This window comes from Siphateles boraxobius, unplaced genomic scaffold, assembly GCF_051911475.1.
Source record: "Siphateles boraxobius isolate OS27281-9 unplaced genomic scaffold, OSU_SipBor_1 294, whole genome shotgun sequence".
Taxonomy (NCBI): domain Eukaryota; kingdom Metazoa; phylum Chordata; class Actinopteri; order Cypriniformes; family Leuciscidae; genus Siphateles; species Siphateles boraxobius.
Window position 1 is genome coordinate 1 of NW_027508913.1, and position 72089 is coordinate 72089.

General features: G+C 38.4%; 1 protein-coding gene across 6 annotated transcripts; it reads left to right on the forward strand.

Moving 5' to 3' along the window:
• Positions 1 to 261: 261 nt before the first annotated feature.
• LOC143754088 (CMP-N-acetylneuraminate-beta-galactosamide-alpha-2,3-sialyltransferase 4-like) lies at positions 262 to 54631 on the forward strand. Of its 6 annotated transcripts, none has more exons than XM_077246999.1 (11): positions 262 to 377; positions 28327 to 28398; positions 29502 to 29574; positions 29755 to 29844; positions 35640 to 35737; positions 36013 to 36076; positions 38693 to 38791; positions 41331 to 41520; positions 41631 to 41768; positions 52271 to 52423; positions 52969 to 54631. In XM_077246999.1, exons 2-11 carry the CDS (start codon positions 28377 to 28379, stop codon positions 53056 to 53058), a joined length of 1017 nt encoding a protein of 338 aa, XP_077103114.1. In that variant the 5' UTR covers positions 262 to 377; positions 28327 to 28376; the 3' UTR covers positions 53059 to 54631. The 6 variants fall into 6 exon arrangements, with proteins under 6 accessions (XP_077103114.1, XP_077103116.1, XP_077103113.1 ...); XM_077247001.1 differs by having other exon boundaries at positions 263 to 377; positions 38696 to 38791; XM_077246998.1 differs by lacking the exon at positions 262 to 377 and adding an exon at positions 762 to 1147.
• The last annotated feature ends 17458 nt before the right edge of the window (positions 54632 to 72089 follow it).

A 72089-nucleotide genomic window follows, 5' to 3' on the forward strand; every position in this document is an offset into this window, starting at 1 on the left:
TGGGGCTTTTAGCAAAGCCCCCATGCAGGAGACGATTTCTGCAAGCCAGGATGATGTGATATTCCCAGAAGCCGTCCTGCTGAAGTGGAACCACAGCCACTGAAGATGACTGATTATTATAGTCATGTCCAACAAAAGCATGGAAGAAATGTCTCCGGATAATATTTGTAAAGTGGAGTTGGTTTTCCCAGCTATTGACGTAATGACTTGCGCAATACTGTTGCCAAACCACCCTGGATAGTATCTCCTTTTTTTTTTTTTTTTTTTTTTTTTGCTTTTCCACCTCAATTAAATTATTAACTAAAGAAATCAAAACACCCACGTCTGTTCAGTTTTGAAGGTCTGAAGGCTGATAGAGTAGTTCATATATCAACACGGTAAGTCCTCTCTCATCACATGTGTTTATTTGTGTGAGTAATGGAAATGTGAACACTCCTTTAGTGATGCACATTATATTGATAATATTTTGTTTATTTTCTAAACTTTTTTTTAAAGGTACTTTATCTTATTTTAATGATGTTTACAGATAGGTTTTTTGGACTAAAACAACTTCTCCACAGCCCTCTTCAACTCTTATTGTCATATAAAAACAAATTTACTGTTTTTAATATAAATCTTAGGCCTTCAACGATGAAAACTTAACTGCTTTTGGAACTTTGACGATTAATAAAACAACAAACGTGTCCATCAGAAAATATGATGAATATATCCGGTACAGTTTTCAGTTCCACAATAATTTGAACGACAGGGGTTTCTCACATGTCATCCACCAGTCGTTCGCGAATGCGCATGCGCCTGTGGACAGTCTTCAGTGGGTACTGGGTAGGGTACTCTCTGTGCAGTACAGTGATGAATGGTGACCCCACTGAAGGAACCTTCCGAAAACAGCGACCGAAAGATTTTAATATTATTGGGAGCCAAAAGAAGCGATTGTTTCCATTCCGCGTATTTCAACGTGACGCTGAAATCAGTGAAGTAATCTAACGGCGCTTCCCACTAGAAGAGCAAAGACGCCCGTGCGCGCGCAGTGAATGTCTCAACTTTCCCCGTATGATGTGACTGTACAGCGAGCTCGATCTGGGAGGAGAGGGAGGACTATCCGGACTATCATTGTGTTTTTTATCTGTATCTAGATACGCGCATGCTGGTAAGTTGATTTACGTTTCATACAGTAAGTTTAGCTTTATTCTCGCTGCCTTTATTCTCCATGTTGATGAGACCCGAACATGCTGTCTATGTAGGCAGTTCACTAAGTTTTGAGACATAGTCTACATCTGTGGCCTCGAGCTGAAACTGAAAAATAATACAGTTATTTTTGAGCAGTTCTCGACATTGTTTTCGACATAATGTCTTGTCAGCAAGACCAGATTCTTACATTGTTTCCAGTGTAACAGAACGTTATCATAGAACATAGAATGTTACATTGTTTCCAATGTTAAAGTGTAACATTGTCAAAGACCTCTTATATCTCTTTTTTTAATGTAAAACAAATATTTATCGGATACGAACCTTTTAAAGGCGTTGTTGCCAGTTGATTATGCAATATCTATCCGTTAGTTGGTGATGAAGTTAGTCTAGTCTATTTGGTTTTCTGACATTTACCTGACGCTTTAATCGCTAACACTTTAAAATACTGCTCCCTCAATAATTGAAAACTACATTACAAATGTGAAATGCTAGTAACTACTATTAACTAACAAGAAACTCGAAAGAAGGATGTCATCACAACGTTAAAAAAGGCTTACATTGACTCTGACAGTTTTCATTTTTCATGTTTCAAAGAGTTATCATGAATACTGATCCAAATCTCATTCTAATGAAGGATTTGGATATACTTTAGTCATTACTAGTGGGTTACCATGATCGTCACTTTAAAATGAACATTATACACATTAGTTTTGAACCTGTATTTAGTAGCTCTTAGTAGTCATCTGGGAGGTATGAACAAATATTATTGATAACGAACTACCACAACCGAGCGTTATAAATGACTAATTCGTTAATTCTTGTTAGTTACTTGAATGTTAATAGCTCGTTACTCATTTGTTCCTGTGTAGTTATTCATAAATGATAGAACAGTATTGTACTCTTACAGGTTTACGATGGTTTTAACTGGTCTTGTTGGTCTCCCAGACTGGCCAAGCTAGTCTTTATCTGGCCTATCAGCAAAGGAAAGTATCCAAACCCCTTTAAAACCAGCCAACAGACCAGTAAAAGTCATACTAAGATGTCTTTCTGGTCTTAGCTGAGTTATGCTGGTCTACTCTCCAAGTCTGCAAAGATGTTCATATGGTCTAACTGCCATTTATCTGGTTTGGCTAAGGTGACCAGGACCCAGGATCTCCTAAAACCAGGATAGGAGACCAGCTAAGACCAGCTTCATCTTTTAGCAGTGTGCACTCCTTTCTTTGCTAAACTCCTTTTATTTAATGCGTCTTTTACGCTGTTAATACAAACTGTGAATCAGCTGAAATTACGCCCAGTGTCAATATTTATCTATGGCATTTTGCAAGGCAAATATAAGATGTTGTCTTGCAAACAGGTTTGTTAGACATAAATGCAAATATGTCAGACACATTTTAAGTATAATGTTTGAAACCGTTTTTTAGTCATAAATGTAAAGTTGATTTGTTTATTAGTATTAGTATTATGTATCATTATAATAATGTTATTATCTACAGTTTTTGACATCATCCTAGAATCATTCTTACTGAATGCACGGGCACAGACCAATTGTAACGTGAATTTGTCTGACCTCCGGTGTCATCCACAGTTGTTTTAGCTGCACAAAAGCAGCCTTTTATAATGCTTAAAGGGATAGTTCACCCAAAAATGAAAATTAGCCCATGCAGGGTTCTACGGTATCACATTTTTTATTATGAGCACTTGTCCTCTTAATTAAAAAAAAATAGGAGCACAGACAATTAAAATGTTTTTTTTTCTTAAACGACACAATGTTACTGTGCCACATACTGTATACCATGCACAAGTATGGAGAGCATGAGAAAAGAGAATTCAGAAACACAGCGTGTGACAGAAGTTTACCTTATAAATATTTAAAATTTTCAGTTTTAGAAAAACAATTTCACTGGCTGTCCTCAGAAAACACAAAAAAACATGCATACATTCATACATTTCATATGCCCCAGGGCTCCAGACTAACTTTTCCACTGGTTGCACTGGTGCTACCAACTTTCTCAGTTGGTCGCACCAGCATATGATTTGGTCGCACTTTTTTTTTTTTTTTGCTACATGCCATGGGATTAATCAATGCATGTTGGTGAATAGTGGTTTTAATGGACCAAGGCTAGCAAAGGCTTTCTGGGTTGCAGCAGAAATACCTGTAGGCTAATATATTAATTATCATTGCCAAATTTCAGGATTTTCATGGATTTTGGACAGTAATTTTAATCTGTAATTTTAAGCATTTTACATTTGAATTATATACAATCTATATAAAATCTCAAATTTATTTATTTCTATCTATCTATCTATCTATCTATCTATCTATCTATCTATCTATCTATCTATCTATCTATCTATCGGTGTATTATCATCTTTCTATCTTTTAAAAACCATTAAACATTCAAATGTATGCATTGCATTTTAAAAGATTAGAGTATTATAATAAACTGATACAGATTTTTCGTTATCAAAGTTTATAGTTTTAACAAAAAGCAGAAATCTCACACTCCTTACCTTCTGCATTTTATAATAATTTCCTTTTCCTCTGTCGAGCGATCATGAGTGTAATCGTTCGACAGAGGAAAATATAACCGCTGAAAAGACGTAGGAGGAAGGGGCTCTGTGTTTCGTGAGACCATTTTTATCATTTTTATATGCCTTAATTCGTGAATTCGTAATTGGTGCGTTTCACCATCAGTGTGAAATGCGCGTGACGTCTACGTTCGTCAATAAATAAAATGCACGTGTCTTGCGGAAGAACATTGTGGACGGAACTTCTCTCCGTCAATGTCTATGGCGAGTCACGCAGGCATTGGGCTACTCCGCAGCCGAGACGACCCCGGGATAAAATAGTCCGAATATATAAACACTTATTATAGGCGTACCGTAGTGATTCAGAATAAGTCAAAAACACGGTTTGGAAAATGGATTCATGATGTAGCCTACTCGTTCACTTTGAACAAATGCGACCACATAACATTTTAACTCGCACATTCTCAAAAAATGGTCGCAGTCTGGAACCCTGTGCACAAATACACAATGCACAGACGCTGAAGTGTAGTCCTAAAATGTATTTAAATGGACAGTCACCAAAAAATAAAAATTATGCCATTTACCAACCCAAATGTCGTTATAGACCGATAATATTGAAAATACCTTCAAGTGTGTTCTGAAAGAATGATAATAAATGAATAATAAATTTAATGATAACAGAATAAATTCCTTATTAAAGCCCTAAATTAGGGCTGCAGCTATCGATTCTTTTTGTAGGCTAATCGATTAATCTAGCACTTAATCGATCGATTAATCGAGTATTCGGATATTTTTTTGTGTGTGTGTTTTATTAACAGAATAGTTATTTTAAACTTGTGTCTATTTCCGTTAAAGCTGTTATTCGTTTTATACTATAAGTTATATAGTATGCAAGTTATAAAGCTATCTCATATGTGAATTTTCCTTTAAGATTTTATAATATAACCACTCTAAGCATCTAAGCATATTTTTGTATTCTGGTAGTTTAACGCTGAAGAAGAGCTGTAACGTGACTTGTTGTTGAAAAAGCTGACGCACTTTTTGTTCCGTGTGTTTTAACTGAAAAATGAGTAGGCTACTCCGAATCTTTATTAAAAACCAACAGGCTGGGGACTTTAATTTTTTGTTGTTGTCTGTAACTATTTGTCAGACGTGAAATACAAACAAGGTTTCGCAAAAACTGCAATACAATATTTGTTCCTCCATCACGTCCCGGTGTGTACAGTGAATGCATGCTGAAATTATTGTTGCGTGGCTACATAAAAGTTTAAGCATATGTGATGCATTGCTGCAATCGGTCTGACTGACGTGTGCTTTTTTTAGGCTATACTCTCTTGCAATTGAACGTGATAGTTACGTTTACTACTTAAAAATGTCATCAAAGCTAAAAATCATATCTAGTCAAACCGCATCACGACATCGCTACAAATACAGTATGGGATTAAAATCAGCGAACATCAATAGGCTTAGACCCCGTTACCTTGTTTCAGTGAGTTAAGTGTATTAAGTGTGTAATGATCCCACACTTTAGACAATTTCTGCCGTTTATTTACATATTTATTCTCAGCAATCGCGCCAACTAAATTCAAAATATATGCTTCCTGAACAGGTCCGTGTGAATAAACGGTCCGTGTGAAACAATCAAATCCCTGCGCCGCGCGTATAGTGCGCGTCATAGGAATTTAACAAGGCTTCGAGGCAGAGTTTTGTAATCTTGTAATTTTTGTAATCGAGTAACTCGAGTAACTCGAGGAATCGTTTCAGCCCTACTCTAAATTTACATCTGCACTCACTGCTGAACACAATTATTGTTGTCGTACGTAGGGTTGATATCTACACAGTTTTTCTTCTGAAACAAAATTAATGGCCCAAATATTATGAATGGGATCTCTTCTTTGGCAATTATGTATGCAGTGTTGAATTAGATTTTTAGTTGTCGGAGAGCTTCTGCTCATGAATATGTCCCTGCAGCGTAAATGACGCTGGGAATTGCCGTGCTTCACTAGCGATTCTTGCTTGAAGTGTGAATGTCCGCACACAAACATTGTTGGCCCTGCTAACTCTGCACCAGCTTCTTTGCAGTATTTGCACAGCATAACATCTTTATCTTGCTCGTATTGTAGCCACGGAAAAGTGTCTAGGCATTGTTTTTTTCAACCTGTACTGTTTAACGTTACCCGTCACTGATATTTTCTGCTTCTTACAAGGAACAACAGCACCAACCTCTTGTTCTTGTTCAACGTCTTGTTCTTTTTGACTGAAATGGTCGCATTGTAGAGCCCTGCCATGATTTACTCACCCTGAAGTCATCCTAGGTGTATATGACATTCTTCTTTCAGACGAATACAATCGGAGTTATATTATCCATCCGTGATAAAAGTGCTCGAAACGTCTCCGGGGGGTTAATAAAGGCCTTCTGAAGTGAAGCGATGTATTCGTGTAAGAAAAATATCCATATTTAAAACTTTATCGACTAAAATAACTAATTTTCATTTTTGGGTGAACCATCCCTTTAATATCGCAAACTAGTATTTCTTATCATATTATTTTAATTAATTACAGTATTGTATTCATCATCTCATTGTTTTGTAGCACAAACAGTTTTACCATTTTCTGCACTTTGATAATACTTCCAGTTATTTACTTATTACAGCTAATTATTTAAAAGTCTCGCACTCTCACAAAACATAGATGATGTCCTGTTGCAAAATAAGGCGGACAGCAGACAATGGTTACTTGTCAAAACATTTGTTTAAATAAGCATTTTTTTTTACTTGCTCATGTGAGAAGTTGCACTTGCACAATGTTTCTTACACAAGTCTTCTCCTTCTACAATAAGCCTTGTGTAAGAAACATCTTGAGTTATCTTAAATACATTTCAATGGATTTCCACAGTAATGTATTTGCAGTGAGGATTTGAGACAGGATGTTTGAGGTGGCTCCTCCTTTGAATGCTTTTCCTCGTTTTTGCTCAGATGAGGTCTGTCTCTGTAAAGTGTTGTAATGTTTGCAAACTGGATCGAAAGTTAGACTTTGATCTGTTTCATGTGGATACAAATGATCATGTGGGCCGGCAGTGTCTCAGTGGTTCATGTAGGTTGTCTACAAACCGAAAGGTTGGTGGTTCGATCCCCGGTTCCCCCTGATCAAGTGTCGAGGTGTCCATGAGCAAGACACCTAACCCTAAATTCTGCTCCCGACGAGCTGGATGGCGCCTTGCACGGCTGACACCGCCGTCGGTGTGTGAATGGGTGAATGAGAGGCAAATATGTAAAGCGCTTTGGTGGCCATTGGGTCTGTGAAAGCGCTATATAAATGCAGTCCATTTACCAAATGTTTACAATGTTTACTTTAAAACGTAATAACCTTTACCATTGTGATCATCACACACTTACAGTACACACATTGAGAGATTTGAAATAGGTATCAAATAGTTATTCACTTAATGTTACGCTTACATTGACGCACAGAGTTTTGTTTTGCTCATGAAGAATCACAAGTTCTTCAAATGTCAAAAGTCTAGGCCTTGTCCCAAGCAAATAGTTAAATGCAACATTGACTCGTGGTCCTGCTGATAGAGGGCCAAGCTGTGCATGGTTTTGTGAGATAATCATGTGACAGTTTAGGTTTTCCTCAGAACACGAAATTACCCAGAAGACGTATGTGTGTGACAGTACAACAACATATAGTTCACCCAAAAATGAAAATTCTGTCATCAGTTACTCATAAGAAGATATTTTGAAGAATGTGGGTAACCAGAAAGTTGATAGTAGCCATTGACTTCCATAGTATTTTTTCCCCCCAGGCTATGGAAGTCAATAGCTAGCTATCGTCAACTCTTTGGTTACCCAGATTCTGTTTCAGCAGAAGAATGAAACTCATACAGGTTTGGAACAACTTGAGAGTGAGTAAATGATGACAGAATTTTCAGAATTGGATGAACTATCCCTTTTAAGGCATGTTAAAATCAAGTCAGATGCGACTAAATTAATTAATGCTAATGATTTTTTTTGTTTTTACGATTACTTTATCACTTTTTCATTTTTAAATAATTTATATATATATATATATATATACAGTGCTTAGCATAAGTGAACACTGGTCTTTGATCTTAATGCCTTAATTAAAAAAAATAGGAAAAATCCAACCTTTAAGGACACCAATTTTCTTTGTGAATGAATAATGTATCGTAAATAAATAAATGTTCTTCCTTAAAATACAGGGTGCATAAGTCAGGACACCCCTATGTTAAATTCCCATAGAGGCAGGCAGATATTTATTTTTAAAGGAACACTCCACCTATTTTTGAAATAGGGCTTATTCACCTTCTTTCCTACATTTAGATAGGTGGGTAAATGCATTTTTGTCTCAGTGCATGCATTGTTTTAGTTTGGCAGAGCCACCGTTAGCTTAGCTTAGCATAATGAATGGAATCCTTTGTTGCCAGATAGCATGTTGTCAGTAAAAGTGATAAAAAAAAAAAAACAAAAAAAACTAATTACTTCTTGTGGCCTGTGTATTCACAACGAGTACACATAGCAATGCAGATTAAGACTAGGTGATTTCCTAGGCAGAGATTGACTTGGGACTATATTGGGGTGAAGCACAGGCGAAGCACTGCTACTTGGGCGCAGAGATATCACGCAACACCTGAAATCCGTCAACATACCGGCGTGAATAGTAGCTGGCTATTTTTCCTACAGTAGACATAGTGAATGGTGATGAACATGGCGGATTTAGTGAGAGACGAAGAGGGTGACTTCTCAGACAGTCAAGATCCAGAACCATACCTCTATGAACCAGAGTTTTCAGAAGAGGAGCTGCCAGCTTTGGAAATAGACCGACAGGAGGAGTTTGCGATCGCTCAACAGCCAGAGGACGTGAGGATAAGAGCCAACACAAACTGGTGGTGTGAGTGTATGTCCTTTGCTCATTCTCACTAGGGGTGTAGCGATATTCAAACCGAACCGAAAAACCGTGATACAGAACCTACGATACGAATTGCGATTCTCTCATGGCGTACCGAACACGCCCCGCCCCCTGCTACCCCGGCCAGCGGACCTCATGTCTTATGTGTAACACAACGAATTCAGTCTTGTAGCCTAATCTCCATTTAAACCATATAATAGCAAGCTCCGTGCTTTGTTACTTTCGATAATAAGTAGGGATGGCGAAAACTAAAAATGTTCTTGACCGACCACCGAGCCTCATTAGCCGGTTGAAACTAAATTTTTAGTTTAAAAAAATATGCCACGCTATTTGAAATAACAGCCATTTCGAGCCGCGCCTGCAATTTCGCAACTCTGTCGCATCTCTCTCTGCCTCCCGCTCACACACACACACACACACACACACACTGTCCCGGCGCAGCGCTTCCACTCACGTCACTTTTTTAAAATCCCCTACAGCGCGAAACATGAGTCCCGCAAACGCGGGGCTGAGGAGCTTGTATGTAATCGGAGGACAAATGGCTCCTTAGTTTCGAAATGGTTTGGGTACAAGGTGATCGCGTTGAAAATAAAGGCGTTGGTCTAGCGTTAGAAGCTCATTTGAAACATTGCAGCGTCTCATTTAAGAAAATGACAGCTCCGAAGAGACTCCGCTTAGTTTGAGGTAACGTTAGTACTAACAATAATAAAGAAAGATGATGATCATCATCACCTTATCTGTTACCACTGAAATGTAGATGTAATGTATTTCTACAGTATTACTACTGTATTTAAGCACTGTATCACACAAGTTGCAACTTACTGTATCATTATTTTTGGTGAAATGGTCCCACACCTTACGTTTCTTTGCACGCTTCATCCTGTCGTCTGCCCTTGCTCTAACCTCCAGTGTTTTAGCCTGTAGCCTTTACTTTTCGCAAACCTTGTGAGCGCGCGAACCCAAACGCTGTGACCTCGCACCAAATGTTTTTATTGGTTTATTAAGTACAAACAGGCAAGATGGCTAACTGTAGTAGCGTTTTGTCCACTGTCTATAATAGCCTAATTTAGAGATCACTTTTTTTTTTTAACCGACTACCGACAACTTTGATCGGTTAACGTTGAGACGGTCAACCATCGGTCAAACGGTCATCGGTTTGCATCAATAATAATAATTAAGGTATAATCTTTCAAATTCTGTCTATTTGATCACGAAATTCAAACAATAAATGCCGTTTTGGCGCTCTCTGATGTGGCGTGACAGATCACTGTACTAGCTCGAGTAAACGCCATCATCTCTTCCTCAGTTACAGAATAAACATGAATGGTCACCTGAAGGTATGTTGAAAGATACACTATACTTACTGAAAGGCATCCCAATCGCTCAAACAGTGTTTCAGCAGCGGAAAGACGTCAATAAAACAGCTTAGTTTTTCACATAGCATTATATTTACCTCAGCAGGCTAGTCATCCAAATGAACTCTTGCACTAAATAAATGCACTATATTAGGCTATATTTTACTTAACCTGTTAATGATATCTTGATTATTTAATGTATGTTTAAAATATCTTTCATGAAAATTACAGCAACTGTGTAAATTATTATATTTCAATAACGAATTAGAGTAAAAACAAAATGCAAAAACCGCCTTATGTTCAGTTTAATTGTTTTCATACAATGTGTTGGGTGTTGATTATTATATCTAAAAAATAAATAGCATCTGAATTTAGGCCAGAAATCTAGGCTCTAATGTTAACCTTTAATGTAATAGTAATGTGCGGGCTCCCTAGTTTACAGCATTAACGTTAGCAGATCTTTTTTTTATGCTTGGGAAAGTTTAATTGTAATTGAATTAATTTAAAGACAAAGACACAATTTTTTCATTAAACCAGTGTTTAAAAAAACAAAAAAAACAAACAATTTTAGCTTTCTAAACCGAACCGAGACGTCAAAACCGTGGGAAGAACCGAACCTTCAGTTTTGTGTTTCGTTACACCCCTAATTCTCACAACCTTTTGCTATGCAGGCAATTACCATGTTTGCAGTAACTGTAGCTGTAATTTCTCAAACTCAACACAATCCAAAAGCGAAGATACTCGGTGCAGGTCACGCCGGTATGTTGACGGAAGTTGGGGGATTTCAGGTGTTGCGTGATATCTCTGCGCCCAAGTAGCAGTGCTTCGCCTGTGCTTCACCCCAATATAGTCCCAAGTCAATCTCTGCCTAGGAAATCACCTAGTCTTAATCTGCACTGCTATTTGTACTCGTTGTGAATACGCAGGCCACAAGAAGTAATTCGTTAATTTTATTATATTTTTTTAACACTTTTACTCACAACATGCTATCTGGCAACAAAGGATTCCATTCATTATGCTAAGCTAAGCTGCCAAACTAAAACAATGCATGCGCTGAGACAAAAATGCGTTTGCCCACCTTTCTAAATGTAGGTGAGATGGTGAGTAAGCCCTATTTCAAAAACGGTGGAGTGTTCCTTTAAAGGCCAGTTGTGTCATGGATCCAGGATACTATGCATCCTGATAAAGTTCTCTTGGCCTTTTGAATTAAAATAGCCCCACACCATCACACACACTTCACCATACCCAGAGATTGGCATGGTTTTATTTCAGTTAGTCTAATAGCTGGTGTGATTTGCATTGAGAGATGATCTTATGGAAAGTTCCCCATTCCAATCTCTAGGTATGTGAAGGGTACGTGATGATATTGGGCTTTTTTAATTCCAAAGGCCAAGGGAACTTTATCATTATGCATATTATTCTTGATCCATATAATAACTGGCCTTTAAAAATAAAAATCTGCCTGTCTCTATGGGAATTTAACATAGGGGAGTGCTGACTTATGCAACCTGTATTTTAAGGAACAACATTTATTTGTTTACGATACATTATTCATTCACAAAGAAAATTGGTGTCTTAAAGGTTGGATTTTTCCTCATTTTTTTAATTAAGGGAGTAAGATACATTTCCAAAAGATTATTTTTTGATAATTTTTTATTCCTCTCTTTAGTCAACTTTAGTTTAGGTGTGTTCACTTATGCTTAGCACTGTGTGTGTGTATATATATATATATATATATATATATATATATATATATATGGATGCATCAAACATTATACTGTGATTATTTTGTTGTGTATTGCGATTGCGTTATGAACTATATGACATTTAAAGAAGACCTATTATGCCTTTTTACAAAGTCTTGATGTTGTTTGTTGGGCTGTTGATTATTTCCCCATATTCTCCATCGTTGCAGCTCCTCTCTTCCCAGTCTGTCAGTAACGCTCTGTTTAGTTCCTGTCTCTATGAAGCCCCTCCTTCTGAAAAGCACACTGTGCTCTGATTGGTTGGTTGGAGCAGTGTGTTGTGATTGGTCGAACGCTTTGAGTGTGTTTGTGAAATGTCCCGCCCCTTACCATAAGCACCCGTTTTCAACACACTACTAACTAACTCAACCAGGCCCCGCCCCTTTATGTGTATTAATTATTTAATTGAGGAATATCAACATTATCATTCTGAAAATATTTTGCGAATATTACTTTTTAAATCTCCTCTAAACGTTCTGAAACAAGTAGTAACTTAAAAAAAATGTTAGATGAACGTCCAAAACATTTCAGAAAAACAATGTGTAAATAATGTGTTTGTGCTAAAGAACATTAGTCAACACAACATTTGAGAACATTATTAAAGATCAGATAATTTTGAACAAACGTTCAATTAACGTTACTGGGATAATGTTTGTTCATAACTTTAAAGGGCCCCAATTATGGTTTTTCTAATATTCCCTTTCATGCAGCGTGTAAAGCTGTTTGTGGATATAAACGCTCTGCAAAGTTGCAAAGTCGAAAGTGCACAATAAATAGGCTAAAGTTATTGTATCCCAAATTAAAGAATCGATTCTTAACCGCAAAGGAGGAATTTAGAGAGACTGATTCATCCGGATCTTTTGAGAATCATTGAAAAATGTGGTATTGTGCAATGCATGTTATGAGAAAATGAACTTGAAAGAAAATGTTCTTCGACCTTTGATGCATGTAAAGCTGTTGTAGGAGACTCCAAAACAAAACCAGGAGCCTTTAAATTAGCATAATAGGGGCACATTAAGAGACCCTTGCCAGAATGTGTTGCATTTTTTTTTTATCAAGCTTATTATTACTCTTTGAAGTGCAAGTACATTGCATTGCAAGACTTTCATGCGTCGACTATCACATGAGAATTTCAGAAGCTATGCACTTTTAACCATTAAATGATAATGCCATGAACACACACAGACACAATATCAATATTATACAGCTAGGTTACGTCCATAATACTGAGGCAGTGCTCAAAATATGAATATACCTGGTGTCAGACAAAATATGGTTGACCAGCCCATACCTTTACCACTAACCTACCAGCACCCCTTTTTCTGTTTGCTCTCCGTTTGCCACACAGACCACCATTGTTTGAGAGGTTGTGTGTGGATGGGCTCCCGGCCCTGCAGCATGTGGAGCTCATTAGAAACACCTGAATGCACCTCTGTGTTTTTTACATTGGAAGTGTGCAGAACAGAATGGAAGGCTTGAGCGATCCAGAGAGGGGATAGGGTTAGGTGTAATTACACGATTTAGGGATGGGATTGATGCTAAAACTTTAGTTTCATTAAAGGGGTCATATAATGGTACATGCACTTTTACAAGTTGATTGTACTGAAATGTGTGTTGGCAGTGCCTGTTCACAACCATCATATAATGATACAAATCCATCCAGTTTTTTTGTTTTAATCTCCTTATATGTATTCCCCTGTCTCAAATCGAGCCGTTTCACCGTGCGACGTCACACGGCGCATGACGATCCTCCCACGGTTGTTGATTGACAGCAGTGGCTAGTTTTGTTTAGGAAGGGAATATTCCCCACGATCAACGTAACTGCATTCATGTTTGCGCGAATCATTTCACACCAGACTGCTTTTTAAACGAGGGTCAGTATAAAGCTGGTTTTGCTAAGAAGCTGGTCCAGAAAACAACAACTATTCGTGTTCCTGCTGCACCTCCTGAAGAAGTGAGTATAACGTTTTATTAACCTTTTACGATACATATTAATCTTTGCAAATCGCTTGCACGCTTCACGATGAATGCAGCTAATGTTTACACTCAGGTAGGGCTGTCGCGGTTAAGGAATTTCCCTTGCGGTAATTGTGAGTTGCTCAATAGCGCGATATGCGGTTTTACCGCCATTTATTTATTTATATTTATTTGTTGCTATATAAATACGTGTTATGATGTGGTCAGCATACAAAAAAACAATGTAACCAATGTAACCGAAATTAAACAGCGTCTCCGCGCATTGAAAGGCTGTCACTCAGCGCGCAGTTGTTATGCCAACGGACTGTCTCTGAGTGAGTCATTAAACCGTTCATTCAACGAAAACGTTCAAAAAAGCTAATCCCTAAATGATACATGTAATGAAACAAGGTGCTAATTATTGTTTAACTTTGAGCTCCACTTTTCAAGGCTCAGCTGGGCAGCAATGCTTCACTTTTGGGCAAAGCTGAAGCAATGCTTCACTTAATAGGGACCAATGGCATTGATTCAATGCGTGACTCGCTGCTTTCCCCCCACGGCTTCCTCACGCTGTGTAATGCTGACCAGCGCTGACGCCATTCATGGTAAATACCCTTACACGTTAAAAGAATAATAGCCTACGACAAATATTTTTCGTTCCTTGGAAACGGCAACCTTTTCACGAATATACATGACTTGACTTCAAAAACAGACGCAGGTAATCTCACGCGCTCAGTCGATCACATTCACTGTCTGTTTAGGCTTAAGTCCAAATCCACGAATCCTCTGTACAAATCACCATGATAAGCAGTCTTGTTATCATTATTAACTTATTTAACATTCAATACACATGGTACGAACCACGAAAGGTGGCCTTATGAAAAAAGAAAACGCGGTTCGCGGTTGCTGCGGTTACTTGCATTCCTCTGCGGTTGGCCTGTCAGTAGCGCGGTACTGCAATATTGCGGTTATCGCGACAGCCCTACACTCAGGGTACATTACGGCATGTAACGTTGCGACGTTCTCAATATAATTCATAATCCCACGTTTATAATGAACAACGAGTTATGGTTGTTGTGTTATTAAAAACTGTGTACGCAGGTGTTACAGTTAACGTGCTAACACTAAGTAAAACATAAAACATTTTCGTACTGCACTTAACATAAACAGACAACAAATTCTTAGGTATCCTTCAACTACTGCTAAAATCATTACTGACATGACAGGACATGTTTCAGTCACGATAGTTGTACCGAACACTGAGATAACGTTACGCATCACTGACAAGCCTACATTTACCAAAAAAAAGTTTTTCAACATAAATCAGTCTATGAACTAACCTATACAGTAAACACATAGCGTTTGTATCCCACTACTCTACCCTGACAGTACATACAAAAATAGATCAAAGTGACTTTACGCTAACCAACCATTCAGAAACGTCCTGTTCTAGCCTTAATGGTCAAAGTTCTTCGGGGCCGCCATCTTGTTCCGGGTCCGACTCCGGTTCAAATTGGTATGGCAACACTACAGATGTGTCCTCAGAGACTCCCGCTGCCATTCTTTCCCATTATATACCATCAACTGTTGTCAAGGCAACACTCCACGTGCGGTATTGTCAAAAACGCCCCAAAGAACAGAGGGGCGGAGTCAGCAAGCTCATTGTCATTTAAAGGCATATACACTGAAATGGAGTGCTGAAAACAGAGATGTTTTTTGAGCAGGTCAAATTAGTGTTTTCTTAAAATACTAATGAGAATTTTTAATAAAAGTATATTACAAAGGTTTCATTTAGACCCTAAAGATTCATATTAACTTGTAAAAAAATGGCATTATGTGACCCCTTTAAGTTGGGTGCGTAGGAGAGGTTATTATTTTAAACATCTATACATGTTGGGAGAACATCTGTCCGGTGCATTATTTGCATATGACATTTCAAATGAGAATTATGAAGAAACATTACCTAAGATCCGAATCCTAAGAACTTGTTATTAAAGGATGTTGTTAAATGTTGGTGGAAATCAAGTTTTTAATGTTGTTTATATGTCTATGTGGTGTTTTTAATGTGGTTCAAGACAAACCATTTGCAAATTCATAAGTCAACACCAGAACTGAAATGGTGAATGGAACATGGTTTGTATAACATTAGCAACACATTATTAGCTGTATAATAACATAGTCAGGTAAAATACTAATCATATCAATTACTGTAATGTGTCCGACATTGTAGAGACAAATACATAAAATGCATTATCTTTCTGATATATCGACTTGCAGACGACCCTGTGTAATTAGCTCTTCCTCTTCTTCTTTTGAAACAGTTTCTGGTTCAAACATACAGCATATAGCTGAATTAAACCAATATTTCCACTTGCCATTGTGCAGCGCTTACTAGAGTTACTCAATCACAGCAGTCCGAGCTGGGGACTAGGACCCCGTGGCGGGGACTCACTTACATATTCATGGCTGTGTATGCTTGTTAATGTCAAATGCGTTAATTGTTCCTCACTTAGAATCGCATGTTTCAGAGAAGGTCTTTAATGCTGAGCATGCTGGGACACAAGGACTTTGCTCTGACTGCTAAATGTTGTCGTGTCTGGACGCAGAGCCAAGGTTAAATAGGGTAAACAGCAGATCTGTGAGCTCAAGCCTATCAAGATTATTGGATTCTATTTTCAGTCAGGCTATAGCTAGGGGCGTGAACCTACTAGCACTGCTCTCACGGTTCGGTTCGATTACCATTATCATGTCATCGATTCAGTTCAATTCAATATCATGATGCATTGACAATGCACTGCAATCCTCAATTTTAAATTGTACTGCACGTGTATTCAATTTTGTAAATACATACAAACAGTCAGATATATCAACTGAACCTTTAATTTTACCAGCTCAAAGAAAACACGCTTCTTGAATTTATCAAACCAAACTCAAGTCTGGGTCACCGTGATTTTGCCAAGTAAGACATGTTCCTGGATCAACATATTTGGTTTCACTTTATTTTGTATGGTCCCTTTAACACATTCTGTTGTCTATAAGTAACATTGCACCTACATGTCTACTAACTCTCATTAGAGTGTTAGTAGAGTATTAGTAGACTGGTAGGGTGAGAATAAGTTAACATGTAGTTGCAAAGTTACTTATAGTTAACAGAATGCTCAAAAGGGACCATCAAAATAAAGTATTACCACATATTTTGTTCGAGTATTCGAGTGTTTTTTCTTATCAGTGAAACCATCCCTACACCCAAAGAGCACCGAGATACTGAAGTTGCACCCTGTGCAGCACTTCTTGAATTCCTTGTATTTATGTACCTGATTATTCATATCAAAAAATAAATATAGCCAGATAACCTGGCTTCTCTTGAGACTCTCCTGCTTAACACCAGTTAATGATATGCTAAAGCCCCCCCCCCCACTCGTGATCTGATTGGTTACAAGGTTTGTGACGTCAGAAACACCAGCTATTTCAAACCGTGTTTTTAAGACTGTCTTTTTTTCACTGCAGTTTTAAGGAGAAAATACTCAGCAATGGTGTTGACTTATGAATTTGCAATTTGTTTGTCTAAATAATATTAAAAACACCGCATAGACATATAAACAACATTAAAAACCTGATTTTCACCACAGAGAGACTTGTTCGCACGATCGAGGTTGTTCGCACGATCATTGCACGGTCAGAACAGATCAGAAACTGCAGCATCAATTTTATGTCGCGTTTATTATTGATATCATGATGGTTTTTTTTTTTCAGTTTTTCATAGTTACTGTATAGGTCTGTCTTTAACGGTTTAGAAGTTTTCATAAATTAAATTTCCCTATGGAGAAAATGAAACGCTGTAAAAATAGTTTCAGGTATGACTTTTTTCCCCATTTGTTTTAGTTAAGTTTGTTTTGTATAAAATACAAATTTTCTGTGATTTTTGGTGATCGAGATCTGGCAGCAACAGCACTTTTTTCCACCGATTCACGGACAGCTTTCCCTGCACATCAAAACCCTCCCTCTTTATGTTACACCTTAAATGACTAGGGATTAATTAGAGTCCACAAACGCATTCTCTGAAATGGCTTGAGTACGCAGAGAAATTGTAGCTAATATGAACTGCACGCCCTGCTATATATACTGTGTATATATATAAATACTCGTGCACAATCAGAGTTCCTGAGTATGTGTTGAGTTTAATTTGAACCAGCAGGCCTGAAAAGGGACGGTTCTGTCATCATTTACTCACCCTCAATTCTGTGGAACAGAAAATGTTTATTATTGATTAATATATAACTAAATCAATGTATAAAAAGGTTTCAGGTCAAAGGCTACACACATACCTTTTTTATATTTCCAGCAATTAACTAGATTTGATTAACATAACAGAATATGTTCTCAGCACAGTATGTGATAATATAGTCCAGTCAGTGGTTCAGATCATTAAATCTGCTTATAAACTGGGAGAATGGGGAATGAATCGCTGAAAATCACCGTAGAGAAAGACTCTCATCTGCACAATTTTAGATTCATGCTATCAGTCTAGAACTGATAAAACAATACAGCATCTAGTGAGAGAGGCTCTATTAGAAACTTTAGAGAATTATGGAAAAGCAGAGGACATAATCAAATATTATCATAAGGGATTTACTATCACAGTATAGTTGCCAAGGTCATACAATCCAATTAGGAACATGTAGAAAATATATGCGTTTCTTTTGTTCAGAACTGGATTTTAGCTCTAAATGTTTTTGAGGTAACAATAAGGGTGACAACTTAATATTGTATGTTAGAAGCACAATGCTCATGTTTACGTTGTGTTCAAGCACTAGAAACAAACTCCAGAGTTGCTGGTCATGTGACAACTTGATATTTTTGTTCAAAGAAAAAATGCATATCAGAACCAGGATGAAGCATTTCCCTCTTTCTGCAACTCTATAAGTAGCACTGCAAATGACAAACGTTTTATTGAATTACTGTGTTTTGAGAGACAGTCGACCAAAATGCACATTTTCAATATGCTTTATTGTGTGGCACTTTAGCGTGTTATTGATTGCATAAGAGTTGACGTCCTGGCCTTAAAGACAATTTTATAGATAATGTATTGTGGTGAGACTAAGGGTGGTGCATCCTGAACACACCCATGTTAATAGCGTTAGTGATGATAACTGCAAACTAGATATGCGCGGATGAGCTCCAACGGCACCCAAATCCGCAGCCAAAAACAAATCATCCCCCCACCCGCACTAATACTTTTCTCTGATTTAGATATCCAGACCCGACCCGACCCGCACCCGATGGTCAAATTGTAAACATTCTTATGTGTTAAGCGTTATGATAAATGGATGATCACCTTCAACAGTGGACTCGTAAGTACATGTGAACACACATAATTAGTGCAGGTGTCTGGCAGGGAAGATGACACTTAATCTAGAACGTTTTATACATGCTTTCTATGTAATCTCATATTAATTGATAGATTATATGAAAAAAAATAGATAACTTAAGGCTACTGTAGGCCATCTTTCCCAAATAAGGCAGACCAACACACATTAGATCAGCTTAATGGGATGGGATCAAGTTACACTTAGGCATACTTGGAAATTGTAGCCTCTTAATACACTGACTACATTCAATAATTAGCAGCAAAATGTAAAACTTGTTACACCAAAACTGGCTACTGCCACAAAGGAAAATAGGACAAAACTATGGCAAGTTTTTTTTCTGTTATTACTATGAACGTCTGAGTATTTCCAACTATGACAAAAAATATAAAATATTTTAGATTACTATAAGCCGTCCTTCAAATAAGGCATAAGAAAAGCATAATGAACTATTTAAAACAAAGAGGTAGTTGGCCTAAGACTGAAAGGCATGGGAAGACTAATGATAAGTGATAGCATAGGCGTAATTTGCGGGTGGGACGGGTGGGACGTGTCCCCACCTTTTTTTGCTGAGGTCAATATTGTCCTTACCACTTTTTTAAACATATCGCGGCACAAATGTACCAATACAACTAAATAAAACATCTCCAGTTACTAACTAGCCGAGCATTCATTTTGGTCATTTGTTAAATAAGAGGCGATCTAGCGCTGAAATGTGTTTTTTTATTTTTTTATTTCATCAAGTGATGAAAGTGCTCGTTGCCGCTGCGATCAGTGGCGCGGATACTGTGTTCTCTTGTGGCTCGCGCACAGTCTTCACTCGGACGCGCGCTTCAATCCGTTGTGGAGACTCTCTATTCGTTACGGTGAAATTAAAAAAACAAAATATACACAAACGTGTCCCTGCCTGATATACAACAACTGATAAACATAATTGGTTTTGATGAGAAGAAAAAACCCTATACGAGTGCGGATTAGAACCCAGGACCTCTGACACGCTAGGCAAAAGTTCTGCCACTAGACCATTGTGTGCTCGTGCGCCGCGCATGCAGGTGGAAAAAAGTCGCGCGAGTAATTTACGTCATGTGATCGGCTTTTTTGATCGGCGCTTTTGGGGTTCACCGATCAAGCTATTTTTAGCCAATATCGACTGATCATGATCGGCTGCCGATCAATCGGAGCATCACTAATCAAAATACACTGAGGAATGCTGCTTGATTGGTCTTTTGGTTTAACACACACACACACACACACACAATGAACCGTGTTCGAGGTACCAGTTTTGTGGCTGTCATAAACATAGAGAGCTTCACAGCCATACCAGCACTTGATTCATCCTCGTTAACCACTTCGCTAAAACGCTCCTACACGGTACCTTTCTTTCCTTCCGTTTGTTTGGTTTTGAATTTAATTCTCCTTTTTTAATTCTCTCTCGGACCTGTTTTGCCTCCATTTCTGCTTTAAAAAGCGGACCCCACGCAGCTCGCGTATCTTAATTACCCCTTTTCCACCAAAAAAGAACGGGTTCGGAACTGGTGCTGGTTCAAAGTTGGTTCGGAGTTGGTTCAACTTGCGAACCTCCTCAGAACCTGTTTGTTTTTCCACTTCTAGAGCGCCCAGCGAACGACGTCGTTACGTCACTGTGTACGTCGCTTTACGTCTCAGCTAGAAACGCTTGCAAGTACAACATTACTTTGGGATTATCTCTAACTCGTGGACCAAGAAGGCTTTAAAAACAATTGAAATATGTAAGTCTTTTAATCTTTTCCTTTGATATGTAATCTTTTCTGATTAGTTATGTACACTGTCTTGTCTTTTTTTCTCTCCGTTTATTTGTTCTATTTTGTGACTGTTTTCTTCTTTGCTTACATAATGTTTTCAATAAAATTTTTTTAAAAAAAGCTAGAAACGCTTGCGCCAACTTCAAGCATAACAATTACAATGGCGGACTACATCGTGTTTCTGCAAATGTTTCTCCTGGCTTTGCGGTCAGAAAAGATGTTTAGGACACATCTAAACCCGCCCCCAGCCCCCGACGTAAGCATGACGTGGTAAAAGAACGGTTCTCTGGTTCTAGTCCAGCAAAGAGTTGGTGCCGCTTTGGAACCAGTTTTCCTGGCCGAGAACCGGTTCTTTGGCTGTCGAAACACAAAGAACTGGTTCGCGCGCAGGCACCGGCTCCGAACCGGCTCTCAAAACGCTTTGGTGGAAAAGGGGTAAATGAGAGTGCAAATTAGTCTGCCTGGCGGAAAAAATATGTTTTATGAACATGCTCATATTTGAGAGAATGTATTTAATATTTATTAAGTAACTAATTACTAGTTACTAATTATTTATCATATCCACCCGCGACCCACCCACATTTCATCAGAATGTTATTTGTATAAATAACGTTATTTTAATGTAATTTTGTTCTGGCTGTCCATTCAATGTATTGCTGTTTGGAGATCCTGAATATGAAGTAAATCTGAATTGAGGTAACAGACATGATTCAGAGAAATTCATATAACTGTTTTAATGGTAGTCTTTTTTAAATTTAAATTTTTTTTTTTTTTTTTAATTTAATTAATTTTTATTATGAATTACCCATAAACCTATCATAGATGCGATACTATAATATAATGTAATGGAGAGTACTACAGATTTTTATCATCATAAATTAGGTATCAATGGAACGCTCTAAGCACTCTTGTTATTATTGTTATTATTATTATTGTAACAAGGTTTGATGTTGTGGGAAGAAGGAGGCGGGAACTGGCGAAAAATCAAATAATTTTAATAACAAAATATCTAACACCTGAGATCCTCAATAACAATAAATCTCCACTGTCGTCGCTCCTCCTTTTATGCTTCCGCTCCTCCGTGAGAGATACGAGACCGGTGCGTCGCGCAGGAGTCACTCATCAGTAATCACGCCACCGGCCCCGTGCCGCTCTCTCACGGCCCTGTGCCCCGTCCTGCTCGCCACAATTATTATTATTATTACTACCAACAACCTTAGGTATGTATTTCAAAGCATACGTGAATTATTTACATCCCTTCAAGGTCAGATCTATGCTCAAAATATCGGTGACGGTTTACAGGTTAATAATTTACTCTCAGACATTAATGGGAAACTTTAACTCTTATATAATAGACTCTTCAGAAAGTGATATTTTATTATCTGTGATAACAGTTATTGTAAAATTTGTGGGATGTATTTTATTAAATCATAATAATTTTTTATCATAATTAAACCAAATCAAAAAAGATGTAATATCATTGGTTATGTGGTCAAGTCAAGTGGCTTTATTTTCATTAAATATTTTCATTTATTTTCAAGGAAATGCAACAGCAGCTTGTGTTTCCGTGTTTTCTTTGGCAAATTGATTACAAATTGTGTAACCACAGTTTTTTTTTGTATTTTTATTTCTGATTATCTTTAACTCTGACTCCATAGATATACAGTGCTGGTCAGAATTATTTGCCCCCTTGGTAAATATGATTAAAGATGGGTGTAAAAAAATAATTTGCATTGTTTGTCCTTTTTATATTTTGATCACATATTGAAATAAATGTTTTTTCTCCTAAACACATTGGGAACAATTATTTGCCCCCTTTTATAAAATACTTTTTGCAACCTCCTTTTGCCAAGATAACAGCTCTGAGTCTTCTCCAATAATGTTTGATGAGTTTGGAGAACAACTGACAAGAGATCAGAGATCATTCCTCCATATAAAATCTCTCCAGGTCCTTCAGATTCCCAGATCCTGTTCTTCTTCTTCTCTTCAGTTCAGCCCATTCATTCTATAGGGTTCAGGTCAGGGACTGGAATGGCCATTGCAAGTGCTTGGTTTTGTGCTCAGTGACTCATTTTTGTTTTGGTTTTGATGTTTGTTTTTGTATCACTGTCCTGTTGGATGATCCAAACATGGGCCATTATAAGATTTATAACATTACATTATAAGCAGAGGCAGTCAGGCTTAGATTTTTTATCCGCTGGTATTTGATTGAATCCATGATGCCATGGATCTGAACATGATGTCCAGGACCTCTGGCAAGGTGATCCCACCCAGCCTCCCTCTCCCACCTCTACTACAGATCTCAGCCAGTCCCTCAGCCCTGCCTTTGTCGGTTTCCCGAAGTCCTCTGACTTCCTATGTGTCAAGCCTAAGGCCGTACCCCCACCAACTTCGCCTAAGCTTGAGGATTCCTCGTCTCCACCTCTGGCGGCCGATCCCTTCAATCCGCTTCGGCCCATCTACCTGTCGGCGCTGCCTTGGCTCCTCCCTCCAGGCTCCCTTGTACCCCCGGCTCCACCTGAGATCCTTGTCCCTCCAGCTCCACCAGGCTCCCTCGTCCCCCCGGCTCCTCCTGAGATCCTCGGCCTTGCAGCTTCACCAGGCTCCCTCGCCCCCCCGGCTCCACCTCAGATCCTTGTCCCTCCGGCTCCACCAGGCTCCCTCGCCCCCCCGGCTCCACCTGAGATCCTTGTCCCTCCGGCTCCACCAGGCTCCCTCGTCCCCCCGGCTCCACCTGAGATCCTCGGCCATGCAGGTTCACCAGGCTCCCACGTCCCCCGGCTTCACCTGAGATCCTTGTCCCTCCGGCTCCACCCGGCTCCCTCGCCCCCCCCGGCTCCACCTGAGATCCTTGTCCCTCCGGCTCCACCAGGCTCCCTCGTCCCCCCGGCTCCACCTGAGATCCTCGTCCCTCCGGCTCCACCTGGCTCCCTCGTCCCCCCGGCTCCACCTGAGATCCTCGGCCATGCAGGTTCACCAGGCTCCCTCGTCCCCCCGGCTCCACCTGAGATCCTTGTCCCTCCGGCTCCACCCGGCTCCCTCGCCCCCCCCGGCTCCACCTGAGATCCTTGTCCCTCCGGCTCCACCAGGCTCCCTCGTCCCCCCGGCTCCACCTGAGATCCTCGTCCCTCCGGCTCCACCTGGCTCCCTCGTCCCCCCGGCTCCACCTGAGATCCTCGGCCATGCAGGTTCACCAGGCTCCCTCGTCCCCCCGGCTCCACCTGAGATCCTTGTCCCTCCGGCTCCACCAGGCTCCCTCGCCCCCCCGGCTCCACCTGAGATCCTTGTCCCTCCGGCTCCACCAGGCTCCCTCGTCCCCCCGGCTCCACCTGAGATCCTCGGCCATGCAGGTTCACCAGGCTCCCTCGTCCCCCTGGCTCCACCTGAGATCCTTGTCCCTCCGGCTCCACCCGGCTCCCTCGCCCCCCCGGCTCCACCTGAGATCCTCATCCCTCCGGCTCCACCTGGCTCCCTCGTCCCCCCGGCTCCACCTGAGATCCTCGGCCATGCAGGTTCACCAGGCTCCCTCGTCCCCCCGGCTCCACCTGAGATCCTTGTCCCTCCGGCTCCACCAGGCTCCCTCGCCCCCCCGGCTCCACCAGGCTCCCTCGCCCCCCCGGCTCCACCTGAGATCCTTGTCCCTCCGGCTCCACCAGGCTCCCTCGTCCCCCCGGCTCCACCTGAGATCCTCGGCCATGCAGGTTCACCAGGCTCCCTCGTCCCCCCGGCTCCACCTGAGATCCTTGTCCCTCCGGCTCCACCCGGCTCCCTCGCCCCCCCGGCTCCACCTGAGATCCTTGTCCCTCCGGCTCCACCAGGCTCCCTCGTCCCCCCGGCTCCAGCAGAGATCCTCGTCCCTCCGGCTCCACCTGGCTCCCTCGTCCCTCCGGCTCCACCTTGGTCAGCCGCCACCATGCCTGCGCTGCGGACTTACAAGCAGCACTCTGACTCTCTTCCCATTTGGCTCCAGCGACCTCTGTCGCACCGGCTCCGACTCAGTCCTCGGATGCTCTGGTTACACCTCGAGCGCTCGTTGCCGCACCCTCGCCTTGGTCTCCGAAGCCAATGGTGTTATTCAGGCCCATCAGCTCTTGGGGTGGGAATCTCTAGGCACCTCACGATTCGATTCGATTACGATTCAGAGGGCTGCGATTTGATGCTAAAGCGATTATCGATTAACAGAATCTTTTTGTGTGTGTGTTTGTGTGTGAATATAAATACTTTGCTTTAAAAGTACAAAGTAATGACCCATAAAGAATTAAAGTACAATATATTTTATTAACATTGCAATGAACAAACAGGAAAATAAATGTGTGCCTGAACTAGCAGCATACTTGTAGTAAATTAATAATATAACAACAACAGGTGTTCTGACGATTCATGCTACCCATCGAGATGTGCTACTTACTGGTGCATGTGCAGACTCATTTTTCTTCTGCTTACCACGCCCATAAATCTATCCATCCTTGCTGTGGAGACTTGTAGGAAACTTTGACAGGTCAAGGATGAATATTTGATGATAATTTTTACTTTTCACACCGTTTTAAAAATAAAAACAGTACATTATACTGTACTCTTAACTTCAAATTTTATTATAATTTTATTTCATATAATAATGTCATTTTTACTTGTTATATCAAATGTGATAATTGCTAGTTCATTTAAAATATCAAAATAAGGCAGCAGAAATCGTCTGAACACCGGTACAGCCCAGAGCCATAGAGAGAAACGGCTTTGGTACAGCCGAGTGTTTTTCCTCCTCTGGGTGGAAACGTGTCATATGGCTTCTCATATTTGTCGTGTTGCCGAAATATTTTAGTTTTATTCTACAAAGCTTACAACTAGTGTGGCTCTTTTCCAGCTCCTTTCCCCCTTCAACTTCATAGAAGCCAGAATATTTCCACACGTCAGCTTTTAACGAGTAGGGTGTTTGGATTTCGCGCTCAGCCATCACGTCTCTGTTAAGTGCACACGCCACAGACAGACGGTCTGGGCACTGCACTTCCGCGCTTCAGAGTTCCGTCTTTTGCGTTCCGTCAATATTACGTCATTATAAATAAGCCATATATCAAAAAAAATTGTTTTTTTTTTAATCGATTTTTGACATTTGTGAATCGATTCAGAATCGTCCACGTCTGCATCGCGATGCATCTAAGAATCGATTTTTTCCCCCACCCCTAATCAGCTCTCAGTCTGCGCCCTGGGATCCCTTAACATCGGCTCCGTCTCCATCGGCCGTCTCACGGATGTCCCTTGGCTCCTCCCTCCATCGACTCTGCCATGGGCTGTCGTCCTAACTGAGTCTGCAAAATATGGCCACTCCTCCCATGACCACCTTGGATGCTCCCACCATCTGCTCCTTTGTGGGTTCTCTGCCACTCTATTTGCCTGTTATTTCCAGCCCTCCACCTGCTCCTCTTCACTACTCCTTCGCCTACTGCTCGTCCTCCAAAGCCACCTCCCTCCCTCATCTCCTGTTGGTCTGTTTTGGTTTCGGTGCGAGGTCGCATCTTCTGAGAAGGGGCGTTATGTCACAGACACTCATACTTAGTTTTGTTTTTACCAGTTTCCTGTTAGTTTTCAGTTCAGCTGTGTGTGATTAATTACCCACATTTGCCTTGCTATTTAAGTTGTTGTGTTTGTATCACTCATTTTCCAGTCACGTTTCCGCATAGCGGTTGGTTTTGTTTGCTCATCTTGTTTTGTATTGCCTGCTGAGTGGATTTTTAAAGAAGTTATACCTGATCTTCATTTTCATTGTGTGTTCCATGCAACTGTTGGTGACAATATTAAACTAAAAAAAGTCAATCACTTGCAAATAGAGCTGTACGATTATCCGTTAAAAGATCGCAATCTCGATTCAACCATGCAATCTTAATCCTGCATTTCTACGATTCTGCCAATGATATTCAACGAGATAACACGCCAGGGGTGGAACGGATCACACTAGATTTGTTTCTGCGGTTCGGCACGCATGTGATTCGTGGATTAACTGCTAAATATAACCTTCAGTGAAAATGTCTCATTTGAACGTGTATTGCCTTGCCACATTCAAACAATTTTAATCGCAGAAGAAGAGGCGAAAACCGGGACTCGTGCGTTATCTATGCGCACAGCCCCCAGCCACACACACTCGAAACGCACGTGTCAGACAGCGTTCGAATACATAATTGATTCCGCTTTCGCGTTTCTTTGCCTTTGAACGGACACATAAACACAAAATTGTCAGAATACCCATCTAAATGGCCGTCTCAAAAAGTATTCTCTCGTTTATGTCATAAGTGAACAGTTGAGAAAGAAATGGATGTTTGTCTTTTTTTTCGGCCCGTGCAGTCGGTCTTAAAGTGACAGCACACACTTAATAATATATATATATATATATATATACACATGTACATATATATATATATATATATACTGTTTTCTGTGTCTGTCACGGGTGGTGTATGGCAGGAAGCACGAGGAGTTTTTAATGTAACTATCGCAAAACTTCAAGTGAGTTTTAGGTAATAAATGAAAAGTAAAGTTATTGCAAAACTTATCTCAATTAAAAACTTATCTAAAACTACAGTATGAGATGGTTAAAAACAAAACTGCTAAATCACAAAGTACCAGTGGCTAGACGAAACAAACGTCTATAAAAGCAACACTATTCAACGCAACACCATACCCAAAAATGTTGATAGCTATTGTTTCTTGCTAAGAATTTTTAATAGGTCTAGCCTGGCATAATCCCTTTAAATGTTGTCAATGTTTAATTGTCATTTTTATTTATTTAAATATTACATTCTTTTTGTTTACTGCATTTGTTTAAATTTGACTGAAGCAAAGAGTATTATGTCTTATTTTGTTTCTATCTTGTTTGGTAACCTAATGTTCAGGGTTTGTAGATCTTTAAAATACTAAAGCTTTTCAGAATCGTGAGAGAATCATGATCTTTATTCCAAGCAAAAAAAAAACAAAAAAAAACGTGATTCTCATTTTAGCCAGAATCGTGCAGCTTTACTTGCAAATATTTATCTGGTTTAAATCTTTGTTCATATCCTTATTCAGTGAACTTTATATTTAAAAAAGGAAACAGGAAACCAAATTTGGGTGTGTAGGTTTTCATGCATCTGCATGTGTGTGCTCATCTCTCTCCTATAGTCTGTTGAATGGCTTTATAATCTGGTTTAATCCAGAATCCTGTGCTCGATCTACAGGGTTAACACCACCGTCACACAGGTGTCTGTTACATTGATGATTTCTTCAAGCTCCCTTCAGTTCACCTCCAACACAGATAAACAAACACACTTTTTAGGGTGGAAGCATCAGTTATAGAAAGAGTGAGTAAAGTAAAATGTTCACAACAGACAGAAGACATGCTTGATAGGACACCAGTTTGTCTTCTTTGGCTTTTTGCCTTTTTCTCTGTGGTGGCAGGAAAGAGATTGATACAGTATTGTGTCTACACCGTGCGTTTGTGTTGTTTCATCAGGAGAACAGTATGGACCATTCAGAAATCAGAGGGCTAAGGCATATGTGACGATGACCTTAAAATCAGCCAAAAGTAAGTACATGTGAACACACATAATTAGTGCAGGTGTCTGGCAGGGAAGATGACACTTAATCTAGAACGTTTTATACATACTTTCTATGTAATCTCATATTAATTGATGGATTATATGGAAAAAAATAACTTTTATAATTTTTTATGCCAAAAGAGCTACAGATAGCTTAAAAATGGACCACAAGCAAAAAATTAGGAGCACATTTTAATGTGCCTCAATATAATACGCAAAAGTAGTCACAAGAAAACATAGTGTGAGTCTAGTCTGTTTTTATGGCCCTACATTTTCAAATAAACACTCAAAACATTTTAAATATGAGGGAAAATCAATAATAATTCGTTACATTTCTAGAGCGCTTTTCTGGGTACTCAAAGCACTTTACATGGAAGGGGGAATCCCCTCAACCACCACCGATGTGCAGCATCACCTGGATGATGCGACGACAGCCATATTGCGCCAGAACGCTCACCACACACCAGCTGAACCATCAAAACACTGAACTTGGTTAAGGTCTTTATCTGACTAAATTAATTTGTATAATAAAATATATAATAATTAATAAATAATACTATGTTCAAATGGTGTTTATGTTAATGCAATGAAACATGCCAAATTGTGCTGACATTATTTTTGGCCAGACGGCCATACAAAGAAATTATGAACACATAACACAAAAACACGAGAGAACCAATGGAATATTAATATCGGATTATGTTGTAGTAAATGCATGCTTTTTCCTGTGAGCTTATTGTTTTTCTATGTATTTTATTTTTTTGCATAGTAAAATAAAACCTGTAGCTGCAGTTTGCCTTTATTGTCAAATAATACCTTACCCAAGATTAGTGTTTTGTTCTTCCCTCATATTTAAAATATAAAAAAATATATAAAAAAAAAAATATATATATATATATATTCCTCATATTTTGATCATTTAATTGTAGGGTTGTTAAAAACAAATATCCCCACTGGACATCACTTTTGGCCACTACTGTACCATGGAAATGCTATTAAATGCCGGGTTTGGCAGTTTATAACTAAACAAATCTTACAATATATGTATTTTAATTCATTGGCTTTATCTCTCTCTCTCGTTCTATTCTAGCATGGTTTTTTAGACTTCTCCCGGTTGTGCTGTTCTTCATCTGTTACTATTGCTCCCAATTCTACTTTGAGAGGTTAGTACTGTCACCTGCTCTACATATCAAATGCATTGTTTTCTTTGGTTGTTATTATGGTACAGAAGGCTTTTTTATTTTTAGATTTTTTATTTTCTCAGGCTGAAACGTGCAGAAGCTTTTAAGGTGTACGTATGCTAACTTTAACTACTGAAACTATCTTTCTCTCTTATATTTAAGCTATGGAGGCAGCGGAAAGTCCCCTGACAGTACTGTCTCAGGATGTCTCAACTATCGCTTGCACAGGAAGTGGGAGAGTCTAAAATATAAGTATGTGAACTGTGAATTGTGTTGTGGAAACTAACTTGAAACTAGTTTACCAAGCACAAAACTAACTTTCTTTCTTTCTTTCTTTCTTTCTTTCTTTCTTTCTTTCTTTCTTTCTTTCTTTCTTTCTTTCTTTCTTTCTTTGTCAAAAAGTCTATGACTGTAAGCGTTACTTGCAAATCATACGTTAAAAAACAACAAAAAAACACTTTTTATATACAGTATATATATATATATATATATATATATATATATGAGGAAAACAGCTTATAAATCTAGAATATATATATATTATATACAATGTTTGACCATTTTATCAGATGGCAGTAATCTGGACCAAATACCCAATAAAATCATATTGTTTCAACTTATAGAAGTGTATATTTTTACTGTAGAGAAGCTGAAATTTATAAATGTATTGTTACTACTTTTGGAAATTTTTTGTTATTTAATTTATTTAGAAGTAATAAAAAGTTACACTGTCAAAAAGGACAGTGTAAATCACAACTCTCCCAGGTTGTCTGTCAACAGCCAAGGTGTGACCCTTTTTCACTTAGGAGGCTTAGGAAAAGCTTATGAGGGTTAAGTAGTATTTGAAAAGAATTATTACAAAGTTTGTTTTCTCTATTGTAGCATCATCAGGGTTGTTAGTTTACACAGCTGGCCATTCCCTATCTGATCTGAGCATGTAGAGCTTTTTCATTCTCCAAATAAAGTTTAAACTTTTGCATTTAGTTGTTTGTTTATTCATTCACCAGAACAATAGTGATTTTGCTGCAAACATTGTAGTCTTCTTTAACAGCATACTCAACATGGTTAATGTCAGGTATATTTAAGGATTTTCCAATTAACCCTGATTCATGTTGCTGTCAGATCTCGTGGTTTAAATCCATGTTTCATTGAATTAAATTAAATCCAGTTTGATTGGCTGCTAGTGGCCTTGTTTTTTGAAGTAGTAGCGGATATGTCAGGACGTCCACCAAAGAAGATGCACACCAATTTTCAACTTCATGAGTCATAGATTGGTGTATGGAGTTTTTTTACAGGTGTATTTGTAGCTTTTTATAATTTTTGCCATACAGTACTCCTATCTCGTCTAACAGCTATCACTGCTACTCTCTTTCAGTGGCTAACTTCACATCTCTTGGACAGGCAACAATTTATTAGCATTAATAAACACAAATCTTGCTCTGTCACTGTTTTCCGTGGTATACCTCAAGGATCCGTTCTTGGTTCACTTCTATTTCCAATGCTTCCTCTTGGTCAGATCATCCAGCATCATGGTCTTAATTTCCATCGTTACTCTGATGATACACAAATCTGATGAAACACAACCTTTCAGCCCAATACTGTTTTTAAGCGATTAAGGGCTTAAGTGGGTAGGCCACCAAACTAAGAGTTACAATAGTCCAGATCGTTACTCTGACGATACACAAATCTATCTTACCTTTGTAAGGCCTGGTTGGATCAGGCCAATGAGGGTTTTCTGATCAGCGGGTGAAGGTCTCTGCGTGTTACAAGCCTTTCCTTTTCCGCAACATTCAAGATTAAATTAAGTACATTTTTTCATATGTATTGACTCGTTATTTCATCCGAATCCATAAATGAAAAGGGTTTTAATGATATCTGGGTATCATTAAAAGTGAGCGAATGTTTGATTATTCTTATTCTCCTTGAGTTTTCCGCAGGTCTCAAAACACAATCTTGCCATTTTTTATTCATCAAACAGAGGTAATTGGCTAATATCTTAAGAGGTCGGATTCATCCTTACTCGATCAAAAGATATTTTATTAGCCCCCATGGAATTGCATACACTTGAACTTAATTTAATCGTTTTACTTTAGTAGAGGTTTTGGCCCTATTATAGGTATGAGTCGACCAACTATACTTCCCTTATAATAGTTTGGATTGGTCAAGCCCCTGATTTCTCACGTACGCTTATCTAAAGTAACATTAAATTAAGACAGAGGTAAAACAGACGCACCCAGATTTAGGTTAGTCAAGCAGCGCGTTTGCTGCCCTAAACCATAATAAACTCGTCTCTGCATAGAACCAAGTACACTTGAAATTGGTGTCAAATATTAGTCGTCACTAATCTGACGCAGAATTGCGGGAATATATACGAATCCGATAATCTACTTGGAAAAACAATCTCAGAGTCAGTCAAAAAAAAAATCAAATGTTTACAATTTATTGACCAGGTAATAGAGCAATAATTCAAAATCCAATTCATACAATAAAATCATCGGTCAATGAAATACCATAACAACAATTCGGGAAGTGAAGAAATATTTACCTGGCAATGAAATACTACACACAGCGATCGCTTGGGAAATCTAGTTACAGATTCCAAGAACCTCTTAGTCCATTTTCCTTATAAACCCTGATAATTCAATTTGCTTACCAAATGGTGGTGTCTGTCATTATAATTCGATTTTGGTCCCCTAGTGAGGGGATCTTAGGGAGGGAACACCTTTAAGGGACATATCACTTTTCTCATATTTTGTAACTTATTTTAGCTTTTCATTATGGTTGGGAGAGTGAGACCATTTTACCAGGCGCACTGAGACACTTTAAATGATACCAAAGATGTATAGTCACTTTTGTAACTTGTCAAAATGGGATGCGAGGTGTGAGTTGCACTGTGTGCTGCGTCTCAGGCCACGTCCACACGAAGCTGGTGCGTTCCCTATCCGATTTTTTTTTTCCTCGTTCTAAAAAAAAACTCCGTAAACACGGCGTCGTCTCAAGAAATATCTGCGTCCACACGAAACCACTGAAACCGACTAAAAATGGTGTAGTATATATGCCAGACCAGTATGGGGTGCTGTAACTGTGCCACAGAGATACACTATACACGGAGAAGAAGACTTTGAGTATGCGCATAACCTTGCGCGCTGTATACGAACCAAGAATGCCCTTCAATATACGGACTGAGTTCCTCGCTCAGGGCGACGAGAGATGCTTTGGACATGCGGAAATTCTCCCTCCATTCATCTTCCACAACAACGCCATTGACAAAGTTGTCCCACCAACTGCCTGTTCTACCTGGTCTTATCCAAAATTTTCTCCTGGTTGCTCTCCTGGTTGTCTTTCGCGGTGGATCTAAGAGCATGTGGCGTATGGTGTTGTCCATTATCGCTTGTTGCTCACCACAGTTGCATAGAAGCAATAGATTTTGCTGTAATAAAGCTAGTAGGCTTAGTAGCTTCTGCAGCACGAGCACAATCATGTAGTCCGCCATTATTGTTGTTGCTGTTACGTGTGACGCAGCCGACACGTGATGTGATGACATCATCAAAAAACTGTTTAAAAAAGTAGCGGTTTCACTCTCCCAAAACGCCGGATCCGTGTGGACGAAACGCCAATACGATAAAAAATGTATACGTATACAGCGAAACGCGTCTTCGTGTGGACGGGCCCTCAGATGTTGCTGTTACATAATTATGCAACGGAGGGTTCAAATGTTAATTATCAGGAGAGCCTTTTGTTCTCTCGAGGGGTAGCCAGACGTTCTGGCACCCGCCTTACACCTTTCAGCCCAATACTGTTTTCCTCCCTCTTTCATCACTTCCTTTCTACAAAAAGTTGGGTCAAAACTTCTTAAAACTGAATACTGACAATACAGAAATCCTGTTAGTAGGTCCTGAATCCCTTGTCTTGTCCCAACATCACTTCTCCATTCACATTGACAGAGTTATAGTTCATCCATCACCCACTATAAAGATTATTGGGGTACTATTTGATTCGAAATTATGCTTTGAAACCCATATCAGACGTCTTGTTAAATCCTGTTTTTTCCCACATTGTCTTTATACTACCTTTGTCAAATCTCAAAGATGCCGAAACTGTTGTCCATGGTTTTATAACCTTGCTCTGGACTATTGTAACTCTAAGTTTGGTGGCCTACCCACTTAAGCCCTTAATCGCTTAAAAAAAAAACAGTATTGGGCTGAAAGGTTGTGTATCATCGGATTTGTGTATCATCAAACGATGGAAATTAAGACCATGACGCTGGATGATCTGACCAAGAGGAAGCATTGGAAATAGAAGTGAACCAAGAACGGATCCTTGAGGTATACCACAGAAAACAGTGACAGAGCAAGATTTGTGTTTATTAATGCTAATACACCCTTATGTTCATGCCTGTACTATTTAGATTGAGTTCTGAGAATTTGCTTGTATTACTCAAGTTTAAACTATCTACTGTTGATGGTAGGGCATTCAGCACTTCAGCTGCCCCAAAACATCCGCGTTGCTCCTCACTCCAGACCTTTAAGACTGAACTCAAAACTAACTTATTTACAGCATGTTTGGTTAAAACATTTTTTACTTTCATGATCAGATCCTTACTTATGTTGGCTATTGTCATGCTTGTTATATGACTGCCTATTCACTTTGTTGTTCCCTGATTGTACATCTGCATTATTTAAGTTATTTGTCAACTTTATGTGAAGTGTCCTTCTTGAAAGGCGCTATATAAATAAAACATATTATTATAGCTCTTTTGTTTACACACACAGAATATTGATTTCCGGGTGAAAAGGGATGCTTTTGCCTAACAGCAGCTCTTAAAAATCATCGGGATTTCTCTTGCAGTTTTACTCAGTGGTGCAGCCAGAGAATAACAGGGCACTTAATGGAAAAAGGACACTCATGGGCAGTGGGAGGGTGTAGACGACTGGCAGAATTGTAAAACCAACACATCAATGTGTAATGATTGGGCTGGGCTCCACTGCACTGTTATTACAGACTAGCTTGGTTTAAACCAACATGTCAATCTCAAGCTTTTGAGCTTTACACATGGACAACACAGCAGTGTAGCCAAACTAGTGTCCTGTGTAATAAGGATCTGTGTTGTTTGTAAATGGACAAACAGTCTTTTCACAATGTAACTTCACCTACATTTCATTTTTTGTTTGACAGCGGTTTGTTCTGCAAATAATTGTCATGTAAATGCCAACTCTAACTCAAAGGCTAGTTTCATACGTTGCATTTTATGCATCCTAAATTAATTGTAAAAAACATAGGATACATTGTTAAAAGTTAAATAATATGTGAGCTGCAGAGAAAACTAATTCACCAGTGCTTCCCCTGAGTTTTTCTTATGAGTTTTAAAATTTTTTTTTTTCAATTTATGATTAAAATAAGGTGTGTGATAAACATATCTTGACCATACTTGGACGTTTTGTTATATGTAAACTGCACTCCCTCACACCCCAAACGTTCTTATCTAGTTACTAGTTTATAGTTTATTTTTAGTTTAAAATACTAGTTATTACTAGTTTTTAAAAATACACATAAAAGCTTAAAAACTCTCTCTTTTTTTCACATAGGTGTGTGCAATTTAAGCTGTAGTAGAGCAAAACGTCCAAGTATTGTCAAGTAATGTTTACTACCGACCTTGTTTTACTCATAAATTGAAAAAAAACATTATTAAAAGTCATAGGAAATCATTAATAAAAGCATTAATAAACACAAATCTGGCTCTGTCACTGTTTCCCGTGGTATAAGGGATCAAGGTCCATTCTTGGTTCTCTTCTATTTCTAATCTATATGCTTCCACTTGGTCAGATCATCCAGCGTCATGGTCTTAATTTCCATCGTTACTCTGATGATACACAACTCTATCGTACCTTTCAGCCCAATACTGTTTTTCCTCCCCCTTCCATCACTTCCTTAAAACTTAATTAGGTAGGGAGGAAATTGTTGGTCAGGCTTGAAATTATGCCAAAACTGAGAAACAAAGCATTATACGTAGTTTTATTTTTGAGTCTGTTTTTGTTTTACCGAAACAGCATGAGCCGAAAGACTGAGCTCTTTCTGAAGCTTGAGGATTTCTTCTGGAGGGAACATCTGTCAGCTGAAGCCCTGCCCTATGGTGTTAAAGGCAGCGGTATGTACAGCTTCTGTTGGTCCTCTCTTATAATCTGTCCTTTAATACAATGGTTAAATCTAGTGCAACGTCATTAAGCAAATGCTTATGTTACATGATCACTTAAATCTGGATGCTGAAACCTTACATACCCTTGAAACCTTTCAGTCAACCTAATATAAAAAAGTTTGTTTGTTTTTCTGCGGTCAGCATGCTTTTAATGCATGCGATACATTCATGTTGATGCATTCATAATGGTGCACTTTGTTCAAAGACTATCTTCTTTCTAACTGCAGAGCTCCTGCTTCTGAAGGTCTTGGCAGTGATTTCCAGCTACACAATGCCAGCAAACATTGAGAGGTAAAGTACGGCTGAGCAGCTTTCACAAGTATTTACATAAACCATTCCTCAGATTCACTCATTTGCTTCAGTTCCTTATGACTGTGCTGTGGTGTGGCATGAATCACAGCACGTATTACAAATAAATTACCATAGCGTTCTTGCTCATGTTTCAAAATTAACTTGGTCACCATATGATAACCACTAAAAAGACGTAGTGACTCTTTGACGGTTTAGTAAATGGAGAAGTAAAACCCTTCAGTTCACACTGAACTGTTTTAGGTCTGATTTTCACTCGCCGACAGGTTTTGGGAGATCACCAACAAATGCCAGAAATCATAGGCAAATCAGTTCACATGAGTGACAATCACGCAGTGTGAATTATCAAAGACACGATCTGAGAGAATTGCAGACGAGTTGCTGAAGCTCGTGAGATATTTGACATGCTTAATATCTGGACTTGTCGGCAATTCAAAATCCTGCTGTACGAATGTGTTCTGACTGAAAACTACATCGACAATGACCTACAGCCAATGAGAGAGCAAGATACAGGACCACGGGATGTTCGGGGAGGAGTTATAGACCACAATATCAGTATTTTAATAGATATATTTACAATCATATCAAACAGAAACAAAGCACAAACATTTGCTTGACCAGCAGCAACAGCAGCACATTGCAAAATTATTTATTTAGCCCTAACTCTCTTTACCGAACACACAATTCTTGCTGCCGTTTTTTCTCCCCAAACATATATCTTCCTGCATAATCTGTTTTTCTTGTTCTCCTTTTCGCTGCAAATCAGCGCACAGTCAATTTGGATCGCAAGCTTCTTGCAGGCTATAATTTTTAATAACAATTTCAGTCTTGCGCGAGAACTCTTGCGCGGTCTCACACACGCGTGATCTTGCGTAATTTTCTTATCACTTCTCGCGTGTGTTTGGTTGTGAAACGTAGTTTGAGAACCAGACAGAAATTGTCGGCGATTCTTTCTTTTGTAAAGTCATGCAGTGTGAAACCTCCTGTCGCCGATCCATCGTGGAGTGTACACACACCAGCAACTGAATGTTACCCCAGATAGTCGTGCAGTGTGAAAAGAACAGTGACCCGACTACTTTTGAACATCGTGCAGTGTGAACTCGGCATTAGCGGCAGCCAATTTTAGACTAAACATCCAATATATTATATGTACAATCCTGTTAGATATTTGTATTTTATCCCGCAGATTTTGTGATCACACCAAAAGTGCGCACACATAAATCCGCCTCTAAGTATTAACTTGAGTTCGTTTTCACGGCTTATTGCACTTAAACAGTCAAATGCACACAAAATAATGTCAAAATGCTGGTCTTGGCGAGTAGAGAACAGTAGGTGCGTTCTGATTGACAGGGTCCCTACGCAGTGTTCACTGCTCCCTACTCCCTCAGCACAGGATCTGTGTTAAAGTGGACTTCACTGACAATAATTGCTCATTTGGAAGAAAGGTAACGACGGGTTGCGCAGATTACGATAGTACATAAATGTTGTAATTTTACTTTCAGATTTCAAATCATATAATATATATATTTATATATATATACAAAAACATTTTGTATCTAATAAATATAATTAAAACATGTTTATTAAATAGACTACTTGTATATTTAATTTACTATTGCAGCTATTAATTGACTATTAACAGATTTTAAGCTGTACTGTAACTGTCATTCAATATGAAAACACATTTTGATGTGTAAATGAGTTCGTAATCAATGGTCTTAATAGTTGTAGCAGTCTCATCTCGTGCACTTTCTTTCCCGTGCACAGCTGCATAGTAAACATTCCTGAGGTAAATAAAGTAAAATAAAAAAAAGGGAGTGCGCCTCAGCTGCTTTTCAACACTTTTACTTTGTTTACATAACTATTCATACAATAGAATATGCAAATGTAACATTCATCCATTAACCATTGTAACATGCATCCATGTAACAGTTCATTAATATTCTAGTTTGTATAAAAACAACAATTTTTTTATGAATACTCAAATGCATTTGCAGAGCCGTTTAAAAACTCTTCCAACGGCTCTGCTCTATAGTTAGTTCAGACTGGTGACGCGATGCATAATGACAGTTCCTGTGAAGTGATGTATCGATGTTCCCTTATTCCCTACGCCGCTTGCAGTGCCCTTTGAACTGAACATGTTTGCTCCCTTCGGATTGAAGTTTCACTTAAGATGGCGGAATACCCTGTGAAGTCCACTTCGCAGTCCACTCACGGTCGAATCGAACAAGTCAGCTATGTTTTAAGTGAACGCAAACAGTTGAGAAAGAAAACGCATGTGTACCAGTTTAATGGATACGTGCGTCAGGTCTTAAAGTGACAGCAGCCTAATACACCTGCTTCCAAATTATCAGATTAAAAATATCTCTATGGCAGTTTTTTCCCATGTCATCAATGTAAAAATTGTGGCTAGTGCAAATGCTGTGTGGCTTGTAACTTTGGAAAACCACAAGACACAGTGTCTGGTGAGCAATATAGTTAATGTCAAGCCCTGTATATATATATATACACACCTCATTTCACTGATTATTTGTTGAAAAAGTATTTTTGAGGCCTTATTGTTTACCGTATTCATGGAAAGTGCCTTTTTTGTGTCAGCAGTTTAGATTGCAGGACATGTGCAGTCATTGGAAACGGCTTTTCCATAAAAAACACTTCACTGGGGGAGATCATTAACAAATACGACGTGGTGATCAGGTAAAAAAAAAAAAAAACACCTCCACCTCTTTGTGACCTCTTTCAACGTTTCTGTTACACTGCTTTCATTTACCGTTTACTAGTCCTCATTCTTAAAAAAAGTTATGTTTATATTCTCTTTTTTCATTTCTCAGAAAGTTTTAGTTTGAGCTTAGTGAGCTTTTTAGTTAATTTCCCTCTCCATCTCGTTTTCCATCTCCATCTATCCGTTGAATATATTTTTCTTTCGTTCTACAGAGCGATAGCCTTTCCATTAGTCTGGCTTGTATTTTGCATTCTTGTTTTATTGTAAGTCTGTTGAGTGGCAAATAATAGGCTCAATACCTCCTGCAATTAGAGCGCTGCTTGGCTACTGTTTCTCAACCTTTGCTTCTCAAGCCGATTTATAGCCCTTGGAATGAACTAATGCCATTTTATTTCTTGTAAGCCTCAAACAAATGGCAGAATTTGGCTGAGTGTATTTTTCCATGGTCTCTCCCTCCTCGCTGTGTTCTCAGAAGCTAATCACGGCGGGGGAGGAGAGTCCAGCCGGGTGACATTTGGTGTTGAGTTACATATCCTAATGCTTCGAAGTCTCCATTAGTGAGCAGAACACCAGCTCCCCTCTAATCTCATTTGTGAGAAAGAGGGCGGTTTTCCTATGGATTCACTCCCATGAAAAATTAGTTGATAAGGATGTATTTGTAGTGTCTGTAACGTTCATGAAGCAGTGGAGAGTAGGGAGTGTAACACTTTGGTTTTTAGCTGATGATGTTTTGAAAGAAGTCTCTTATGCTGCATTTTTATTTATTTATTTTTTATCACATAACAATTGCCTCCCTTAATATGCTAATGGGTTTTTGTTCCTAAATTATCCCTTCTGAAAAACAAGTGTGCTTAATTGTATTTGAATTTGCACTTTTTATTATTAATTAATACAATCATATAATATTAATGAAATAAAAGAGAATACACTTTCATTACTATGTTTCTTAAAACACTTAAGTACACTTTTATAAAGTGTACTTTGCAATAATGGCACAATAAACTTTTACTTTAAATTGCATTTTAAAATAATCTTTTGTCATGCTTTAAAGAAATACACTCATTTTGTTGTGTTGACTAACATACTAAAGCACATGTAAAGCACTTGATTATAATTTTAACTGTATTTGGTTATTTGATATTACATTTAAAGTTAATATATTTGAAATTTACTTAATTGCAACTTCATCATTACAGATGTGTAATTGTAAATGTCTTTAAATACATGACATACAAGTTTCAATGAATTGACATTAAAATATATTTTAGTTTATTTTAAATGCTTGTCACTAAATTCAGCAGAACACTTTAACTATATTTGAAAGACAATGAAATTACATATAAAGATGTACTGAAGTCCTACTTAAACTAAGTTAAACTAATTGCATTCAATATAAATTTGAACTACATTTTCACTTAATTATAAATAACATGCATTTGAGTGTCAGTAAACATTACATTTAGTTCACACATTATTTCCATAATAAGAACTTTTTTTGTTCAAGTTTTCACAAGGTGTGGCTCTTTCCAGTTTAGGAAATTTTAATGAATATTTAATCAAAAGGTCACCCTCCCTTCTCAATGGTGGGTGTTTTCCCAGTTAATCCCCCATTGTGTTGCATTTATTTGTTTTCCTTTCTTTATCATTGTTGCTGTTTACATCACATGCTTGGCTTTGCCTCAAGAATGTCTTGCTATTGAAGAATGTCAGCTATTGTAATCTAAACACAATTCAATTCACCTGGTCTGCACCAAATCCATAGAGTGAAACAAACACACACACACACACACACACACACACACACACACACACACACACACACACACACACACACACACACACACACACACACACACTCACACTCACACACACACTCACACTCACACTCACACACACACAAACACACACACACACACAGACACCCCCACACACACACACACACACACACAGTTTATGCTGAGATGAATTGCAGCGTTCAAGTCCTACTTACAAGCTCAGAAGTCGTAATTATGAGCTGATGTACGAACAGATTTTGTCTGGAAAAAAATAGATGTGTTAGGCAATTTTTATATTTCTTCTCTCTTTTTAACTTACTGCCAAATCAGGGAGCTTTTTCAGCACTAGTGTAACAAAATCAAGGCAAATGGTGTAAATCAGGTCTGTAATTGTCTTTATTATGTATTTTAGCATTCTCTTGCTTCCATAGGGAATGACGGGAAATGCAATTTGGCTGCACTAGCCTATCACCTCATAAATCGGCTAAATGAGTAGTGCTTTCTGGCAAGCTTTACCACTATTCCTCATCAACAGAGCACAAATTGTGTACAAACTACACTGCAAAGTCAATATATTTCACAAAACAAAGTTGTTTCTGCTATTATTTCTTAACTGACACATTCTCAACTCTGAAAATTGCATTATTGTGGTCCATTGCATTGATATTATAGCCATGGCACACTTATTATCAATGCTTATTGACCTTAATATAAATGGCCTCATATCTTTGTATGTCAGGCTGAATGACGCCCCAGTAAGAGGCTATGAGGAGGATGTGGGTAACAAGACCACATTGCGTCTGTTTTATCCCGAATCCGCCTCCTATAATCCGGGTATCCACAATGACCCGGACACTCTGCTAGTCCTGGTTCCTTTCAAACAACATGACCTCCGCTGGCTCAAAGAGATCCTATATGACGAGAAGAGGGTCAGTCCGTCTCACTTAGTTTTTTTTTTGTTTTTTTTTGACCCTGTGCCAGATTTCCCCCTGATTTCCCAGTAATCACGAGAGCTGTTTTCTCTCTATGCCTGGTTTAGGTTCGAAAGGGTTTCTGGAAGCCTCCTCCCCTGATCTGGCTTGGCCGGACCAGTCAGATCCGTATCCTGGACCCATATTTTCTTCGCCTAACAGCCAGCAAGCTTCTGCAAATTCCTTTGCAACCACGCCAACATCAGGTGAGATCTGCACACATGGCCAGGCTCCAGGGAATGTTAACACTTATCACCATGTCTTATCACTATGGAAACGCTAGGTAAAACTTTACAATAAGGTTCATTACTTAACATTAGTTAATGCATTAACTTACATGAACTAACCATGAGCGATACATTTGTTACTGCATTTGTTTATCTTTGTTAATGTTATTTAATAAAAAATACAGCTGTTCATTGTTCATTCATGTTAGTTCACAGTGCATTAACTAATGTTAACAACATTCTAATAAAGTATTAGTAAATGTTGAAATTAACATTAACTAAGATTAATAAATGCTGTATAAGTGCAGTTCATTATTAGTTCATGCTAACTAATGTTGTAAACTAATGTTAACTAATGAACCTTATTGTAAAGTGTTACCGAAACGCTCTCAGTGTGGAAGAACAGATGTGGATATAATTTCAGATATGGAAATTGTGGCACTTGCATATTTGATAGTAATGAAACGATTGGGTCCCACTTTATATTAAGTGGCTTTAAGTACTATGTACTTATTTACCGATGTAAGTACATAGTACTTATTGTGTTCAGGTTGTATTGTAAAACACGTTTGCTGCATTGAGATGTGATACTGGTAAGCTTAAGGTCAGGTGTGTGTGGTATGGGTCGGTTTAAGGTTAGGTTAAGGTGTAAGGGAAGGGTCAACTGTGTAATTACAAATGTAATTACATACATTAATTACAGCACGGTAACGTCCACTATGGTTTCAGACATCACTACAAATGTCTGTCCTCTCAAATAGTGCTCTATTTAAGGGTATAGGGGGCGATTTCAGACACAGCCTTACTGTGAGTGACGTAGTAAGTCCATTGTATCAAGTTATTAATTTCAATGTAAGTACATAGTACTTAAAGCCACTTAATATAAAGTGGGACCAACGATGGTAATGAGACTCAAAAAGCATTGTAATGCATCATCTATGGATTCTTGACATTAAGGTTACCCAAGGCAGAATTGCATTTTCCATGCTAATAAAAAATATTAGAGAGGTTCCAGTCAGTTGACATTTGGTGTATCCTGATACTTCGAAGTCTCCATTAGTGAGCAGAACACCAGCTCCACTCTAATCTCATTTGTGAGAAAGAGGGCAGTTTTTCCCACATGGATTCACTCCCATGAAAAATGACATGTTACATGTGGAGTGTATAAGGATGTTTGTAGTGTCTGTAATGTTCATAAAGAGATGTTTTTTAAAATAATTCTCTTATGCTGCATTTATTTCTTCAAAAAACGTAAAACATAACAACTGTCTCCCTTAAAGGGGTCATGCACTGAGAAATAAATGTTTCCTTGAGGTTTTGACATATAAGAGGTCATCATATTATAACAATATCCTTAAAGTTTCAGAACTGAAAACGTCCTTGAGGAAGAGAGAAGAGCACAGGGTCACTCACTGGGTTAAAAAAAAAAAAACATTACCTTCAGAAGGATCCTAATGCTAGGAATGTGGATATTTATTTTCAACAATGTGAATGTCTCAGTTGAACATTATTTATTCGTATTCGGTACATTTCACTGGATTCTTCGGTAAATCAGTCCCCAAAAAAGTGCAGGCTTGGCAGGCTTTTACGATATGGACTCGACAGTATTGCCACAACATGTAAGTAAAGGCCCGTTCACACCAAGGACGATAACTATAAAGATAACGATAAAGATAACTATATATGCGTCCACACCAACGACTGATAACGGTCTTTTTTATTCTAAGCACGCGCGCACCCGTGTGGACAGTGGAAGATTTTTTTGTACCGCGACGATTAACTTCTCTGCAATGTCATCTGCCATTTTAAATGCGCGAGACCTTTAAATTAGAATGGATTCTGATTGGCTGGCAGTGTTTTATCGTTCGACACCTGGAAAAAAATCGTTCTGAAAGTGATCCCAACGATATCGTTCCTCATATCTTTATCGTTATAGTTGTGGTGCGAACTCTGTTATTCTTTAATATGGAGAACGATTTTTAGAATTATATCTTTATCGGTATCTTTATAGTTATCGTGCTTGGTGTGAACGGGCCTTAACCCTGTTCATTCTAATGCCTGATCTGTGACCAGTGATATCTGATGTTATGATTCATGTAGCTACAGTCAGATGTTCTTTATCCTGTCAGTAAATCAAACCAGTGACTAAACGGTCAACTTCATATCGTTTTTCTTAGTAGGGTTAGCAGTAGCTGTCAATCAAACAGCACGCACTGGAGCTGTCAATCAAACAGCTTGTGTTTGTCACTGAGTTCTGAACTCGCGCCAAAACTCCCGTAATTATCAACAAATATCTAATTTACATTGTGTTTGCACTGTTAGTTATGACGAAAGCATTCGTTGATGTGCAGAAATCGAGTTGCCATAACAAGATCGCTGCATACATGTCTGTGATTGGCTATGCTCATCACTGCAACCTTTCATGCCACGATCTAAATATAATGCCATAGATCTAATTGTAATGCTATAATTATCACGTTTCACGAGTAGTTAACATTGAGAGCTGTAATAGTAAAAACGGGCTAAAAGTTTTCGAGAGAGTTCCAAATGTAATACCGGCTATTTCATATGCAGAGCTGTTAGCCAATCATAGCAGTGGGCGTTTACACTGAGGTCTCACAGCAGACACGCCCCTTCCAACAGAGCGTTCAAATCAGAGGGATAAAATCAGGGTAGGAAAAATGCCTTTTATTTCTAAATTATGACAATTTTTGATGTACAAATCAAACTAACATTATAAGTGCACCCCAGGGAATATTATGAAACAATAAAACAATGCAGTTCATGATCCCTTTAAAGGGATGGTAAAACGCATTTTTTCGAAGGCTTGATTGTGTTTGTGGGGTGAACTGTAACATATATGTTCATGCTTCGTTTTTTAAAAATTGCATTATTTTTCATATATTTTACCTTTATTCTACACTGCTCTGCCCCTCCTTGTAAAAACGGTCTAATGGTTTCCTGGTTCTATGAAGCCAGTCCCTCAAAACTATGCAATGGGCTCAGATTGGTTAGCTGGCCCAGTGTGTTGTGATTCGTTAACCGTCAAGTGCACGTTTACCGGAAACGTCACGCCCCTTACCTTTAACGGTACTTTGTGCTTTGGTGTATTGTAAACAATGGGGTCAATAAAACCAATCGGACCCGGGGAAACGTTAGTGAAGATGATCGAGCAGAACCTGCTCAAGAACGGCTGTTAAACGACGTTTCAGAAAGGTTTGTTTTTTGTTGTTCTATCATTACTTTTTAGATACGCTGTTATTTACAGTAATTGTACTAATTATTATAGAATTACAAAAAATAAGCTTCATAAACAAGAATTTCATATAATCGTTCTAACAAATTATACTACAGTCCTCAAAGGGATTTTTTTTGAGTAAAGACTGGATCTATAGTGATCGTTTCTGACTGTATGCCACCATAACTTTTGTAGTTTTAGAACGATTGTAGACAAAATATCTGTCGACAGAACTATTAACCCAAAACAAACACTAAACATCGGCTGCCAAATCAAACACAGAACCATGTTTAGCATGCCTGTAGATAAACAAGCATGTAGATAAACATAAAAGCTCTAATCAAAGAATAATTTACACTAATTCCAAGTTCGCTGTTGAGATAAAAAAAAAATTTGTAACATTAGGTGTTTGTCGGATAACGTAAAGTATGAATGAGCATTTAATAAACCAGAACAGCCAAACAGCGTTGTCATTTGTTTCCTTCCTTGCTACAACGTACAATTAACAATACGACTATTACAGGAAAACACATCGACGAAAAATAAATCATACTTACAGGTTGTGGCTCGTAAACAAAAGCTTCTGTTTTTAAAGTTGGAACTGCTCCATCTTTCAGGACAAGCCGATGTGTGAATCATGCATTGAGCTCGCAAAGATTGTGAAAGCTTTCCTCCGTTACATGTGAAGTACAGAGAGCCAGATTTGGGTCATAATTAGGCCAATCCTTAAAAATATTTTGGTTTGCAGTAAAAAAAAAAAAAAAAAAGGTCGGTAGGTAGGTCTATATTTTTTTTTTCAAGATTCAATGTAAAAAAATATATATTTTTTTACATAGTACCACAGTAGGACTAACGCAAAGAGGGCGCTTGAGACGCACAAGTCAGCAATATTTCTGATGATTTATTGGCGTGAAGTTTCGTGCACAATGACAAACAGGAGTGCAACATTCAGGGATTGAAATTAACACCCTCCAACTAGCCAAATAAGGGTAAAAATTAACTTTGGAACCAAATCTGCGCGGATTTAGTGCAAATACGCAACTCGTGAGTCCTCATGATATATAAAATACAGTGCATTGCGCAGAATCTACGGATTTCTGGCTTACTTGAACACACACGTCACTAAGCAACAAATAACGGCGAGCATGTTCACTTGCATTGAAGTAATGGTGAATATTAAAAAGCATTTGGTTAACAGAAAATACATTATTTTCCAACATCCTACATGTTCTGTGTACTGTATTGATCTGTCCACCTAAAACACTTTTTTTAATTTAAAAGAAACCACTTTTTTAGGGTCAAATTGTAGGACGTCCTCAATAGTTTTGAGTATCCTCCACCAACATTTTAGTGGTTATCTTCAGGTCAGTCGACACGATCACCGTTAGACAGGTGAGAAGGGAGGGGAAAAGATCTGGGCACAGTTTTTCCAGAACTTCTTGCCAAGTTAAAGCGCTGTCGAGATGTTTTAATGCATTTTTTAGAATGCATTTATTATGGTGCCCAAACCCATATGACTTTGAACGGTGACTGCGAACATTTTATACTGCATCATTACTAGGGATGGGTATCATTAAGGTTTTAACGGTATTACTACTCTTACCGATACTGCTTATCGATCCGGTACTTTAACGGTATTCTTATTGGTTCTTTTTTTTTTTTTTTTTTTTTTTTTTACATTCGGGTAATAATTAGCATTTGCTTTTTATTTTGAAATGTCAAATATCTATAGCAAAAGAAAAATCAATGCTTTAACAAAACGAATAAAATATCTAGGCTATTTGTGCAGCAGTGTGCAGGCTTTTTTGTTTTATTTACATGAGATAGGATACGATAAGCAAAAACAAGTACAAACACATGTTCAAAAAAAGAATACAATTAAAGGTGCAATGTGTAAAAATTTTGAGTATCTATTAACAGAAATGCAATATAAGATCCATAACTATGTGTTCAGTGGTGTATAAAGAACTTACTTAATAAACTGTAATGTTTTTATTACCTTAGAATGAGACATTTATATCTCCATAACCGCGGGCACCCCCTTCTATGAAGGTCGACATATTGTGTCGTCATGTTTCTACCGTAGCCGAACACGAACAAACAGCGCTACAGAGCGCGTTTCGTCACTACCTTGACAGAGAAGCCGCAGAAAGCTAGAAGCTAGCCATAAACACCGTGAGTAGTGACTTTTCCCTTGTCAGTGGTGTAAAATATGTAGTTGGATTGTTTCATGTAACTTAGTTCTTCTCCCTCGCTGTGTTATGGCTTTGCTATGTGGAGATAAATGTGCTGGTTACGTTCGTAAATCAGCTGATTAGTACTCTAGTCATTGACCGCAAAACAACGTTACAGGAATCACCAACCCGTCGATCAAGTCGGTCTTGGAAGCATTTTAAGTCGATCGCAAAGAGTTTTCAAAATCAGAGAAAAAAAGCCTATTGTCTGTAGTAAATGGTGTCTAGGGGATGCGAGGCGCGCGCGCTGTTACAATCATGCCATTTTTGCCGCACGCACCTTTGGGCTCATGCGGACGCGTCCAGTTTAAACAAGGCTTTACGCTTTAACCAGCTCAGCCACAGTAACAGCTCATATTAGCCAGCTAAACTTTTACTACCCTGTTAGAAAAAATATATAGTTGCATATAGTTTCATGTGTTTCTTCTCCCTCGCTGTATTATGCTCCCGATGGTGAGACCGGAGAGTCTAACAAAAACACACGATCTTTATCCCCGATACCAGTGAGATTGAGCCAGAGATGTCTCTCCGTGCTGACCAAAGCGGACATAGAACGACCGATGGCACGGGCCGTTTGCTTGGTCGCGCGAAGAGATAGATCTGTGGCTCTGCGTAGTTCAGAAAACACTTCCTCATCGATAGTACTCAAGTCCATCAACAGGTCAGCCTGGTACGCCTGTAACACTGCCATAGTGTGCAGCGCAGCACCAGCCGGACCTGCAGCTTGATAAGCTTTTCCCACGAGCGCTGATGTTGTTCTGCACGGCTTCGTGGGGAGGGTAGGTTTCTTTAACGAAGATGCTGCTTCAGGCGAGGGATAGCTTGCGAGCGTCTCTTCAACCTGCGGCATCTCCGTATACCCCCGCGACTACGCACCCACCATAGTCGAAAAAGTCGACGTCGAGGGTACAAAGATGCGAGAAGTATATGGTTTACTCCATTACTTAAATAGTTCGTCATGGAGGTCCTCGAAAAAGGGGAAAGACTGATGTTTTGGTCCCTCCTCCCTGCCACCGGACAGAAACCTATCCCCTAGCTTAGACTGTTTGGGGGTCTCTTGTTCGCCTGGCCAGTCAAGCTGTAATCGGGCCACCGAGCGAGTAACCACCTCGAGCAATTCCTCGAAAGATCTCTTTTCACGAGAGGAACGCTCAGAGGCTGGCTGCTCGCGGTCCGAAGACCCAAGAGATACAACATCCCCCTCGTGAACCGAAGAAGCACCGGAGCGCGCTTCGAAATCACAAGAAGGGATGCGTGGATCTGGTGACGCAGCAAGTGAAAGGGACGGACCCGTCTCTTGCTCGTCATGCAGATCCATACGAGAGCCCCACGATGGTAATGCGGGTGCGGACTGGAAATAGTTCACACGGGATCGAAGCATTTTAACCGTGAGCTGGTCACAATGCTCGCACCCGCCCTTCTCTATAGCCAGAAACGCGTGCTCTTCATCCGAACAAACAAAACAGTAATCGTGTGTATCCAGCTCAGACATGGGACGGGAGCATGGAGGAACACAACGCTTACTATTTTCTTGGCTCATTTCTCCTCTTTTTTAACTTTCAAAAACTCTTTGATGTAGCGTGAGAGAAAAAGATTTTGAGAAATGAGAAATTTTCTGCACACTGCCTGACAAAACTAACTCCTAACAAAGATCTGAGAACAGATGAGAGATAGAGAGAGTGTTTGCGTTCACACATGCACAGAATGGTCTGAAGACAAAAGACCTGACGATGCACCTGCGGCTCATCTATTTATAGCCTCGTGTTGCGGGTGCGCGCCGATGACGTCATCGACCGAGGCTATATTACCTCCGGGTCAATTCTATCGACGTGTTACACACAATATTCAGCTGGTCACGATTAAAGACGTTCCCAATGCGCTGAGCAACGAAGCATCGATTGTAGCTTTCGAAAGGGAACCACTGTTTAACCACTGCTTTCTGCACAGAGCTGTCGATGTTGCCATTCTTGAGGAGGAAGTCTGTCATCCGTCAGGCTAAAAAGTGAAAAGAACAGCATTTATTTGAAATAGAAATCTTCTTTGACAGTATAAATGTCTAAACAGTCCCTTTTGATTAATTTAATGCATCCTTGCTGAATAATTATCAATTCCTTAAAAAAACTAAACAAAAGAGGGTCAAACTACTGACCCCAAACACTTGAATTGTAGTGTATGGCTTTGCATTTGGTTTGCTGTGAGTAAGGTCAGACTATCATTCTTACAGATGTGCTGTGCTGTTTCTAATACAATTACTAGCCAATTGGCAAACATTTACCTCACCAGAGCCAAGTTTCACTCACATGTGTTAATTTTGGATTCTGCTTGTTGTTTTTGTGAGAGCCAAGATATTTGTTATTGTGAAACGTTTTTTTTATGGTCAATTATCCATACAAAGACCTCAAGTATCCTGGTACAGCCACAGATATTTACAAAGAATTATGATTAGAAGTTTATTTTTGGTACATGTTATCGAAGGCTAGAAACAGCAAGTAAATACAAGAATGCAAAAACAAGCTCAGTGCTTTGTCCCAACCAAACTCTTCTCTCTCTCTCTCTCTCTCTCTCTCTCTCTCTCTCTCTCTCTCTCTCTCTCTCTCTCTCTCTCTCTCTCTCTCTCTCTCTCTCTCTCTCTCTATCTCTCTTTCTCTCTCTCTCTCTCTGTCTCTCTCTCTCTCTCTCTCTCTCTCTCTCTCTCTCACAAAGAAACACATACATCCTCTTTCCTCTCTGTGTACTTTTGTATCTTTTGGAGGCACACCCCTCTACATATATCTTTCATATATCTGTATTGAGCTTGTTTGGAGGGCTGTGATTGGGCCGGACACCGCAGACACACGTGCAACAGATTTACTTCTTTATATTCCTCGGGCTGCTTAAGAAGGTTGTCCTCCCGTGTTCCTCGCTGACAGGGACCCCTGCAATCTCTGGGCCGACAGCCAGAATCACAGAGACGTCATGCTTGAGAGGGTGGCAAACAGAGCCGTACTCTGTCAATAAACATGGGGGAAACACACGTGCACATCCACGCTCGCTTCTGGAGCTATTAGTCAAAAAAACAGACTGAAACAGAGAGTGATGTTTTTAGTCAAACTAGTTCTTAACCTGGACACTCACTGTACTACCAACAAACCGCTCAGTCTACATACTCTCATTCTTTGTGTTGAGAGAGAGAGAGAGAGAGAGAGAGAGAGAGAGAGAGAGAGAGAGAGAGAGAGAGAAAGAGAGAGAGAGAGAGAGAGAGAGAGAGAGAGAGAGAGAGAGAGAGAGAGAGAGAGAGAGAGAGAGAGAGAGAGAGAGAGAGAGAGAGAAAGAGAGAGAGAGAGAGAGAGAGAGAGAGAAAGAGAGAGCGAGAGAGAGAGAGAGAGAGAGAGAGAGAGAGAGAGAGAGAGAGAGAGAGAGAGAGAGAGAAGAGAGAGAGAGAGAGAGAGAGAGAGAGAAAGAGAGAGCGAGAGAGAGAGAGAGAGAGAGAGAGAGAGAGAGAGAGAGAGAGAGAGAGAGAGAGAGAGCTTTCAAGGGGAAATGCTAGCAGATCCGCTGGCTTCTAAAATTAAACGCAGAACAATAGAATGGAAAATAACTAGAACTAAATCATTAAGCTAGTCTGTTACTTAATACCAGGCCATTTATTAAAAAAAAATGTTTACATTAGTAAACTATTTAAAGGGTCAGTTTAGTTTTTGTTGTTGTTTATTTTATGTTTATTTCAATTTTTTTTAATTATCCATAGAATACAATCTAGCCCTGTTTTTATTATTAATATTATAATTCCATCCATTTTCCAAACCACTTATTCTCTGTAGGGTAGTGGGTATTATTATTTTATTTATTATTATTATTATTATTACCATTTACAAGGCACACAAATTATTATTTACAGGGCTAAAAACATTATTTGGACACTTAAAAAAATTGATATTATTATTTTAAAATATAACCAAGTGATGCTAGTCCTGATTCTAATTTAATTCTAATTCTTATACTAATTATTTTTTCTGAGCCATTTTGACTTTTAATGTACTGTTATTTTGGTAATATATAGTAGATATATGAAGTCAGTTCTTCTACAGTTATAGTTCATGACAGTATTTCATCTGTGAACATATTTTACTACTATTTGACAAGCAAAATTCTGTCTTTAATGTTGAGTCCATATGTTTTATGATTTAAATCTTATCAAGTTTGATATTTGTAAATGTTGTATGTGAGTAACTCAGAGCACAGTGCCAAATGTTTACAGCCCCATTTGGAAAGGAAAGACCATTAACAAGAAGAAGGAAGTAGGAAGTCTCTTTTTTTAATTTGAACATGATGTGAAAATGGAGGCACTGTTGTTGAAATGGAGGCTGAGATTTGCATCTTTGAGGAGATGTATACAAGTGTGTTTAGGGGGGATATTTTGTGTGGGACTGAACGGATCAGTAGCTACGGAAATCACGGAGCAATGCGGAAAAGCTAATGACTTGGAAAAAGAGAGATAGATGCAACTTAAGCAGTCAGGGCTGGAAAAAGCCAAGATGCATTACTTTCCATAGCGTTCCACTAAGCAGAAATTTCACACAAAAGGTGATTTCTGGCAAAAATTCACATTTTAAGTGGTTTATTGCAGCGTAAGTGTGTGTTCAACGTTTTTACAATGCTTGCAAAATTACGAGGAGTTTAAAACCTCATAAAAAATGTCGTCCTACATGTATGTTGACGTCCTATTAAGGTTTGTGCAGGACATAATATCATAGAGCTCATTCTTTTTTCAAAAATAGCCATTATGTCAGGTTTCTTGGTTCCAGGTGGACCTCAGTGGAGAGATAGCATTTGATTGGACTTATTTGCATAGAAAAAGGTTAATTAAATCGGTTATAGATTCATATAGATGACTTGGGCTAAAATCCAAGTGCTTAAAGACTCATAGGAAAGTTAAAGCTGTCTTCAGCCGCCCCCTGCAGGAGGACAAACACTATTAGACAGACGTTATCTAAACAGCACTTCCTCTGTTTCCTCTGTTTCTCCATCAGAAACCAATCCATCCCACCACTGGTATTCTGGCAGTATTTGTGGCATTAAACTACTGTGACGTTGTGCACGTCGCTGGATTCGGATATCCAGAGTCCCGAAACCAGAAACAGCCCATTCACTATTATGGAAAAGAAACAATGAAGTCCATGAAGGTTTGTTTTTTTTTTATGAAAAAAAAAGGGCTTTATTTCAATAGTCCACTTCAGACATTCAACTACATGTCAACTGACTCTCATTAGAGAATTAGTAGACTTTCTGCTTAATATCTGCTAACACTTTATTTTTATGCTAATCAACAGACATTCTACTGATAATAAGTCACTTTACAACTACGTGTCAACTTATCAGAGTATTAGTAGACTGTTATGGTTCGGGTTAGTAGAATAAGTTGACATGTAGTTGCAAAGTTACTTGTAGTCAGTAGAACGTGTGTTGAGGAGCATCAAAATAAAGTGTTAGCAGATAGTAAGCATGCTACTCCAATGACTGCTAGGTGACATGTAGTTGCAAAGTTGCAGAGCTGTGAAGTGGACTATCGAAAAAAAGTGTTACCAATTAATTAAAACTAATTCTATAAAATGATCCCATGATGACAACCCATAAAAGGTTCTGCCTGACAGAACCCTTTTATAAAGAACCTTTTCTTCTAAGACGGTGTAACATTGCTTTGCTTTACTGGATGCTCTTGTTGTTTCAGAATTCCTACCATGATCTCAGCCAAGAGGGTCAGGTTCTTAAGAGACTGGAAGACCAGGGGGCCATTTTATATCTTCATCCTCATTCTTGACACGCAACATGAGCACAAGTATATGTTCACACGTAAGAACATACATGAGTGCATGTAAATACAACACTAGAAACAATATCTTCATCTTTGGATTCACACAAGCCTGAATTATATTCAGCTCTCACCCTGCATTTCTATGCGATTTCCACATTTTTGTCTGATTTTTTGAAGAAAAAATTCCTTTCGGGATTCTTTTTTTTTTTTTTTTTTTTTAAATATCACCACTAGATATTTTGTGTAAGTATTAAATAAAATGAAATGAAATCTTATTTTTCATTGGCAAGATTTAATGGAGAGCATATGGAGACAAGGACAAGGTCAGATGACGAACAGCAACCTTGTTTTCAGATAACCAAATCTGCTCTTTGTCCAGAAAGTCAATAAAGTTAAAGAATTTTTTTTTACAGAATTTAGTGCACTTTCAAAGTTGAATGTAACACTTATGAACTCACTTAGAAGGGTATATCAGCTAAACTTTTAAAGTGAGCCTCTTCAATTTAGAGATTCTATATTTAAGATACAATTTTTGGTAACACTTTATTTTACAGTGACCTTGTTACATATGTTACATGTACTTACCATAGTAATAACAGTAAATTATGCATAATTACATGCAACTAACCCTCAACCAAACCCTATAGTAAGTAAATGTAGTTAATTAACATTACGTTAATTAATATTACACTAATATTACAGTGATCGTTGTGACGGAAGCGAATCAATCAAAACTAACTTTAGCTGGACAATAACTTAACTCTAGAGCTGCTGTAAAGCCAAAACAATCTCTGTTACTTTAATTTCCTATTATCACTGTAAAGCTGCTTTGAAACCATCTATATTGTTAAAAGCGCTATATAAATGAAGCTGACTTGAAACTGTAACAATGACACCTTAAAATAAAGTGTAACCCAATTTTCCTCTGAGCATAAGTGATTGTGAAGTCATCACCCGGATATCTGTAGCAATACCTCGCACAGCCTGAAGAGGGCGATTAACTCCGTGACAGTGTGAGCGAGGTCTGTTTACAGGGAGAGTGAAGCGCTGAGGCAAATTACATGTACATGATGGCCGTATGTTCGCTTTCTGCTTTATGGATATTGTTTCTATTTGAAGTGGGGGAGCTGCCTTTTTTGAGTCATATTCATTACTCAGAGCTTCACAGAGGAAGGAACATCTGGAGATTTGTCAGGGCCCGAATACACTGCCAGACTGCAAGGCCTCAGTAGCCCAATACAGCAAAAAATACCTCGCGAGAGGTGAACTTTTGGTGTCATTCAAATGAATGATGCAAACCATGCACAAACAGCTTTCATAAATCAGACTCATAATTGGAGGTTGCATATATGAAGGCATCACATGTAGGCTACGCAACATAGACAAAGACTGTTCTAGATGTTAAGACTCTTACCTGTTATTTCCTGACAGGCAATCTCTCAATAGATTGCACATGATCCATGGATACATGCAAAATGGTGGACAAAGTGGGAGAATAATGATAAATGTACTATTTCATTCAATGTTGTATAGACAACGAAATAGTCAGTACGATAATAAAGAAGATTTTTATACAAAATATTTGTGTGTGACGTTTGCTTTTATGCTTCTTAGAACTATACCGTTAGCTTAGCAACATGCTAGCATGTCCAAGCAATTATGTAATTATCCATTTGTTATGAAATCAGATATGTTCAATCACAGATATGTATAGACCTTATGCCCCTTTTTAGCATTCTGTTTTGTATTTCCACAGCATGAACGTAAGATCTTACGGATTTCTGAATGAACCGCTTGTTTTATAAACTTCACAGTCTACTGACATTTGTTATGACATCTGCTTTAAACATTACAATGCTCATGATAACTTTCAGTAACTCTACAATAAGTGAATCCACTTCACCATGCAGCTAAATGCTCTTCGACATCTAGACATAGACACACACAGAGCTACCGCAAAAACGGAAGTTCAAAGACAAAATTCTTCACATGGCTGATTGCTTGTTTCTCTGGCACATTAGGTCTATAGGTAGATGCTACATTCGACCGCTCCAGACACGTCGTCGGTCAGCGTGTCGTCACTCACAGTAAGGCTGTGTCTGAAATCGCCCCCTATACCCTTAAATAGAGCACTATTTGAGAGGACAGACATTTGTAGTGATGTCTGAAACCATAGTGGACGTTACCGAGTGCACTCAATCAATCCCTCAATGCAAAGCATTAACGAGTTTACAATCGTATGTTCAACGGCTAGAGAATACCCATAATGCACTGTGAGAGTCGCATGCTAAATTAATTCCCGCGTCTGACCAGAAGATGGCGCCAGCAGCTGAATCATCCATCCATTGATTTTCCAAACCGCTGGTTCAATGAGGCTACAGCGTAATAACATACAGTTATAAATTACTTGTTAACTGATTATTCAACTGTTTAATTGAGGTTTATACATAGATTCCATGACATAGTTAATCATCTTTTAATCTTACTACTGGAGGTGCCAGTTTGCTAAGTTTTAAATGATTATTTACTACTCAGACAGCAACATAGCGTCGGCCCACATCTGGTACGTGTGGATTCCATGTGTACCAGATGTGGACCGGATCTGGGCCGACACTGTTGCTGTCTGGTTAAACAGTAAGCACAAACTATGCAAAAGCGGCTTCACTTCCTGCGCACTCAGTGTCTGAATTCATTCACTCCTTCAAGTGGATTATATTAGTGGACTAATGTAGGGAATAGTGAATAATGAGATTTCGAACACAGCTTTGCGCAGCTTGGTTGTGAACCCGCCTGAGATTTAAATTCCTGAAGAAATGGGATAACCTTTCACAGGTGAGAATGTGTTGGCTTGTGTTTTTATGTATTAACTCAATACAACTACGGTTTAAACTATGGTGCTTTTTCACTTTTACTATGGTAACTCTTAAATGTTGTGTTAGCTGTTGCTTAAGTCTTTTGTTGATATAGATATTCATACATGCGTCTATGGATGCTCAGTCAACTTGCTCTCGAAATGTTCACGGACCGGCTTTGACCGTTCCAGTATGGCGGACGGCTTCATGAATAGCGGCCCATAGAAACACAGAAACTGCTGATGAGGCATAAATGTATCTATGTGTTAAATGAATCTACACTGAACGAGGAAGGTTGTGCACTTTACATAATATATGTATATTCAGTTTACTTATAATAATTGTGTTTTTTTAATTGAATTGTTTTTTTTTTTCTATTAAGGTCCACATAATAATATCTCAACTTAACAGTACAAAATCCTAACGCGTTGTCCAAACACAAACCATTTATGTTAAGTAAAGAATTCTTCCAGCCAGAAGGTGGCAGTATAGTGCGACGCCAACTGCCAATTTGCCCTAACTTAATTTGATTGTTTTCAATCTGCTTAAATATATGTAAAATTTAAGTTTACTTAATCCATTTGTGTTGGATTACATTAATGATTTATGTTGCATTAACTGAAACTGGGTGGTGCTTGTTAGTTCCCAGCATGCTTTTAATTAAGATAGAATAAATGTTAAAATTAAGTGTTATTTTATGTTTTTGTTTTGTTGAGAAAATTAGAAAAGGGGAAGACTTGATAGTGTGTAATTGTGTTTAATGTTCAACTACATTGGGTATATATTAGATCCATTTAAATTACAGTGGGTTACCATTGTGGAGAAGAGTGGAGCATTTTGTTTGGCTGTGGATCGATATAATTATTTCTACTGATTTGGTTGAAGGAGCATGTACATTTTAGCATTTAAGATGCTAATATGTGCTACTGCTAGCAAATAGCTAGCTATAGTCTATCAATTTAAAAATGTGTTACTAAAATAAATTAAATATTAAAGGATTAGTTCACCCAAAAATGAAAACGATGTCATTTATGACTCTCATGTCGCTCCAAGCCCGTAAGACCTCCGTTCATCTTCAGAACACAGTTTAAGATATTTTATATTCAGTCCGAGAGCTTTCTGTCCCTCCATTGAAAATGTATGAACGGTATACTGTCCTTGTCTAGAAAGGCAATAAAGACATCATCAAAGTAGTCCATGTGACCTCAGTGGGTTAGTTAGAATGTTTTGAAGCATCGGAAATACATTTTGGTCCAAAAATAACAAAAACTACGACTTTATTCAGCATTGTATTGTCTTCCGGTTCTGTTGTCAATCCACGTTCAGTGACGCTGCTGACGTATGACAAGCTGACGTGTGTCTGGTGCGCCCGAGCTTCGTTTACAGTCTGAGGGAGATGCACGCTGGAAACAAAACAATCTTCACAAACATGTCTAAGGATTTCCACACAGAGTGGAATTAAGTGTACTTAATTGAATTAAATGTGCACTTGTTGTGTACTTCAAATCTTAAAAGTATATAGGCTACTTGCATTTACTACAAGATTAATGAAAAAGGTAGGCCTACGCTTTAACCATATTTCAAAGACAAAATATCCTGGTCAAGACAATCTCCTGAACTCCAAACTGAATGTCAGAATGGGAAAGAAAGGTGATTTAAGCAATTTTGAGCGTGGCATGGTTGTTGGTGCCAGACGGGCCGGTCTGAGTATTTCACAATCTGCTCAGTTACTGGGATTTTCACGCACAACCATTTCTAGGGTTTACAAAGAATGGTGTGAAAAGGGAAAAACATCCAGTATGCGGCAGTCCTGTGGGCGAAAATGCCTTGTTGATGCTAGAGTTCAGAGGAGAATGGGCCGACTGATTCAAGCTGATAGAAGAGCAACTTTGACTGAAATAACCACTCGTTACAACCGAGGTATGCAGCAAAGCATTTGTGAAGCCACAGCACGCACAACCTTGAGGCGGATGGGCTACAACAGCAGAAGACCCCACCGGGTACCACTCATCTGCACTACAAATAGGAAAAAGAGGCTACAATTTGCAAGAGCTCACCAAAATTGGACAGTTGAAGACTTGAAAAATGTTGCCTGGTCTGATGAGTCTCGATTTCTGTTGCGACATTCAAATGGTCGAGTCAGAATTTGGCGTAAACAGAATGAGAACATGGATCCATCATGCCTTGTTACCAGTGTGCAGGCTGGTGGTGGTGGTGTAATGGTGTGGGGGATGTTTACTTGGCACACTTTAGGCCCCTTAGTGCCAATTGGGCATCGTTTAAATGCCACAGCCTACCTGAGTATTGTTTCTGACCATGTCCATCCCTTTATGGCCACCATGTACCCATCCTCTGATGGCTACTTCCAGCAGGATACTGCACCATGTCACAAAGCTCGAATCATTTCAAATTGGTTTCTTGAACATGACTATGAGTTCACTGTACTAAAATGGCCCCCACAGTCACCAGATCTCAACCCAATAGAGCACCTTTGGGATGTGGTGGAACGGGAGCTTCGTGCCCTGGATGTGCATCCCACAAATCTCCATCAACTGCAAGATGCTATCCTATCAATATGGGCCAACATTTCTAAAGAATGCTTTCAGCACCTTGTTGAATCAATGCCATGTAAAATTAAGGCAGTTCTGAAGGCGAAAGGGGGTAAAACACAGTATTAGTATGGTGTTCCTAATAATCCTTTAGGTGAGTGTATATAATGTCTTTATAACTACTCTTTTTAAAAGAATACGAAGGTGGGCCGTCTCTTTAGGGCGATTCTGATTCGTGATGGGCAGTGAGACGGGTCGCTATGTTTTGGAACAGAGCTAGTGTGTAATTGTAAGGACTATTAAGATGTGAATGTTATTCTTCAGCCCTTTTGTCATCAAGTTCTTCTCCACATTTTCCTATATTTTAGTTCCATGTCTGTGCGGACAGAAATTGCAGCTGCAGTTTCTCTCTGTAGGGAAGGGTGGCCACTTGTGATTGTGAAGTAGTTAAGGGCACAACAGAGTCATTCAAGTGCGTCACTGGCCCTCTTCTTCACAGGCTGGAGTGTCTGAACAGTTTCATTACCCCTGCAGAATCAGTGCAGAACCACAATACATTGCATTGTCATACCTGATTGGTCATCCTAGTGTGTGTTATGCAACACACAGTTACATAATCAAAGAATATCTGTTTATATGACAACCAAAAACAAGGTCAGTGCAAGTTATCAACGGGACACCTTGTCTAAACATGCCTGTAGGTGTGGGTATACGCATGTTTGTGTGAAAGATCCGACATAAAGATTGCTAGCTTGATGCCTCCATCAGTGTGTATGATAAGAGTATTTAGTGGCATATTTTCAAATTTAAAATTCAGGTATAAATGACCCATCGGCTGGTAAATGGCAGATTTGTGTTTAAATGCGCAAATGCGCAATCACTGCAGGTGTTTGCATGAAAGTGTATGCAAATGCTTTAGTTGCAAAGTTGCTCTTAAATAATTTTCTCCTGCAGAATGATCCTGCATCATCATGATGCTTGCGTGTACTTCCTGGCTCAGATAAGAGCTGCTGCTTTTTTCCATAATTGCAATAGCAAAATCAGCTCTGTTTACACACTTGAACTGTTTTTATGTGCCAACAAATCTGTTGCTTTTTTTTGTATGCCGAGAGCGTTTGAATTCTGAAACTATTCTTTGAAAGCTAAGATATTATTGAGCACAGATAATGTGAACGCTGTGTTGTGCTCAGCTCACCCACACTCTCTTAAAAATTGTGCCAATCCTGAACTGGTCTTTCCTTCCCACACGCTGTGAAGTGCAGGTAAGAGCGCACACACACTGATAGCACGGCACATTTTGGTGAAGAGGTAGATATGAGACGCTCTTTTTGTTCACATTCTGCTTCTGTTATTATCAGCAACAGTTTGTTTTGATGTCTAAAGATGGAGACATCTGAACACAAGTGAGAGAAACCATATAAGCTTAAAGTCAGATTAGTTTCAAATGCATTTACATTTAGTCATTTAACAGATTGGTCTATCAAAAGTGATTACAAATGAGCAATTGCCTTAACCATCATTTTCTATTTGATATCTGAGGGACCCCAGGGCCTTTTAATAGCTCAAAAACATTTGATCCAATGTTCTGAAACTCCGGATATAATATCCTAATATATCTTAATCTTAAACATATATTTTTTAAACTGTACTTTCAGATAATATATGAAATAAAGTCCACTTACTGTAAGTGTACTTAAAGAGAGTACAGTTTCACGACTTTGTTTCTTAAGTACACTTACACAAAGCATCCGCATTGTTAATAATGTCAAATTAAAAGTTTTACTTTAAAGTATTTTAAATCATTGTGTCTTTTTCTTTAAAGAACTAAAGCACATAGATTTCTTGTTTGAGTTATTATGAAATTACATATAAAGATGTACTTAAGTCCTACATAAATGGGTCTAAAGTTGTCCAGATAACATAATATTTTGAGTTTCTGTTGATTAAACCAATCTGTTCAATGTACTAAAAATTTAATGTCGAACCATTATTTTTTTACAGTTGTAATTAATATAAATGAACACTATAATTATTTTTTCATCATATATTTTAATTTAATTGTACATAACATGCATGTATAACTTTTCCTTTAAAGGTGCAATGTGTAATATTTCTGAGGATCTATTGACAGAAATGCAATATAAGATCCATAACTATGTTTTCAGTGGTGTGCGAAGACCTTGCATAATGAACCGTTATGTTTTTATTACCTTAGAATGAGACATTTATATCTACATAACCGCGGGCGCCCCCTTCTATGGAGGTCGACATATTGTGTGGTCATGTTTCTAGCGTAGCCGACAGCGAACACACAGCGCTACAGAGCGCGTTTCCTCACTACCTTGAAAAAGAAGTTTTCAGTGGTGTATAAAGACTTACTTAATGAACTGTTATATTTGTATTAGCTATAATTTCTTAATTTATCCTTGTAAAGAAACCTCATTGCTGAACTGGCTGCTGTCTCAGACGACGACATATTTTCCTGTCGGCCACCGTAACTTTTGTTGGTTGCAATTCGTAACTTCACCACTAGATGCCGCTAAAAATCACACACTGCACCTTTAATTACATAACTGAACACATTTTTTCAGTTATATTATTCCGTATGAATACTCTTTTGAAAAGTATATTAAAGTGTACTTCTTTTTTCACAAGGGGATTGTGTGGTTGTAGTGCTGGGAGCAATCTTAAGCCCTATTTGCACGGGATAAGTATTATCTGGTGACCTCTAGTCATTTGTAATAATCGCGGAGATTGTCTGTGATCCTAATCCCGTGCGAATCGGCCATGTCTGTAATTTGTAAAGTAAAAATTCTCCCGCAAATGACCTACTATATTTCGCCGTACACAGAGGTCCTGTGATAATATTAGTCCCACGCGAATCGGCATCTCTGTGATTTTGCCAGGTCGTATATAATTTTTCCAAGGTTTTTTATCCTGTGCGCCTTTTTATCCATCTTTTGCGAAGAATGGAGGCTGCGTTGGAGTGTTTTGATAGTAATTTGATATGCTGGGTCATATCGCTATACCTACACCACAACTATACAATTGGCGGAAAGATTAGGCTAAAAAATCATCAGAAGAGCGAAAACAAAAAGAATGGTTAGATGGAAATGAATGACATGTACAACAGCATGCGGTAAGGAACTTTATTCTGTTTATGATCATTCAGCTAGACCTATAACGACAAGACATTTCCAAGCACGAAACTCAGTTGTGGTGGGGTAATTTCTAAATCACAGATAATACTAATCCCGTTCGAATAGGGCTTTATTCAGTGTCTAAGGCTGCATTTACATTACATGGAATTGCGATTTTTTCTTCCCATGTGGCACAGATCGGAAGTGACCCGAACGTGTAAAGCACATGAATTATGATATTCTCAGATCAGTTTCAGGCCTTATTTAGGGCTGCACTTTTATCTTTTTACAGTAGCATAGATTTTGCGATGTGTTGTATTGCAAGATAAGCGATGTCAAGAAAGGGAACATTGTTGACTCGTCTATTTGAGCTTGAACTGACACATACACATGCCCGTCTCGTTGAGTATCCATGTAAAGAGTCGCTTATGGCTTGCGTAAGCGTAAACAACTGGGAAAGAAAACAGATGCATATCATTAAATTGGGGAAACATGTGATCCGTGAATTAGCTCTTAGAGTGACATCAGGCTAATATACTCACTGCTGTCCGAGTCATTAATGTGAATCAAACATCAAAACACAAAAAGAAAATCTCGTTTGTAGCTTTAATTAACAAAGATAAATTGTATTTCATTCATACAGTGAAGACGGTGCAGTTTTATTTTACATTTGATAATTCAATATCTGTACCTGAATACTGTTAGACTTGCCTTATTTCACTTGTATTGTTTATGAATGTCTATGCAGATTCACTCTCCTACAAAATCAACCCAATCATTCTAGAATGATTCATTCTTTCATTCAATCTTTCTGGTGAAACGCTTTTCATATCGCAATATATATTGCAGAAAAACCAAAAATCGCAATCTCAGGTTTTTTTTCCAATATGGTGCATCCCTAGCCTCATTCATACGTGTAAATAAATCGCACATTTGCATCTGTCATGTAAGCAGACAGATTGGATGTTTCCCTGTCAATGTGAGTTGTATGTCATTGAAAAAGCGACGGTGAAAAACGGTGTCAGCTCAGGTGTATGTCTTGCTGACTTTTAAAGATGGTGTGGAAAGCAAAAGCTTGTATTATCATTTCATCTGCGTCCATTGCAAATCTCACCTTTTCGTTTTATTTCCTTTTCTCCTAAGCCTCAGTACATCTACCTTGGGTTGTTTCGCCAAATGTGTCATGCAAATACTAGATATGGGTCACTTTTAAAAGAAGATGTAAGCTAGTCATCAAAAAAATTGAAAAATTTGGGTATCAAAACTTAGTCTAGAGAACTTTTGGAAAACGGCAGAGAATTGCTATAACAGCACTTTTAGTTCCCTATCACGTCCTAAATACACGACTCATGTTACGACTCTGATGCTGGTAGGTTTGCACAGGGTTTTCCCTCCTCCATAAACTACCTGATGACAATCTGTGTCTACATGTCAACACACCTCTCTATCTAGCTAAAGATCTGAATCTCATATCGTAGGTTTACGCAACTGCGCGAGTGTACTCAGCAACCGGATTTTAAAATCAGTGCTTTGATCGGAGTCAGCGGGCATCTCCTCCTCAACACGTCTCCTCTCGGGCCTCATGGGTTTGTTTGTCAGTAGTTGGTGTGTCTTCCCTGGCTGTGTTCACTGAGGTGTAGCGCTGTGACACTGAACACAGCTGTTCAGACGGAGTGCCCTCATGTCTTTGTTCAGTACACATCGTTTGTATACACCTGAATGAGAATGCACAATTAAGGACCGCCACTGCCCTACATCAACACACGGACAGACATGCACACACACACACACACACGTATCTCATGTTTGTGCATGACTTACTGTTGGTGAAAATCATGTTTTCAGCTACGTGAAATGTGCATAAAACACATAACCTTTATCTTGTTTTTTATTTGCATTTATATGTTGATGAATTTTACTGATCTTCTGAAAACTGATAATAAATATAAAATTAAAAAGTAAAGCATTGTATTAAAATGTTACATTTATTTGATTATTTTATTTTAACTTGCAAAAAATATGCGAAAAAAAATCCTTGGAGAAAATGTTATTCTATATAATGGCTTTAACTATAAAATGAATTTTCACACGCCATTTGTAATATTGTTTTTTGTTTAGATTTTGAATTTGGTTTTATTAATATTATTATCATTGTATTTTAGGATTAGTCAGTGTTTTTGTAGTGGTCAAATTATAATGGCACGATTCTGGATAAATTGCAAAAAAAAAAATATATTTTTTTTTTTTATCATGATTCTCCGATGATTCTGAATAGAATCTAAACAAAATAACATGTAATTTATAAGAGGCTCAGACAAAATGTTAATTTCTGCAGTCTATTTAAAAAAGTATTTAATTAATTAGATTCTTTTTTTATCGGTTTGAATGAATGATTCAATGACTCACTCAAATACTTCACTTGTTTTATATTATTAGATGAATCAGCGTTTTTAAACGAATCTCGTTAATGAATGATTCAATGACAAATATATTTTTTACAGTCGTCGACAGTTGTTGATGTATGTATTTGATACAATCTTTATTTGAAGCATCAGGTTACTTTCAAAAGTTGATTTGCATTATTTTGATCGCTACCGTAGACTAGAGGTCTTCACGGGTCCAAAAATTCATGCCCGAACCGGAAGAGACCCGTAATGTGCTACACCGAACCGACCCGGACCCGTCTATTATTTCAAAAGTTGGACCCGGACCCGTGCAGATCGAGAAATGCCATAAATGTACTGCCCGGACCCGACCTGGACCCGTCTATTATTTGAAAACTGGACCCGAACCCGGCGGGAAGACACAAACCCGACTGGACCCGATTGTCACATATTATTTCACACAAGTTGCGAAAAATAAAACTTTTTGTCTTACCTAATTTTAGTAGCCGTCGTCTCACTTCCTTGTAACGTTACCTGACTGACTGTGATGCATTACAATCCACCGACAAGAAAGTTCTATCCATGTTATTTCTCTCGTTATTCCAAGCTTAATCCACTCATTATTTAAATAGGACTTTAAAAGTCCATTTGATGTCACAGTGATGGATGACAAATGCAACTTTGCACCTGTGCATTCTGACTCGAGTTAACTCGCATAATAACTTTAACTGTTTGCCCTTTTGAACTATAATAACGATTGCTCGTTCAGTGCCATGGCCGCTGACGTTATTTATTTGCTATCATATCTGTGCTCTGCATTGAGTCTGAATCTGACCACCAAAACTTTAAGATTAAACAAGACGGTTCATTTATATTATTATAAATGGGAGAAAATGTAAAGCGCGGTTTGGCGGAAGCTCTGGTTGCCATAGAAACATGACACGCGCTTGAGACTGCACATGCGCGCTAGCTGGATGGATCAACCTAAAATATGTTTTTTAACGCAATTTGAGCGTCATAGAAAACATTTATGTGACAGTTCACCTCATATTTTGTTGCTGATTTGAATATTATCAATGTATTACACATGTTAAACAGACCCGCCGACACAGATCTAAATGTTCGCTGTGATCGTAGGCTACTTGTCAAAGGTTTAATAGACAGAGATGAATCGCTGTCATTTAGGAATACGATTGTATGGGTGTTTGGATTGAGATTGCAATTCTAACGATTAATCATGCAGCTCTTGGTCCAATTCATATTGTTTTATTGGATAAAATTCACATTGCTGAAAAGTGCATATCTACTGAATGATGCAACAGATGGGTTAAAGCTGCAATAGGCCTAAAATCTCTCTCCTGGGAACTGATTAGGTCACAAGAAATTAAGAGGTTATTTAAAAAATGAATATTTTTTGCACCTATATTATTGGGATCTCTGGGGAAATACAGTAACAGTAAGTAAAGTGTCTCAAAAGGTCTTCTGCAATTCTCATGCCAAATAAGGAGAAGCTGATACTCCTTAAGGAAGTGAGAGATGTAAATACATTCAGTTCTCATAGGCATGTGATCCGTAACATGTTCCTTGAAGCTCTTTGTGTGTGGCCAAACACGGTGGCCTGAATGCAATATGTTGACTGTAAATGTATTGGCGCTGCTGATGCCAGGCTCTGTTTCTCTGTCATGGCACCGCCTGCCGACGTTCTGCCGCAACACTCGTGACTTCTTGATCATAAGCGTTCACCAGGTGATGATGGGTTATCCCATAACAAGACAGATGTCCTATATCGAAACAAATGCTGCATTCAACGAGTGCACGGGAGTTCAAGGAGTGCAAAATAAGGAGTTTTAATAAAAAAAAATTCTTTTTTTACAAAAAAGTGATGGGGTGATCAACCCTCAACAAGCCCAGGAAAGCTCTCACTGTGCATATATCTATATTGTTATATATTATTTTGTGGCACACAAATACTGTTTTGTAGCTCAAACAGAAAAGCATGGCACTAACAACACCAAGGTCATGGGTTCGATTCACAGGGAAAGCAAGAGCTAATAAAATGTGCATCAAGAATGCAATGCAAGTCACTATGAATAAAAGCATCTGCCAAATGCATAAATGTAAATCTTTTTGCATGTCCAGTATTTATCTAAAGTTTTCATGCAACCCGGCCCAGATCCAGGCCACATTTGGTACATGTGGATTCCACGCATACCAGATGTGGGCCGGATCTGGGCCGACTCTATGTTTCTGTCTGGGGTCATTCATATTACAGGATTTTTCTCCGGGTCAACATAAGTTAAGAAATACGTGATGAACATTATTTCATTCAATTGTGTTGAATCAAATACATTAAAGTTAAATTGTGAATATCTGAAGAATGTTGTTTACTTACGGACATTATTTTTATTCAAATTTCAAATGTAGGTCAAATTAATCACATCAACATACTAACCCAATCTGTGAAAAGATTCCCCCTACATCTAATGTTGTTTAATGAATGTTTGTTTCATTATTACAGTGTCATGTGTGTTACCATGATGTTTTTTTTTGTAGGTGTTTATAACAGAATTCATCATGGCTTTCTCTTTTCTCCCTGCAGTCTAAGAAAAGGCACAATGGTAAAATAGGGCACATCGTACTGTTAATCTGGATTTTATTCACTGGTGTTTTTGTATGTATTTTGTGTTACACATTGCACTGAGTTGTGTTAAAGGAAATGTCTGTAAATTTAATAGATAATGTCCTGGCAGAAAATGACCAGCACTTTTCCAGGGGCCGAGCACTGAATGTTCTGCAGCCCCTTTAGTTTCTTTTGGTTTTCTTTATTATTATTATTACTAAATGGGATTCAAAGGCAGCCCTGGGAACCGTACCTTCAAAAATTATGAAATTTGGCAAACATATAGTAGTGTTTGTGAATAGTAATCGGACCAAATGTGGGGTCTCTGGGACCAACTCTATAGCGCCACCACCAGCTCAAAAAAATCACTTTTTAAAATGGCTGTTATAACTTTTAAACCCCTTGTCCTAGAAACACATTTATTTAATTGAATTATTGATACCTGGTTACTCTCCTCATTTTGATCACATTCAATATCTTACATTAAGACTCAACATTTTAAAATGTACTGTATTCTAATTTGTTTTTCCTCATTCAGTTTGCCATGTTCGTCGCTTGGCCCTGATTGTCAACTTGCAGCTATATTTTTCTTCTGGATTTTTCCTTATATTTTGTGTTTTTAAGGTGGTTGTTAGAGTATATAAAAGTGGTAGTTGGTATATTAACATTAGAGCAGCTAAAGAAATATATATATATATTTTTTGACAGCAAAATTAAGTTAAATCTGAAAATCTAAAAATGTTGCTACCGCATTTTTTTTACGGTACAGTTCGATTACCACAGCTGACATTTTTTGATCAGTGTCTCAGAGACCCCCGGTATAAAACATGAATTATCTATCTGTCTATTTACCCGATGTAACTCTGAAGGACAGATTGAATAATTCATCTTTTGTACCTTTACTCCTCTTTTCCTCTCTCCCGTGGCTGGAGTTCCAGGAATATGTGCCCAAGAGGATTTCAATACACCGAAAAGAAGAGAGAAAGAGAGAGAGACACAGTCTCTGAGGACATTATGGTTATCCTGAGGGAAGAGACACAGAGATACAGCTGCAGGACAGAAGTCCCTGAGCTCCTGGACTAATTTACACACACAAAATACACACCCAACGGCACAATCCAACTCTTACTGACGCATTTCAGGCTATTGGTTATAAACGGTTTCATCCTATTGGATTCCACTCCATTATAACTCTTCGTAGGTGCTGGAGGACTCATCCATTCTGAATACTGAATAATAACTGACACCTCCAATCTGCTTTAACTTGTTCTGCCATTGCAGCCTCCGAAAATACAGACAGCTCTGCGATCCCATGGGATAGTCTTTATCACTTTGTTTTTCTGTTTATTTTCTGGGAAAGGAATGCAAGTAGAAGAGCAGGAGCGTGAATCACACTGAGAAATCAAGCTAAAGTTTAAAATACGGACTTGTTAGCTATACTGTCAAAAAAGAAGAAGAAGATTTTTCGAAGTTGTGAATAAAATAAAGATTTTTGGAGTACAGTTTTTCTACTTCTACACATAATTCAATGTGTTACTTGAGTTTTACTAGCAATTACTAGAAGAAAAGGTAACACTTTATTCTGATAGTCCACTTTAGACAGTCTACTACCTATAAGTAACTTTGCAACTACACGTCAACTAACTCTAATTAGAGTAATAGTGGACTTTATGCTTAATATCTGCTAACACATTATTTTTGATGCTCCTCAACAGACATTCTACTGACTGTAAGTAACTTTGCAACTACATGTAAGGGTTAATGCTGGACGAGGTGTCCATTGTCAGGTATTAATCGACCAAGGCGAGGCGTGAACCATCCGATGGTTGTCTCCGCCGAAGTCCATAATAGCTATTAATATGAATGTCTTCAGCCGCATCCCAGTCATCAAAGTTGTCAAATTCTCCAAAAAGTTTAAAAGAAATAATGAAGATGCTCATTGTTGTATTAGTAGGCTATGTATAACGGCTAACTGGATGTTTTGATACAATCAATTGTAAACGGATACTTTGACTGCCTGTTGCTATGGTTACTCACAGCTGATGTAGCCAGCGCATTTATTTATTAATTTCGAACGGTAAACAGTCAGTTTCACCAGAACTTCTTTACTAGGTGTTCTCTATCACTTTTTAATGGACACCCTGCAGCCAATCAGAATCGAGTATTCACCCAGACCATGGTATAGTCAACTTATTCTATTAACCCAAACCCTAATCTAACAGTCTACTAATACTCTAATGAGAATTCTTAGTACTAAAAAAAGTTAAGTATATTAGTGAAGCACAGATACTCAAGAGCTTTACACCGCTGTGGAGGAGTGAAGACTCATATAGCAGTTTGGTTTTGAGTTCTGACGCAATCATGAAGGTCCCCGAACAATACGTCCAGTACCTGCTGACCCTTGTGTTTGATGCGTCAGGAGAAATATTGGATTTTCTGCAAGCTGTTCCTCACAGAGGGATGTCTACAGTTTGAAGTATTTGGCTCCGGGCTTCCTGTGTTCCTCTCCTACTCATTCTACAGCTCCACCTAATATCTGTGCGTTTTTAAACAATTATAACCTCTTCTGAAAAGAGTCTGAAGACATGTTTACATTTATAAGAGCATACATTTGTCCAACCATCCATTTATGCCAAATGGAGTGCAGCAATCAGGTTCTGTAAGTAAAAATCACAGTGATTTTCTTCATATGGAAATGAAGATTGGATAACTCTTAAACTGTTAAAGACAGACATGAGCTACGACATTCTTAATCGATGGCATTTGCTTTTGATGAGGCAATATTTCAATGTATTTGTTAAATAATCATGTTTAAAAGTGCTAGTCCTGGTGAGAAACTGCATTACACATGAAATCTCAACCAATCAGAGATTCAAAACAAGAAAGTCAAACCAAAAGAAGACTTTATTGCCCACCCACTCCCATGAAGGACTGCAAATGATGTCACTACTTTTAAACATATGTGCACGTTTTGCAATAAATGTAGAATATATTGTTGATATACATGTAATCAACAGCCTACATCTATTATTTTATATTTCTTTGCTGTTTTCAATTTGATTATGTAATTTGTAATGCTTCATGTGATTGTAGTTCTTTCCTTCACTTCCTTCAGTCTTTGTCTTTAAAATACCTTTCCCAGACAGCAACATAATGTCGGCCCAGATCCGGCACGTACCAGATTTGGGCCGGATCTGGGCTGACATTATGTTAATATCTGGGTTGTCTTTTTGTCAGTTTTCAAATACTTTTTTCTGCTTGTTTGTAATGTTGTGGTTCACCTCATAGCTGATTGGATTGGTTCATGGCTTATTAACTACTTTACATAAATACTTTTCAAAGAGCCCTATGGGAAAAATGAATGGGAAAAGTACTTCTGGAATAATGACTGCTAAAAAAGTGGACAGCACTTTTGGACTCTATACTTTAACTCAATGGCTCTTAACTGTACTATATAGGCTACTAGATCTGCTAGAATAAAATTGAAATAATTCTTCTCTTTACAATTATAATAGATTTGGGGTTGTGTTTTATATTTTATTGGATTCATTTTTTTTTTTAATTGTGTCCCATGTCATTTTGGCACTTTGTAAACTTGGTACCAAAACCACATTTCAGTTTTCATGAACTTAATAAAAAAGTAATGCATTTCATCATTGACACAGAAAAATTCTTCTTACTTTCAGGATACGCAGTAAGGGAATTACCCAGCAGAGACAGAGAAAGAAATGGAAAAAAGGATGGATGTGGAAAAAAAAACAATGTGGATCAGCAGGCTGTTTTTGGGGTTGTGTGTTCGTCGGCAGACTCTGGCCAGAAAGGGATCGTCCCAGTGTGTGACAGCTTAATTTCCCTCTAAAGACAAAGTTCATCTCATCCAATCACCTGTGGAGAGCAATGAGAACAGATTCCTGCAGTCCGCTGTTCTCTGTGTGGATCTTTATTAGAAGCTGGGAATAGAGCTGGTGTCTCGAAGTCTCTTCTGGAAAACGTTCCTCAGGTTTCTAATCTTTTATTATTTATTTTTTATTATTTATTCATTTTTTATTGTACTTTATTTATTTATTTTTATTATTTTGTAGGGAAAGTAACTCTTTTCATCCTTAAAGGTTCAAGGGAAATTGAATTTCTTATTAATATTAGTTACTTTTTAAGATTTGTAATTTTGATAAATTAAATTAAATTAAATTTTACTTTATTATTTAAATTTTTTACTTTTTTTAATTGTATTTAATCGTATTATATTTTGGGTCAATTTGAGATAAAAGTTCAGAGAAATTTTTTGAAAATCCTATCCTAAAAAGTAAAATCGGATAACAAAAACCCTCCTTTTACAATGGCTTCTCCTGGCAGAAGAAAAGGAATGTTATAGGGAGCACTGGAGTGGGCCCACATCCATCTATTGATGATGTAATTAAACTTTAACTAGCCTCAGTTTGACTGCTGAGTGAAAGATTTCATTTGCGAGAAGGGGAAAAGGGAAAAAGACAGATTGAAAGACAATCTCTCTCTCTCTCTCCCTCTCTCTCTCTCTCTCTCTCTCTCTCTCTCTCTCTCTCTCTCTCTCTCTCTCTCTCTCACTCTCTCACTCTCACTCTCACTCTCACTCTCTCTCTCTCTCTCTCTCTCTCTTTCCTTTTCTCTTTCTGACAGTGACACTCATTCTAACTCCAGTCCTGTCGAAATGTTATAAAGTTATTAGACCTTTGGCTCTGGTTGGGGTCACGATAAGTTTGTGATGAGTTTTGTGACTGCTTACAGTAGTTGCTTTTCAGCAGAACCATGATTTTATGAAGAGGTTCTTCTAAAAAAAACGGACACTATATTGTCTTCTTCAAACTACTCTGTCATTTAGGTCCTACAGATGATCTCAAACTGGGACAAACCACCCCACAGAAACACAGTGGACTTCAAGAGGGAAAGTAAACAGTTTATATTGAATCATATAATTGAAATAAGTCAAAATAAATGTTATTCTTTTGCACTTTATCTGCTTTCATATTTCTGTTCTCTATGTAACTGACTCTTTGGGGGATTGAAGCAGCAAATGCTGAAACAAGCTAATATCTTCAGAATAAACAGGCCCAGGGCATTGTTTTTAAGAGAGAGAACAGAGAATGTTGAGTGTGAGAGAGAAAGAGAGATATCTGAGGTTTAATAAAACCTTATATTGTGATCACATATATATTGCATTAACTTAGCTTTGGAATGTACATTGCATTCAGAGTATATATTTCATTGGTTCATGCATTCCATGCAAATCAAACCCGGGACCTTGCATTGTAAGAACCATGTTTTGAGCCTACAATTTTGAATGCAGAATTATAAAATTATGGGGGAAAATAAATCACACTTTTAAATATGAAACTAAAACCACCAGTAGGTGGCGGCAGGAGACTGTTTAAATGAGTGAGTAACTGAATCATTCATTCAACCTATTCATTCAGTAATAAAGCAATGACTGTCTTTAAGTGTGTATGACTTGAAGATGC

What these genes read in the sequence shown, in the direction of transcription:
- LOC143754088 (XM_077246999.1), top strand. Translation starts at nt 28,377, where the DNA reads ATGACCTTAAAATCAGCCAAAA. An exon ending in TCCCAATTCTACTTTGAGAG is followed by an intron (nt 29,575 to 29,754) that starts GTTAGTACTGTC and finishes CTTATATTTAAG; the next exon opens with CTATGGAGGCAGCGGAAAGT. An exon ending in TGGGAGAGTCTAAAATATAA is followed by an intron (nt 29,845 to 35,639) that starts GTATGTGAACTG and finishes TTACCGAAACAG; the next exon opens with CATGAGCCGAAAGACTGAGC.